The following is a 69,937-nucleotide window of genomic DNA, read 5'->3' as shown; positions in this document are numbered from 1 at the left end:
GTTTAGGGGCAGCCCGGCCAGCAACACAAGCGTGTACACCGGGATTTTAAAATACTTGATGGTGTTCAGAGGCACCACACAACACGATGTGCTGTTGTTCGTCATGCTGAGCCGGAGCTGATGGATTTTCCCACAATGCTCTGTTCCTATCTTCCGGTCGCCATTCTGAGGGGCACAGACGCTGCTCGAACTGTGCTGAACTTTAAATGCTTCCACGGGACATGGCAAGGAAAAGAGGGCAGTCTCAGGAGGAAGGGGAGCCCACGTCTTCGCTCCTTCTTTAGGAGGGACAGGTCGCCCGTCCTTCTAATGCAGTTCAGCGTTTAATTACAAAAAACCAGGGCTTTTCTCAGCCTGAGGGGAAAAGACAGCAAAAGAGATCAGATGGGGACTGTGTGATAGCTGTGAATCTCTCTCTTTCTCTCACCCTCTCTTCTGTACATCCATGAAAGGAGAAAGAGGGACGTTTCAAGCTTAAGCCCTGACTTAATTTATGCACACATATGCAATGCTTGGTACACAAGTCTTCTGCAACCCCTTTCCCTTCCGGCATGTTTGACTACAACAACCATCATCCACAGCTAGCAGAACACATCAGTCATGCTAGTTGCGGGGGGGGGGGCTTGTCATCTCAGCGTTCATCAGCTGGAAAACCCCAGGTTGGGGAACGTAGTTGAACCTGCCTCCATGGGAAATAGCCCTGCTAAATTCCCCATGTGGGTCGTACAGTGTCAGCCTTTTAGCTGCTCTTTGAGGTTTCTCATAAGCTACTCGAGAACAAATACTGCCAAAGGGGGCTTTGGTTACCAAAAGCACATGCCAAGAGGAGAGAGGCAGAACTCAACCCCAAGAGTTTGGGATCTCCTTTTCCTTCTCCACATTGCGGAGGCTGGGTTTTTCTATTTATTTCTGGTGGCCACAAAGGGACTCTTGGGTTCCTCACTGCCTTACTCATGGGCAGCATAATAAAGGCTTAGGGCAAAGGGCCAAATTCCAGTCTGGGGGAGCTCTTGGGACTGCATTCCTTCTCTGGTCGCAGCGGGATTCTTACCGATCTCAAGCCGACTCAGAAGTAAACGGGTCTAGCCTTTGTCTGGTTTGCCCAGGCAAAGGCTGGATCGAGTCACTCCATGGCACTTTCAGATATTACTCCAAATACCCAGCCCTCAGAAGTAGAAATTATTGTAATCCTTTAAGTAGAAATACGGCACATCCTGACATAGTGTGTTGCTGTCGATGGACAGCGTGGTGTAGTGGTTAAGAGCATGGAACTGGGATTCAGGCAACCCGGGTTCTAGTCCCCGCTTGGCTATGGAGCCAACTGGGTGGCTTTGGGCCAGTCGCAGACTCTCAGCCCATCTCGACACAGAGGGGTGGGGATAAGTTTGATTGCAGGAGGGGGACAAAGATGTCAGCCACTTTGGCTTTGTAAGAAGAAAGCAGGGTATAAACCTAATAAAAAGATAAATTAATGAATGACAAGGCCAACTCGTCCTTCTGATTGCTCTTTATCTTTAAACTGGACTTCAAATAGGAGGGCCTTCTCTGTGGTGGCACCCCGAGTGTGGAATGTGCTCCCCAGAGAGGTTTGCCTGGCGCCGACTCTATATACTTTTCGGTGCCAGGTAAAAACCTTTTTATTTACCTATTATTTTAAGGATTGAGGAATTTTAACCTGGTTTTATTAATATTAATACCCTCAGTCGCATCTTATCTTGTTATTATAGCTGTAGATTGTTTAGATTTATTGTTTATTTATATTATATTGTAAGCCGTCCTGAGACAATTGGTTTGTATAGGACAGGATAAAAATGTTCTAGATAAATAAATAAATAAAGGACTGCCCAATAAAAACAAAAACAAAAAAATCTTGGTCCAGATGTTTTAGACTGCAGCTCCCTGCCAGCCCAGCCAATGGCTGGGGATCATGGATACTGTATTCCAGACAAATCCAGGAAACACTGCCTGGCTTGCCCTGCTCTGCTCTTTCCTCTAACCCAAGCAAAGGAACAACCTGCCCACTAGCACTCCTTCTCCGTTAGAAACCCTCATCCAAATTGTGAGGATTCACCTGAGAGCACACCTTTCCTCTGCTGGATGCTGACCAAGAAACGCCCAGCCATCAAAGCTCACGACCCATTTGCCACAGCCCAACCACAGAGCACAGGTCTCACATGCAGAAAGTTCCAGGCCTGAGCCCGGCTCTGCCAGGCTGGGCTTGGACAAAAACCCTGCCCGAACAGCAAGGGAAAGCCGCTGCCATTCAGAGCGGCAACACCGGGCGAGCTTGTCTGACTCACTGTCTGGCTGGTGAAGCGTGAGAGTCGCTCTGTGGCTGGAACTTTCCTGTGACGACGGTGCTCCACACGCCGCGTCTTCTCCACATGTGCGCAGGCGATTGACGGAGGGTCTGCGCTTAGGGGAAAGCCATGTCACTTCTGCACCGCCGTCCTTGCCTTCCGGGGTGCAGAGAAAGCAGCTGCAGGCTCTGAGGATGCTTCTGCTTTTGGGGTTCCAGAGCAGCATCTCATGCCGGCAGCCTTTGTTACAAGGGGCCCCCAGTCAACAACGAGGTCTTGTAGAAGGCTCCCAGAGCATGTGCAGAGTGCAATGCCTCACTGCTGTCATCCGATCATTCCCATCTTGCATCTTCCTTGGATTTTGCTAGCCTCTTTACTCAGACCACAGGCAGGACTGGCCCTAGTTTGAAACGGGCCAGGTGAACCTGAACCCCACGTTGGCTGCCTAGCCATGTACATGCGTGTGTGTGTGTTGTTTAAACCCATGTTGTTTAAAAGCTCGAGGTAAAAATAAAAACATGTGCTCTGTTAATTTTAACCTCCCAAATGTATTATGCTCACAAAACCCATGCCAGGATTTTGCACTTGCTTTGTAATGCTTACAAAACAGAAGCATGCCTGAGTTTTATACCACCTATAAGCGTCTCCTTCCATATGTGCCTGCCTGCCCCTTAGGATCTGGGGCAGACGCCCTTCTCAAGGTGCCCTTCCTGAAGGAGATTAGGAGGGTGACTACCCAGAGAAGGGCCTTCTCTGCAGTGGCACCCCAATCATGGAATTCACTCCCAGAGAAGTTCGCCTGGTGCCGTCACTTTATTCTTTTTGGTGCCTGGCCAAAACCTTTTTATTTTCGCCATGTTCTGAGATCCGACCGTTTTAAGTGGGGTTTTTATTATTGCAAAATTTTAGGACACTGTGTTTTAATTAATTTTTCTTTCTTACATTTTATTGTTAAACCGCCCCGAGACTTCGATAATGGGACGGTCTGCAAAAGTTTTAAATAAATAAATAAATGGCACATCCAGTCGGGGTTCCAAGTTCCCACACACGCCCCTCCCCACAAATCGCAACCTTTTCTTTTGCTCTCAAAACTATGCCACTGGTTTGCACTTCTCTGTTAGTGTTTTGCACCAGCAGGCACGAGTGTGTGACTGATCTACTCAGTGTGAGCATCCTAAACACGACACTCTGATTTCCATCCAAATCCCGTGCCTTGACCTACTTGCTTTTGCAACGAGCGTTTGGGGTTTTTTGAACTGCTTCTCCAAATCATGAAAGGTTCTGTGGCCAGGCCGGTCATGTTTAATACGCATTAAACGGGAGTGGAGGTGTTGTCTTTATCATCTTTGCCGTGGGATGCAAAATGTAATGTCTCGGGCCAGCCCTGACCTCAGAAAGTCTGACTTTTTAATAAAAACTTGATCTCCTGTGTAGGATGGCTTTAGTTCTACTCTTTTGTGAAAGGGCAGCAGTTGAACAAGGGCTGTGATGCATCACAAAAGGCAAACTACTGCAAATCAACACACCTTCATTGTAACTTGTGAGGTGGGTGCCTGCTTAACATCCTATTTTCTCTTTTCGGGGTTGTTTAAAAAGTGATCTTTTAAAGGCTGCTGAAACGTTTTCTGGTAAGATTTCTTTTTTCTTTTCCTTTGTAATGAAGGAAAGCTTTAGCCCTATTAGAATCAGGATGTTCTGATACTGATTTAAAATGCCTCCCATCCCATAATATTGATCTAAAATGGGTACTATGCCAGGGGAGATGAATCTTAAAACTAACTCGTGGGTGGGAAACATGGGCTCTGCAGATGTTTTGGCCTACAAGTCCCATCAATCCTTCCCAGGACAGTCAGTGCTGATGGCTGATGGGGGTTGCAGGCCAAAAGGTTTAGATGTCCACATTTATGGGGATACGGATGGGATCCCCGATTGTGGTTTTCCCATGTTCCTGTATGAATGAATGCTGGACTGGATGGATTTTGGCCTCATCCAGCAGGGCTCTTCCACTCTTAAGCTTTGCAAATCTGGTCGCATTCAACCAATGGCAAGACACTGCTGGTTGGGGAGCGGAGCAGACTTTTCATTCATGAAAAAGTAAGAAGTACTTTAAGAAGTACAGAGTTATCAATGGATTTACAGCTGTGTGTAACCATTACCCGATTCGCTTTTGGCCACCGTTAGTTCTGATCTGTTTCGTACAGGCCAAAAACAAAACAAATCAAACAAACAAACAAACAAAGCAGCAATTTCAACCCTGCTGAAGTGACTGGGGCGATTTTATCAAACCAAATTGCCTTACAGGCACAGTGACTCTGGTTGTGATCTGTACCACTTTGGATAAAGGAGGTACAAATACTGACTCTGGACTCGGAAAGAATTAACAGAGGGAGTCCGTCAGCAGCTATTAACTTCAACAGCTAAATGGGACTTTCAAGTTCAGAGATAGTTTCCCAGTTTTGATGGCATGATGGAGAGAAATGTTGCTTCCGTGACTTGTGGGTGGGCCACACATGCAGACATTGGGCTTTATTGTTTAAATATTTGCTTGCTTGCTTGTTTGCTTACATAATTAATTTCTGTACCACCCAATAGCCGAGTTGTTGTAAACTACAACAGCCTGTTAAAAATGCAATACAAAATGCACCATATTGAAACATTGTAAAAAAAAAAAAAAGGCTAACCGCTTTTTAAAATTTCAAACCAAATTTAAAACAGATCCAAAAAAAAAAAAAAATTACAGTCACTGGAAGAAAGTCTTAGGACCTTTTTTAGCAATTAGCAAGTAAAGCAATTGAATATCCTGCACTGGAGGACATGTCTTTACCAGGTTTTCCTCCAGCCAAATGGTTGATTGGATGGTTCATTTGATCTGGTTGGACTTGTAATAGAGTCTTATAAATATATCCGGTACATTGTATTCCCAAACTCACCAGAGTGGGACTGTGAGTATCAGGATGCCTCCAGACAACTCTCTCAGCCCACCCACCCCCTTTAAATTAATTAAACAATATACTCCAGGGCAGCTTACAAAGCCACCATTAAAAGCCATACGGACTACAGGTGTGAGAATATGTGGCTCTCCACATGTTGGATTCATACTCTTCCCTTCCATCAGCCCTAGCAAATACTGGGGATACAAAGAGATGCTAGGCACTAGATTCCAACTTCGTCCGGTCACGCAACCAATACAACATATAGTCCGATCCTATATATGACTGCAGCCTCCCCATCCTCTTTGCACAGAAGAAAGTCACCAGGATGTTAAATGGGACTTACACTCGAGTAAGTGTCCACAGAATTGCACCCTGGAAGATGGGAGGTCTGTGAACCGAGAAACAATTCATTGCAAATCATTCTTAGAACTTCACAAGCTGAGCACCTGTGTGCTCAGAAATAGATTTATGGTATATTTTCTCAGAAGGAAGGTGCTGATCACAGAAGAAGGCTTTTTAGGATTAAGAGAGAAATTGACTAAAGTTGATTCCAAGGCAGTTTTTGACTTAATTGTCTCAGAATAAATGGCGCACTCACCGCTTCCCCAGACACCTGCTTTCCACCTGCTGTCTTGTGTTTGCTGCAGTTGTTCCAAGCTGCATCTTCTCGCTGTGGTTGCTCAGCACCTGTGGTTTTGCAACACAGACTGAGACACGCAAAGAGTTGTAGCCTGAGTTAAGATACAACTAGCAAATTAAGCAAGGGTGGAGGCAGCAGGCTGAGAATCAAATAACACTGCCCTGGGTTTTACATATTGCTAGGAAACACAACATTCTCAACCTCGTACAAGAGGTTTGCCCCATCGTACAAGAGGTAGCATCTAAAACTGTCCCAAAGAAAAAGAAATGCGAGAAAGCAAAATGGCTGGCTGAGGAAGCTTTACAAATAGCTGAGGAAAGAAGGGAAGTGAAAGGCAAGGGAGAAAAAGAAAGAGACACCGAATTGAATGCAGAATTCCAGAGAAGAGCTAGAAGAATAAGAAGGCCTTCTTAAATTAACAGTGTAAAGAAATATGAGAAAACAATAGAATAGGGAAGACTAGAGATCTCTTCAAGAAAATTGGAGATACGAAGGGAACGTTTCATGCAAAGATGGGCATGATAAAGGACCAAAATGGCAGGGACCTAACAGGGGCAGAAGAGATTAAGAAGAGGTGGCAAGATTACACAGAAGAACTGTACAAGAAAGAGCTTAACGTCCCTGATAACCACGATGGGGTGGTCACTGACCTCGAGCCAGACATCCTGGAGTGTGAAGTCAAATGGGTCTTAGGAAGTCTGAGCGACAAGAAAGCTAGTGGAGGAGACAGTATTCCAGCTGAGCTATTCAAAATCCTAAAAGATGATGCAGGTAAAGTGCTACACTCAATATGCCAACAAATTTGGAAAACTCAACAGTGGCCACAGGATTGGAAAAGGTCAGTTTACATTCCGATCCCAAAGAAGGGCAATGCCAAAGAATGTTCAAACTACTGCACCATTGCACTCATTTCACATGCTAGCAAAATTATGCTCAAAACCCTACAAGCTAGGCTCCAGCAGTATGTGGACCGAGCACTACCAGAAGTACAGCAGGATTTCGAAGAGGGAGAGGAACTAGAGACCAAATTGCCAACATACACTGGATCATGGGGAAAGCTAGGGGGTTCCAAAAAAACATCTACTTCTGCTTCATTGACTATGCTAAAGCCTTTGATTGTGTGGATCACAACAAATTGTGGCAAGTTCTTAAAGAGATGGGAGTACCAGACCATTTTATTGGTCTCTTGAGAAACCTGTATGTGGGTCAAGAAGCAACAGTGAGAACCACTGATTGGTTCAAAATTGAGAAAGGAGTTTGGCAAGGCTGTATACCGTCACCCTGCCTATTTAACTTATATGCAGAGCACATCACAGGAAAGGCAGGACTGGATGAATCCCAAGTTGGAATTAAGATTGCTGGGAGAAATATCAACAACCTCAGATATGCAGATGATACCACTCTCATGGCAGAAAGTGAAGAGGAACTAAAAAGCATCTTGATGCGGGTGAAGGAGGAGAGTGCAAAAGTTGGCTTGAAACTCAACATTAAGAAAACTAAGATCATGGCATCCGGTCCTCTCACTTCCTGGCAAATAGATGGGGGGAAAATGGAGGTTGTGACAGATTTTATTTTCCTGGGCTCCAAGGACGGGGACTGCAGCCAAGAAATTAAAAGATGCTTGCTCCTTGGGAGGAAAGCTATGGCAAATCTAGACAGCATACTAAAAAGCAGAGACATCACCCTGCCGACAAAAGTGCATATAGTCAAGGCTATGGTTTTCCCAGTTGCAATGTATGGCTGTGAAAGTTGGACCGTAAGAAAGGCTGAGCGCAAAAGGATTGAGGCCTTTGAATTGTGGTGCTGGAGGAGACTCCTGTGAGACCCTTGGACTGCAAGGCGATCAAACCGGTCAGTCCTAGAGGAGATCGACCCCGACTGCTCTTTAGAAGGCCAGATCCTGAAGATGAAACTCAAATACTTTGGCCACCGAATGAGAAGGAAGGACTCCCTGGAGAAGAGCCTGATGCTGGGAACAATTGAGAGCAAAAGAAGAAGGGGACGGCAGAGGATGAGGTGGCTGGATGGAGTCACTGGGGCGGTGGGAGTGGTCTTGGGTGGACTCCCAGGGATGGTGGAGGACAGGAAGGCCTGGAGGAATGCTGTCCATGGGGTCGCGATGGGTCGGACGTGGCTTTGCAAATAATGTAACATAGGAAACACCTGCCTAACTTGGGTCTAGTAAAATGGTTTTGCCCAAAGCAGCATTGGATGAGATTTGACTGGGGAAGAATGACTTGGTCAATTTTGGTTTCTCTCCATTTCTCCTTCTCCGATCTTAAGTTAAGACCCTTTATTTGAAAAGTTTGCATGGACAGCTGTGTATATTTTGATAAATATTTCTCCTCATACATGTATTTCTGCATATAATTTTGCCCAACAGATATTTTTACAAGAAATGTTCCTACAACTATACATTTCATGTTATTTTCAGTAATATGGGCATTTTATGAGAACGTTCCCCAATATAAACCTTTTGCACACATTTTTTCTTTCAAGAACTCCATGGCAAAATTTCAAGATGTACAAATTTTGAAGGATTGCTGAATTTCAGTTCAGGAATTGGTTTGAAACAGCAAAATTAGCAATGTTTGCATTAAAACATGAACGGTGTCAATTCTTCCTATACACGTAGATTTAAAAAAAAAACACAATAACAAACAAACACAATGAACTTTACTCTAATTGTGGGCTGTTAACAGTGTTTCCCTTTAATTTTACAGACAAAATCATCGGTAGAATTCTTTGGTTCTATGGAGTTTTTCCTCTATAATTGTTCATACAAAGCATCATTTCAAAATTGTATTAAAGGCACAATCTGATGCATGTTTAGACAGGCAAATGGCCTGTAATACTTTGTATTCTGCATTCAACAGTGCTGAATCTTGGGAACTCAGAGTTGGGATTCCAAAGAGGCCTTTCATGTGATCGGATGATCTTATGGTTGTTTTATCAGTCCTTATTGTAATAATATTGCGTGCCTGTCTGTGCTCCTTTTGGAGAACCGGCAAAGTATAAAAATTATAAACAAACTGAATGAATGAATGAAGCTAGTATCTAATAAAAGGCATATCCCCTGCCATATTGCAACTTCCATCAAATCCTAAAGCCCCCAAACCAGTGGATTTGCATGACCTTACTTTGCATTTAGATGCTTTCTTTTTAGCATTAGTTACCTGTAGCCATATTCTGTTGGATCGAAGATAGCGCACTACATCTAAATGCAAACTTTCTGTATAAAAGTACCATGCTTTGGAGAAGGTTAATCTGAAACCCCTTTCTCCTGAGATGCCACTTTTCTACATGCAGAGAGATTTTTATTTCCATATCGAGGAAGTTTCCAACAGAGTCCTGCATGATATTTTAAAACCCTAATCAACACATCGGCAGGAGCAGCTTTCATGTCCATGCCTTCAAACACACTATCATGAGTTTCCGGAGAAAACTGTCACTGGATGCTGCCTTTCCAAGCTCAGTGCATTTCAAGTTAAGTCCAGCTCACATCTCTAATGAGGGTAATTACATTGTCCTATTTAAGAAAGGACGCTGAAGCAGAGGGCTGGCTTTTTCGCACCAGATCTGCTTTCTCAGACCACTTCTCTGTTGAGGCTGGGACACTTGTTTTCACAAGTGTGCATGAATTTTGGAGGAGGAAGTGTGTGGAGAAAAGTTCTTCCTCCTCTGAACTAATATTAATGCTATAATACCAATACTAATACTAATACTAATATTTGGAGGTTTTCTCAGCATCCAATCCTTTGTTGCAAGTTTGAGCAAAGGCAGGAAGGGAACACAGGGAAAATCTCATCTCCAGTTGATTGGGTTGAACTCCTGGGAATCCTTTCAACTCAGCACATAACTTTAAGCCATGGTGTAGTTTGTTGAAATCTGGCTTGTTGGCGTTGTGTCCGAACCCATTTCTGCACACAAAGATTGTCTGGTCCCACCCCTTTGCCTCCACCCACCACTGGCATGCTACCCCCAAGAGTCTCCCCAAAGGGGACTTTGGGTTGAAAGAGTCTCGGCAACCCTGATCTACTCAAACACAACCACTACCCAAGTAGAGCTGATACTGTCTGAACTCCGACTACTATTAGGATCCCGGCTACTGCTGCCATTGCAATGGCAACTGCTGTAACTCTTGCTGTTCCTATAACTGCCATGGTGCAACCAGTAGGACAACTGATTCAGGTTGGCAGATGGCCGATGTGATAGTCGTCCAGTCCAAAGAGAATACCATGTGTATCACATGGACAAGGCTGGGAAGGGGGGCCAAGAATGTTGTTTTCTTCATTTCCTGGGCCGACGTTTTAACCCCAAGGACCTGGTCTACCTAAGGTCCCTCACTCTGCATTTGAAGATTTTTGTTGTTGTTGTTGTTGTTGTTGTTGCTAGTCGCGAAGTCGTCAGCACGAAACAAGACCAATTGTGTGGAGGATGATCAATGATTCATTGAATGCAGTGATGGATATGGATGCAGACTATAAACGGGCCAAAGTCTGTTTGGCCTTGTTAGTCCCCTGAATAGGGCAGTCGATGCTCTGGAGGCCTGCAGAGTTGTCCAAACAAAACCATCAAGTCCTCTCTGTGGGCCAAGAACAGAAAGCAACACAGGGCTTGTATAAAGCAGCTGTTTTTGACCACCGGTCCGTGGACCGGCCCTGGTCTGTAGATTTCCTGCTGGTCCATGGGAAAGTCGTATCCCACTCACCATGGATCAGTGTGGGGCCTGGCTGTGCTCCACCACCTCTTCCTTGGTTGGCATCATATTCACTAGGGCACCAGTGCCACTGGGGGTGGGGGGCAGGGAGGGGAGAGGTGTCTTGGTGGGAGCCAGCTGGAGCCAGCTTTCTACATGCAGAGAGATTTTTATTTCCATATCGAGGAAGTTTCCAACAGAGTCCTGCATGATATTTTAAAACCCTAATCAACACATCGGCAGGAGCAGCTTTCATGTCCATGCCTTCAAACACACTATCATGAGTTTCCGGAGAAAACTGTCACTGGATGCTGCCTTTCCAAGCTCAGTGCATTTCAAGTTAAGTCCAGCTCACATCTCTAATGAGGGTAATTACATTGTCCTATTTAAGAAAGGACGCTGAAGCAGAGGGCTGGCTTTTTCGCACCAGATCTGCTTTCTCAGACCACTTCTCTGTTGAGGCTGGGACACTTGTTTTCACAAGTGTGCATGAATTTTGGAGGAGGAAGTGTGTGGAGAAAAGTTCTTCCTCCTCTGAACTAATATTAATGCTATAATACCAATACTAATACTAATACTAATATTTGGAGGTTTTCTCAGCATCCAATCCTTTGTTGCAAGTTTGAGCAAAGGCAGGAAGGGAACACAGGGAAAATCTCATCTCCAGTTGATTGGGTTGAACTCCTGGGAATCCTTTCAACTCAGCACATAACTTTAAGCCATGGTGTAGTTTGTTGAAATCTGGCTTGTTGGCGTTGTGTCCGAACCCATTTCTGCACACAAAGATTGTCTGGTCCCACCCCTTTGCCTCCACCCACCACTGGCATGCTACCCCCAAGAGTCTCCCCAAAGGGGACTTTGGGTTGAAAGAGTCTCGGCAACCCTGATCTACTCAAACACAACCACTACCCAAGTAGAGCTGATACTGTCTGAACTCCGACTACTATTAGGATCCCGGCTACTGCTGCCATTGCAATGGCAACTGCTGTAACTCTTGCTGTTCCTATAACTGCCATGGTGCAACCAGTAGGACAACTGATTCAGGTTGGCAGATGGCCGATGTGATAGTCGTCCAGTCCAAAGAGAATACCATGTGTATCACATGGACAAGGCTGGGAAGGGGGGCCAAGAATGTTGTTTTCTTCATTTCCTGGGCCGACGTTTTAACCCCAAGGACCTGGTCTACCTAAGGTCCCTCACTCTGCATTTGAAGATTTTTGTTGTTGTTGTTGTTGTTGTTGCTAGTCGCGAAGTCGTCAGCACGAAACAAGACCAATTGTGTGGAGGATGATCAATGATTCATTGAATGCAGTGATGGATATGGATGCAGACTATAAACGGGCCAAAGTCTGTTTGGCCTTGTTAGTCCCCTGAATAGGGCAGCCGATGCTCTGGAGGCCTGCAGAGTTGTCCAAACAAAACCATCAAGTCCTCTCTGTGGGCCAAGAACAGAAAGCAACACAGGGCTTGTATAAAGCAGCTGTTTTTGACCACCGGTCCGTGGACCGGCCCTGGTCTGTAGATTTCCTGCTGGTCCATGGGAAAGTCGTATCCCACTCACCATGGATCAGTGTGGGGCCTAGCTGTGCTCCACCACCTCTTCCTTGGTTGGCATCATATTCACTAGGGCACCAGTGCCACTGGGGGTGGGGGGCAGGGAGGGGAGAGGTGTCTTGGTGGGAGCCAGCTGGGAGCCACACTGTGCCGATCTTCATATTTTGTTCTTTTGTTGGCATTTTTTTTTTGCTCAGTTTCTGGTTGTTTTGGAGAACTCTCTCTCTCTCTCTCTCTCTCTCTCTCTCTCTCTCTCTCTTTCTGGTATCATGTTTTTTGGTCCCCGAGGTGGTTTTCCTGTTTTCGTTGGTCCCAGTGGTTCGTTGAAAACCACTGGTATAAAGTGCTTCTCTCCTACTGATTCAGAGGCCAACAGAACACCTACACTCTGACTTCACTTCCAGCAAGATGGGATGCAGTGCTGAGCAAAGCAAACAGTTTCGTTCTCACAGCCAAAGCAGCTCTTGTCTACTGGGGAAGGTGGCTTCAAGGCGATTATCTCTGGGGCTCTTCCTAGCAAACTGAAGGCCATACCGTCTTGGCATAGCTCCAGTGAGCTGTCCTGGTCTTTGGACACTGAGAAAGTTCACTCCTTTTATCTGTTGAACCTGAATAACCTCCTTGCCGTTCACTCCTTTTATCTGTTGAACCTGAATAACCTCCTTGCCATTCTTAAGATAGAGGCCATACAATACGGCTGGTTGTCACTGCTATTTGTGTTAACATCATCCTGGGAACAATTGAAGGCAAAAGAAGGGGGCAGCAGAGGTTGAGGTGGATGGATGGGGTCACTGGGGAGGTGGGTGTGAGGTTGGGTGGACTCCAGGGGATGGTGGAGGACAGGAGAACCTGGAGGAATATTGTCCATGGGGTCACGAAGAGTCAGACACAACTTTGCAAGTGAACAACATCCTATGTACAGACCTGCCCAGATACTAAGGAGGACGGTGCCTTAACTTTATCCCAGCTCACTATATCACATGCTGCTGAAGGGTAGATGGTACCAAACCTTTGTTTCCTTAGGTGGCTGGTTGTCCTACTTTACAGAAGACAGTCCTCTGTTTGAAGAGCTGCCAGAGGACAGTCCTCTGTTTAAAGGTGGCCAAATCCAGTTCAAAGAGCCCTAAAAGGGAGTGCAGGGACCTCAAACCCTTTGCCTATCCACAACGCCCAATCAGCAGTCCCATCAGGTAGCCACACATCATTAAATAGAAATACGGTATTCCTATTTAAGTCATACCATTGTGTTCTGTGGGAGGCCATTTGAAATATTCAAGCCACAAACTGTGGGTTGTTATTCCATGCTTACCAAGTGAGGATGGCTTGTTGGTACGGTTGAACAAACTACCCAGAGCCCACGGGCTGTATGCATGCAAATCATTCACCCTTGCTGGATGCACGTGAGGTAACAAGCTGAGGTCATGCTTCAGTGTGCAAAAGCCAGCCAGCGCACGTGCGGGGGGGGAAAATAAGTCCCCACGGCGAGTTCCCTTGCCGCAACCGTGCAAACCAAGCCCCTGACTCACAGCGTGCATCAGACGAGGAAGTAATTATCCACCCTTCCATATGTCCAAGGCAGCCTTTCCCCTTCACACGCTAATGAGCTTATGCAGGCCAGAATTAGAAGAGGATCTGCCTTCTCTTCCAGGCAGTGTCTAACCCGATTCACCGAGAGTTCAAAATGCAGAACTGTCGGGCTGGTACGTCAAAGCAAAGGAGGAAGAGGAAGATAAGGTAGGTGGCTTGTCGGAGGGATTCAGTATTGGCCTACAAGCATGAGGTGAGGGATTTTTCCTTCCTTTGAGTAGTTCGGATAATTCTGAAAGTGGGGTGCTGATGGTGTAACCCTCATGGTGTTGCTGGACTACAGTTCCCATCAGCCACAGCCAGCATGGCCAGCAGTGAAGACTAGTGGGAGTTTTAGTCCTATAACAACTGGAAGGGCACGTGTTTCCTACCCCAATTCTAAAAGATGCATTGTTTCATTTAGGAACTTGGCTCAAAAGCAACGTTGTTCTCCGGCTTACAGAAAATCCAGCTGGTAAAGACAGATATTGTTTGTCTCAATAGCCTCCACTCAATAGCCCTCACTTGCAAGAAAACACAACCACAATTTAACAAACTGGCCCAGGAGCACAGGTCTCCCCTCCTGAGTAAAATACTTCCAGAAAGACTTGATGAGACATTGCAAGTCAGGGGTGGGCAGGAAGACCGTCTCTAGATATTTCGGACATCAGCTTCCAGCATTCCTGGCCACTGGCTACGTTGGCAGGGGATTCTGGGAGCAGAAGTTCAAAATATCTGAAAATACATATTCTATCTTCGCTGGCATAAATTACTTTGAAAGCTGGTGTTAGTGTGAATGTACATTCATTCATTCCTTGCCATATCGAAAGATATTTCTAACATTTTGCATGCGCGTCTTCAGGGTTCAGCTTTGAACTTCTGCAGAAGTTAAATCTCTTGAATGCCACGGCTGATTCATCATGACTTGGTCACACATACCTGTGAAGTGAAGCTGGCATTCTGCTTCCTTTCCATTCCCTTCATAGCCTTCCCTCAATCCTGCACTTATTTACCAAGTCCCACTGAACTCCATTAATGACCTGACCCTTAAGGTCAGCTGCAACAGTGGTATAGCCACCATACAAATGATTTTTTGAAGGAAGAAATGGGCCCCCTAAAGCATGGGGGAACTAAACACTGGACCCCAGATCCGAAAACCATTGGTTTATATTGGATGGGAATGCTTCTCCAGGACTTCAGAATCAAGTCTTGGTTTTTTTCCCCTGACACCTTCTGCAAATCAATATCTGCATACACACATATCTAACACCTTGGCTGAAGCAAGCTTAAGCCATGGTGTTAGATATGTGTGTATGCAGATATTGATTTGCAGAAGGAGAATCAAAAAGACCATACCCTGCATCTGATGTGTTGCTTAACCAAAGGTGCAAATTGGAAATCTCTGGTTGAAAGTTTGGAAGTTTCTGGGCCACCATAGTTGCCTCAGTGAGATGCAATGGGGGGGGGGGGGGAGAGAGAGAGAGAGAGAGAGAGAGAGAGAGAGAGCGCGAGCGCGAGCGCACATCCATCACAAAGACCAACTTTTCTTTAGCAACCGCAGCTCATCATTCCTGATCCAGGTATGCAAAGAACCCATCAACAGGACCTTGAGCTGGCCTGGCACCTTCACTGACAATGCAAATTTATTTATTTATTTATTTAGCAAACTTATATGCCACCCCATTCGCCTAAGCCTCGGGACGGCTTACAAATAAATAAATATAATTAATACAATAAAGTACAAATGCTAATTCTATACACTCGGAACTCAGGGAGAGACTCCAAGATGGCAGCTTTGCTTCCCTTCCTTTCTTCCCAATGACACCTCTGGCCAAACTCAGCAGCTTGTCAAGGGAAACTTGTGGAAAGGGAGCCATGTGAGTCTGTTGCTGCAAAACAACACCTTCAAGCAGAGGTGGGGCACCTTTTTTCTGGGGGGGGGGGTGTTCCCTTGGGTTGGGAGGGTTACTCTGTCAGGGGGTGCCTGCTAGCATTGCAAAGGGGCCGTACCAGCCGCAAGTACCAGCAGGAAGGGCCCGTACCACCATTTCCCTCTATTGTCCGTCTCCCTCTCTGCCAACACCTTCTCTTTCTCTCCCTTTACGCGGCCCTTTCTCTTCCGCTCTGCCCACCCCTTCTGTCTCTTTTGTCCCCTATGCCACCTCTGCCACCTTTTTGTTCTCTGCCCCCCTTTCTCTCCCCAGTCCCCCTTTCTGGCACCCTGTCTCACCTTCTGGCAACCCTTTCTCCCCCCCACCCACCCATAGCAGGATGCCAGTGGTCTGAGCAGATCCCTCGTAGAGTTTTTGAAAGTAGCCCAAGGACCACTTGCGTCCCTGTGGCCAGAGGCCGTCCACTCCTCCTCAAAAAGCCACAGAGTAATTGCACATCTTATACCAACCGCATCATGGGAGATGCATTGCAGAACAGGGAGGGAAAGCGCCAAAAATCTGGAAAGAAGTTCCTGCCATTGGGAAATCTTTATAGAGAAAGGTTGCTTATACGTGCCTTTGTGATATAAAATCAAACCTGCAGCGTCCCTGCTCCTTCGCCCAGAAAGAACCAGAATTCCAAGCCGGCTCCCTTTTTGTGCCCTGAAGCATTATTAGTGGTCTGTTCCTTTAAGAGCCTAGGACTCTGCCTGCCTGAGGCAGCGGCTACATTTAGTTGCAAAAGTTAATCCTCTGCAGAATGTGGCTCCCAAGGAAAGTTAATTGGAACCATTCTTCTAGCAGCACAAGCTGCCAGACTGGTTTTTCTAGCAGTGTCACAATCTCCCTCATTTACATGTGCAAACTCAAACTCAGGACCTGTAACGATCCACGATCCACGTACCTTACTGATTGTCATGTCAATATCCTGTAATCACTGATATTTCCACAGGGAGGTGGTTGAGGCCCCATCGGTGCGGGTGTTCTAGGATAGGCTAGACATGCACATGGTGGGCATGTCGTGAGCGGAGCTGGCTGGAGCCGGTCAGACTAGATGGCCCGGGAGGCCCCTTCTGACTCGCTCTGTTTCTGTGTTTCTATGTTTCTATTTGCTGTACAATTGTCTCATGCCCCTCTGCAGATCCCCCACATTGTTTTGTGCATGAATATATTTTGTGCCCATTATTTTCTCGTCATCTGCCCTGTTCCTGTGTAAGTGACCAGAAGCCTATGAAGCACTCTGTATATGTGCTAGAAACCTGTAGCTGCCTCTACCCAACAGTGCTGTTCATGAAGGTTTGCCTCTGCAGAGGGCTTTCCTGGGAGTTCTCACCAATAAAACTGCTGAGGTTTGCAGCCTAGATGTCTTCCTGTGGACCTGAGCATTCATTCTTGCAGGTTGCTATTCTGGGATGCCCAAGAGTCAGGTCATTCAGCCTCAGAGTAGCCCCGAAAGGGAAGGAAGCAGAGAATGTAGCTTGCCAGGCCGGAGGACTGCAGAAAGCACACGCCACTCCAGCAGGAAAATCTTTTACCAAGCAAGGAACAAAACAAAACACCTTTCTCCTTTCGGCAGCTGAATTTAGGAAAGACTCAAGAAAGCTGGGCAGGGGAGCAAAAGAAGAGATGTGTGAGTAAAAGGAAGTTTCTGTGAACACCAGTTCCAGTACTGAAACCAAATTCAGTAGTCTCCTCCGCGATTCCGCATTCTACCATGTTATGAGCCATTTCCACCTGATGCTGGTCGGGTACCTCGGAGCTCTAGCAAAAGAAAGCAGAGGCAGTAAGCCTGGTTTTGGCCTGCCACAGCCTTGAGGCAGCAAGGAAGAGGTCTTGTGGTGTGTCGTTTCATTTCTGCCTCTTGCGGGAGGTTTGGAAAGAGTTCACTCTGTTGCAAAACCTGCCCAAACTGTCTAACATCATGAGATAAAAGAAAAGTGTTTGTACTCGTTGGGACCGATGCCTTTCGCAAACCACATTCTCTTCTCTCAAAAAGTCTGGTCTGTCTTTGGCATCACACATTCGAATAAGTATTAGAAAGTGGGGAGGAATCAAAGCTCCAAAGTGTCAAGATAACAGGTACTTTGTGGTTAGAGCTCAGCACGAACCTTTGCTTGTTCTTTTGTTAAATATCCTGAGAAAATTCACGACTATTAAAAGGTATGGAGGACCGGATCACACAATTTCATACAACTCTGGATGAAACAGCTTTCCAAAAACGGAGTCCAGGTGCCTTCAGTTTCTGGTTGAACCCTGTCAGGTTAGGTTTCCCATAATGCAGTGCTCCAGAAATCCCCTGGCATTGTGGGTAAAAGGTTCCGTGGCCTATGATAAAAGCGAGAGCATCTACCATGTGTGTTTTCCCACATACCTCTCCATGCTGCATCACGGGAAAACAAAATTTTGGGAGGAACTAGGGTGCTGAGCAAACCGTCCTCCCTGGCGTTGCTCCAGCCCTGGACCGGCAATGGGCGTGTGTGAGCAAGGTCAGCCAGATGTAGTCTGGCCAGAAGCCACAGCTGGTGTCCCTTTGCCTATTCCTTGATCCCGCGCCGGCTTTTCGTGCTTGTGCCGTGCCAAAACGCAAAGGCCTCCAAGGGGAAATGAGGAAGGATGACTTACCAGAAACAGAAGTCCGAGTATGGATGCCCTTAAGGAAATATGTGAACACCCTCCTCTCTGGATGATCATATCTGACAGATGGGCTGCAGATTAGCAGAGAAGAAAATCCGCAGCAGCTCAGGCAGGTTTGTGGGGGCGAGAAGATCAAGCGCTCCTCCTGGCCATCCCTGAGTGGGGGAGAGAGACAGAGAGACGAAGCCAGAAATATATATCTGACCGAGTCAGCGTGGGAGAGACAAGGCTACACGGAGTACCGTTAATTCTATGGTCAGCTAAAGCCACAGAGAGAGCTTCAAAGCATCTCAGGGGAGTGGAAAAAGAAGGAGGAAATGACCTCTCTCTTAAATAAAACCACTCAGATCCTGCCCGATCATCACCACGAACAAGGGTTCCCCTGTTCTTTTCCATCTCTTTGCACTTATGGAGCCATTTTTCTCTCCTGCCATTAACGTTTGTTCATTTCTCAATTACCTAAACTGTATAGTCTGTCTTGAATGAAACCAGTTTAAAATACACCAGTTAAAATAAAATACAATTTCAGAAACCAGCCACCAGCAAATGCCAAAAAAACCATTTCCGTTGCTCTATTAAATGTTTGTATTTTTAAAATATTTGTATTGTACACCATTCTTAACTATGGCTATGGTTGTCTGTGTTTGTTTTTGCTGTTTGTAGTCTGTCCAGAGAACCCTTGTTATTGGGCAGATTAAAAATATAAGAAAGAGAAGAAAGGACAAGAGAAAGAAAGAACAGGCTTTAAAAGACGGAGACAACGGGTATGTGTTTAAAGTTTAAAGCAACCACATATGGAGGAGAATTCCATAAAGCAGGATCCAGTAATGGGAAGCGCTTTTCTCTCGTGCCTTCCAACCTTACTTATCGCAGAGGCAGAGCATGAAAAGTGTCTTTGGAGATGCTCTTAAAAGCATGGACAAGCTTGGAAGGATGCATACGGGCGGCTTATTTTATATTGTATATTTGTAATTTATTTTAATGTATATATTTTAAAATGTTATGATGATTTAACTTATTTGTTGTAAGCCGCCCCGAGGCTTCGGCGAATGGGGCGGCATAAAAATGTTTTAATAAATAGATAAATAAATAAATAAGTGGTCTTATACACCACTTTGGTCCAAACAATTTATACTGGATTTATAGGACTTTGAATTGGTTCTGGAAGCTCCAGGAAAGTAGGGGCAGAACTGGAAAATTCTGATCCAGTCCTGATAAGCGCCTGAGCAGAGACATCCAAAGTAGCCATCTTCAAAGGCAGCCCCATGTAAAGCCCATTATAGTAGCCCAGCCTGAACCAGGGGCATGCAATCACACTTTTCCTAGATGAGTTTCCAGCTAATATACTAATTGTTGCTGGCTAACTCTATTACTGTTCTTCAAGATAGCTTACATTAAAAAAAAAGTAAAGTCCCATCAATAAACACAGTGGTAGAAATCATACTAAAATTACGCTTGCAGGTGATCCTATGAAATCGATGGATGGGAAATTTGGACCAAACGAAAGGGAAGTCCATTTACATACAACACAGAAAGGATGCGAGAATTTGCTGCCACATGCTGGGATGAAGGCTACTAGGTCCACATGCGGTTTAAACAAGCTTATGGAGGATATGTGTATCCATGGCCAGTTTTGCACAGAGCCACGTTGGTCGAATCCTTGCTTGCTGTGACATCTGAACCCATCCCTCCTAACTAACCCTAGTTTCTTAACCACCTATTCAAATCCAGCCCGTGGTTTCTTGCCAGCTCGCAAAGGCTGGCTTACTCAAAAAGGGTCTCCGGGTGATCCCTGAATCAAGAACCGTGGCTTCGTTCGTGTTGTTGGCCATCCTGAAACCCACAAAGGCAGTCTGAAAATGAAACTTGCCTGAGGGTTGATGAAATGAGTACAAGACCCGCAACCCAGAACCAGGAAATGTACAAGCATAAAGAGAGAGACAGGTGCAGTAACAAGACAATGCCAGTGTGGAAGCAAATATTACTTGCTCCCCCAAACCCACCAGTGCTTGGCACAGCAACACCCACAAAAAGTTCTCCCCAGAGTTTTGCAGAGTATTGCAAGCAACCTGCCGTGTTTACCATTTTGTTCTCATTGCAGGCTGCATCATCTCCTACAATGTCGCTGCTTTTGTCGGATGAAACGGCAGCAGATTTGCCGGTCCAGGACACCGAGCGGAAGCCGTCGGCGACAGCAGGAACGCAAGGTCAAGATTCTGTCGGGAAAAAGCAGTTTTTCACTGCTGTAGTGTTGCTTTTTGCTCTTAAATCTTCACAAAGCACAAGAAACTCCAGGACTATGTACGCGGAAAAAAAACACAAGTTTTTAAAACCCTGTTCTTTGCCTTAAAAAGTCCATTTCAACAGTTGGGATAAATTTACATTTGTTGGATTTGGATGACAGGACAATCCATGGTGGATTTTTTTTTATCATTGTTGGTCTGATGTGCTGGCTGAACCCAGTCATGCTATTTCACTATGTTTTGGTCTTTAGAAACCGTGATCAGAAACAATGGTTTGTTCTGTGGTTTCTCTGTATCATCATGGCTTGCCATGTTGTCTGAATCCAGGATCACAGTGTCTTCTGTGCTAGTATTCAGACACCATGGAGTCCCCTAAGAAAACACAGCAACTGAAGCAGCTGCTCCAGTGAGGAACAGGAAGCTGATGCGGTTGCTGGAGGCTGGATTTCTTCTTATCCATTTCAAACCACAGAAAGGCTCTCTGCAAAAATGTTCTTTATTTCCAACTCACAGCTAGCAAATTCTGGCTGCTGGAAGAAGAGCCTCTGTGCATGAATGGGGTGATTTGCCAAGCCCAAACTAGAAGCCTCTGTTTCAGTAGCCCTGGGCTGCATTCCGCTGGGTACACCCCTCTGGAGGAGCTAGTTCTGGGCACCAAGATTTAAGAAAGATGCAGGTAAATTAGAAAGGGTCTTTCCATGGCTTCAGACACGCCTTCCTACCACTCCAGACAATACAACAGCCCTACCATGGTAAGATTTCACCATGGTCCCTCATGTCGTGTGAACGAACCTCCAAATTGTTCTAGATCAGTTCCTTGCTCTAGAGGTGCGCTATGCAGAAGTCTTCAGCCCTCCCCGGACCCTGGGAAGTTTCCTCTTTGTGTAGCTTCCCTCTCGGGTATCTCTGATTCAGAGTTTGTCCATATGATTTTGGCAACAGGTTTTCACGTTTATCCTTCCATCTGTAGGACCAGGGAGCTTGCTTGGTTTGACAAGTTAAAATAGCAAGCGCTTAAGTCCCTTCCTGGATACCTCAGTGGAGTCTCAGAAATTTGTAGCACTAAAATAGACACTGATTATGACACACAGACACACGCACGCACATTTGCAAGCTGAAAATCCTGTTTGGTCCTGGCTTTCCAAAACTTGAAGCAAGCATTCAAGGATTTGCATTTGCATGCCAAGCAGTGCATAATTTACAAATACATAGTGGTATTATTTGCACCCTGTTGTTCCCTTCCACTCTCTGTGTGCTTCTTACAGTGTTGGCTTTACACAATGACACCCTCCTCCTTACCCTGTCATTTTCTTACCTGCAGATGTGTCATCTTCCGCTGTTCTCCCTGTGAAATCCCCTGGACTGAAAACCTGGATGAAAGGTAGGCAATTCACGAGTCTGGATTGTCAGCCAGTGTTTCCTTCCTTCCTTGTGCCAAGCCTTCCACATCTTCGTAACTGATCCCTCCAATACGAGGTTCCCAACTTGGGGTGTCTGCACCCCCAGAAGGAGCAAAATGGCATTTCTGGAAGTGGAACAAAGAGGAAGGCTGCATTACAATTCGCCAAAATTGGCAAATCGCAGTGTGTTTTGCCAAAAATTATCCCAAGAATGGAAGTATTTATTATTATTTTCTTTGCATTTGGATTCAGTTCTCTTTTGTCAATCAAGACAAAATCTAGGAAGTGCCTGAATCCACAGGCAGACTTGTGGATCACAATACACAAGGAAGTTCCTCGTTTTGACAAAATTGTGAATGAGAATCAGGAACAAAGAAGCCATTGAGTTTTATGTTCAGCATTGGGATTGTTTTACTGTTTACACTTTTTTTCTAATTGCTCAATTCATATTTGAATTTTATCCACTGGGTTAATAAGCTTTTTTTTAAAGTTCAGTTCATTCACACACACTCCTGTATGAGGTTCCATCTGCAGTTCCAAGATTAGAAATTTGACTTCTTCGTCTTCAAATGCGGCATTCATTTTGTAGGAGAAGCAAACATCAAACATTTTCTAGGGGTGCTGGGCACAGAAAAGGTTGGAAGCCACTACTCTGATAGCAGACTTGGGTGGTCAGTGCTGGTAGAAACTGAGGCAAATGGAGAGACCAGGAAGCAAAATAAAGGAATCAGCATCGTCAGAGGGACCATAAGTTTTGTGGGCATATGTAGAAAATAGATTTAAAATAGATTTAAAATATTAGGGGACAAACCAATGCCAAAACAGTCCTAGAGAAATGCAAATTTTCAGCATCCATGGAAAGCTGAGTGCCTTCTGGCAGTGATGGAAACAGTATTCTGGGAGCAGGTGTGACTGGCTGGCATGGTACCTGAACTGGATCTTTCCTGCTATGAAGTGAGAATAAACAGCCTCAGTGAGGTTGTACACGGACTCTTCCCCGTCTCTTCTGGTCCCTGAAGCTGATGATGGTCCTCTGTGCTCTCTTCCTCGATTCCAGGATCAGGGTCATTAGCAAGGACGAGGCGCCAGATAAGCCGAGTGAGCCGCACGGAGCTGGAGGACGGGTTTCTACGACTCCACGATGAAAATTTGCTGCTCAGAGAGTTTGCCCAGAAGCAGGAGGACAGGATCAAAAGGTACAAGGGGGTGGCAGGTATAAGCCGGATTGTTGCTTGTTGCTGGAAGATGCCTTCTTGGGTTGTCCGTTCCTTATAATCAGCTAGGTGGAATAGCCAGCCATCTTTTCCTTTAACTTTGCTGTTAAATGTAGGTGTTGCTGTTTTACAAAAATGACTATTTTAGGGTGTAAAAGGTAAAGGGTAAAGGTTTCCCCTTGACATTAAGTCCAGTCATGCCTGACTCTTGGGGGTGGTGCTCATCTCCGTTTCCTAGCCGAGGGAGCCAGCGTTTGTCCGCAGACAGTCTCCATGGTCATGCGGCCACCATGACTAAACACCAAGGTGCACGGAACGCTGTTACCTTCCCACCCAAGTGGTACCTTTTCATCTACTTGCATTTGCATGCTTTCGAACTGCAGGGTTGGCAGGAGCTGGGACAGAGTACGGGAGCTCACCCCGTTGTGCAGATTCGAACCGGTGACCTTTCGATCAACCAGCCCAGCAGCACAGCGGTTTAAACCACTGCGCCACCTGCAGTCTCATTTTAGGGTGAGGAACATGCAATTCCTAAGCATGTTCAGAGGGAAGAAGTCCTACATGTTAGCACTGGGGTGCAAGCAGCTGGCTTCACGGTTTGGTCACAAGACCAGGGGTGCTGAAGATGAATAGATCGCTTGTTGTTGTTGTTAGTCGCAAAGTCACGTCCGACCCATTGCGACCCCATGGACAACATTCCTCCAGGCCTTCCTGTCCTCCACCATCCCCTGGAGGCCACCTAAGCTCACACCAACTGCCCCAGTGACCCCATCCAGCCACCTCATCCTCTGCCATCCCCTTCTTCTTTTGCCATCTATCGTTCCCAGCATCAGGCTCTTCTCCAGGGAGTCCTCCCTTCTCATTAGGTGACCAAAATATTTGAGTTTCTTCTTCAGTATCTGAAGATACTGAATACAGTATACAGTATCTGACACAGTATCTGAAGATATAAAGCTCTTAGTGGAAGGCAAATAAGACTGAAGGCAGCCCTCAAATACATCTTTTGGGTGATGGTACAGAATCACAAAAGCACATGGCTTAGATCTCTCCATTAAAATCATTCATCTTTTCTCTAGATGGATTCCTCTAGCTCCCCTTTCGATCCTTCCCCCTCGGATTCCTCTTTGCATCCCATCACCAACCCTACAGTGATCCTCCGCATCCTTCTCGCCTCAATCGGCATCCTTCCTCAACCTTGTGGCTGGTCCCCAGAACTTGAAACGGTGCCGACCCAAGCTCGAGACTGCCGAGACTGAATCTCTTTTCCTCGCTCCCCCAGGATGGGCACCAAGTTATCAAGGCTCAGCCACGAGCGAGCACAAGGCAGCGGGAGACCGGCGAGCTGGTGGCAACGCTCTGGCCGGAACCTAGTCCTGGAGGGGGACCTGGAAGAGACGCAGGAGCGGGTCTGGGAGCTGGAGAAGCGTAACGAGGGTCTGAGGAAGCACGTGCTCTTCTACAAGCAGCAGCTGGAGCTACAGGGCTGCGGCCGGCACTGTCCGTACAGTTATGTCTCCCCCAGGGTCGACACCGGACTCCGCCGTGCGCACACCGCTACCGGACGCGTGCCCGAGAGGGTACGCAAAGGTAAGGGGGGCCCGCGGGTTGCTGTTTCCATGACGGAGAGCAGGTGCTGCATCTTACGTAGCTGATGGAGGCCCACCTCTGAGACCCCACCTGGGCTTTTCCTGGAGCCCTGGTCCTGCCGCCCCGCAAAAGGCGCGATCCGACCTGATGGAGGGCACGAAATACAGCTCGTCATTCCCTTTCTTGCTCAACAGGGATGCGGGTTCAAGGACCAGCGGCCAGGCCAACCCACACAGCCCCTCCCGGATACGGGGATCACTTCCTGGAGGGATCCCGAGCAGAAACGGAGAGTCTGTGAGTCTTACTCCCCTGCCCCGCTTCGATCTGCTTGCGCAGTGGTTTCTGGCTGGTGGTCCTCAAAGGTTTCTCTTGACCGGTCCGTGCTTGGGGAGTCCAGTGACTGACTTGCTTGGGGGTCATCCCGGGACTGGGGTGTGGAACCACTGGTCGCCCACAGGCTGAATTCCAGTTTGGAGAAGCTCTTGGGGCGGGAGTCACATTCCACCGATGGGCAGAACCAGAAGAGACAGGGCCAAAAACGACAGGGTATATTAGCGTAAAGCTCTTCCTGCCAGCAGTTAAGTCTTGTAAGAGGCTGACGTGGAAAACACGTACAAAAGCCTTAAAATGCATGTAGGCTGGGCCAGAGGAAAAGGTGGCTGCCTGCAGAAGCCTGGAGGGTTATATTCTCTCTGCACCTAAGTTCTACACCTCTGGCAACATGGAAAGGTACCCTGAGAGCCAGTGTGGTGTGGCTGTTAGAATATTGCACCGGCTGACCCAGATCCTATCAAGATAGAAAGCTTTTTGATCCAGGTAGGACCACAGGCTCATCTACTTTATCATGCCAACTCTAACTCACAGCAGGTTGTCGAGATCTCTTCCCATCTCTGCTCCTTGTGATCTTTTAAGGGGGAGTACAGGGATTGGGCAACAAAGCAGGGGGCCTTCCCCGTGGTGGCCCCCAATTAAGGAATGGTCTCCTCTGGAAGACCCTCCTGGGGCCAACCTTGATCTTTTCAGTTCCAGGTGGGACCTCCTTGTTCCCTCTGGCATGAGGCAGCCTATGACGAGTTCTTTTTCAATCAGCCGTGGAATTGTTTCCTTCTTGTTCGTTTGCAATCATCTTTAGATGTTTCTCACTGTATACTCTCTGCTTATACATCTGCATGTATATCATTTTTATAATGCCTATCTATGCTTTAAATCTTTGCAAACTGCCCAGAGAGCTTCAGCTATTAGGTGACTCAGAAGCGTAATAAATGAAATGAAACAAAACCTTACGAGAAAGGAGCAGCTGAAGAGAGGGAGAGAAGAGGAAGGAAGGCAATCTTATAGCTGCGCTGAGCTCTCTGGAAAGGGGAGAAGAATATTATCACCTCTGTGAACCCACTAATCAGTTACGTGCTGAGCTTCTCTTGTGTACTGAGGTCCATGGAATAACACAAACCTTGCATGCAAAAAGTTCCCAGTTCAAGACCCTGTGCTTCCAGAGAGAGTTAGGGGGAAAATGCTGCCGAAAACCCTCAGACCTCTTCAGGGGGGTGCCCTAAAAGAACCGTCCTTCCCCGCCATTGCATGTCATTACAGAACCCCATGCGCCCACTCAGAGGCTGAAGTACTCAAACCGGTGGCCACAGAGGCAGTTAAAAGCGACACAGGAAACTCCCACCTTCCTGTTCGGTGCAGACAGGCGCATTGTCTTCTTTCCTTCCAATTTCCGCAAAAGAATGAGCTGGAAGTGGACTGCTTTCCCTGTGTTCTTCCTTGCAGGACCCACAGCTTGGTACTGGAAGCGCTGAAACTGCATCCTGAGTCACAGAGTTCTTCCAGCCGCTTGCAGCAGCGCCAGCTGGAAGCCCAAGAACGCCGGTACAGCTTTGTTTCACCTTTTATTCCACGCTCACGCAAACTTTTTTCCAGTCCACGACTGTTGAGGGCATTATTCACTCCTCTTTTCTCACAGAGAGCCATCTAATTGGAAAGAGGATCCTTGGATGCTACATACTGATCTTCTCCCCTCGATTTTAAAAAGGCACAATTCAAAGATGAGCTTTTGGAAGCTAACACAATTTGTGACATTGCACAAAACCATCTGAGCTCATGGGGCACTTCTCCAAAAGTCAGAACTTTAAGTGGCGAGGCCAAAACTCTGGTCTTGGACAGGCAGGACTCTGATGACTGAATTTCCCCGATTTTGAAAAAGGGAATGTATTGTTACAGTGTTCTGAAAAAGCCAATACAAAAGCACAAAACAAAACAGAATATGCACATGTCAGAATCCCGGAATCTCAATTTGAGAAGAGGGAATAAATCTCGGATTCGTGGGAAAGATCAAGCGTCCAGACCATCTGTGGCTTGATTGTCTTACCCAGGTTCCCCATGGGTCCGTACTCACGATAATGCATTACCGGGCAGGCAGAGGTAAACTCTGCTGCCAAGCTTCAATACCATTACAGGGCATTTATAGGTACACAGGTACAGGGCAACTGATGACAGAATGCAGAGATTACAATAAGATTCTGAGGTCACCACACACAGACCAGATAAAGGAATGTCAGTCAATCACACAGTAACAATGAGATTACAACATTTCTAATTGCCTGTATTGACACTTTAGTTCAGTAGCTTGAACCCATCTCCAGGTCTGCTCAGACATGTAAATTCAAGCTACTGAAACTATGCATGAACTCAAGACTCTTATCTACTCTAGACATGCTGAATTGGCCAGGGCACATGGAGCCCCTGGGCTATCAAAAGATACTTCCTTGTAAACTGAATTCCAACAATGACTATTTACAATGTATATTCGGACTGAATGGCCTGTCTGCTGTAGCCCACAGCTAAAGGTGAGAGAAAGGAGCGGGGGAATGCCATTTTAAACAGTGACTGCTTGGTTTTGAGAAGGAGCACAGGATTTGATCCCACAATGCAAAAAGCACACAGAAGTAATGCTTTTCAGACAGGATTTATCCAAATTTTCCCAACACACACAAACCTTTAACTGAGCTGATGAGTACAAATGAATAGATACTCATATGTCTTTGTATGTTTACTACAGAGTAAACTTGCATGGGACTTGAGCATAGCTTTTCATTTTCCAGTCTTTTTCATGAAGGAGAGTGTAATTCCCTCACTCTCCAACCTCTGTATACCAGTCATTTTTCCTAGAATTTGGAAAAAAAATGCCATTCTGCAGCTTGAGTAAAAAGTACAAATGTGCCCATTTTCAGCACATTTTAACTTGTATCTGTGGCGATTTAAATCAGATCATTTAGAAATTATGCGTAATTTTAGACTATGGGTGGTAGATTAAGGGTGTGAACTGTCATAATGGTTTACAGTTATGAGCTCTGTAGGATTTAGAATTTTGGGGCTTATAATGGAAGACCTTTGTGGGTGCGTGATTTACCCCAACTACATACTGGGAATGCAATAAATGTAAAATAAAATGTAAATTGGAATGTCAACCTGTCCCCTCCAGAAGTGCTGGACTGGAGGGGACCAGCTTGGACAAGGCTGCTGTAAACAATTATTTTAACCAGAGTAATATAAATTCAGTGCTGTGCATTGGCACACAGAAATTGCTTCTCAAGTTTTTGTGCTAGATTTAACAGATTTCATTCTTACCCGGGCTCACCATCATTTTTGTGGAATGCGCTCCCCAGAGAGGTCCGCCTGACGCCGTCGTTATTTGTTTTTCGGCGCCAGGCCAAGAACTTTTTATTCAAACAGTATTTTAATAATGTTTAATATTTATAGATTTTAATTGTGCAGCCAGTCTGTTTCCGGGTTTTAATTGTAATTGTTATTATTTTGTATTTATTTATTTCTGTAAGCCGTCCCGAGGCTATGTAGCAAGGGGACGGCATATAAAAACTTTTAATTAATTAATTAATTAATTAATTTCTGGTCCATCAGAATGGGGAGGTGAAGGTTAGCATCAGGGCTGACATTACCTGCTCTCTCGATCTCGCATCCAATGAATCTGTCCGTTTTTTGCTTGGTCCAAGCAGAGCCATTATCCAGGACAATGTGGAACTGATCCAGGTGCAGAAGCTTTTAAAGGCCAAGAATTCAGAACTGCTGCTAATCAAGGCCCAATTTACTGGCCTACAGGAAGTGAGTTCTGCCATTCTCCTTCTAAGCCCACATGCCGTCACCCCTTTCTGCTGATATGTGCAGAACTTCCAAGTTTCTTGTCCTCATGCTCTTCAACCCTCTGTGTTCTCTGGCTCCTTCATCCCTCCCTGGCTCCATTCAATTGAATTTCCTACCAGCTTTCTCTTCTTTTCCATCCTTTGAAAGAGTGCTACATGCTCTGTTCTTCCAATGCTAGCAGCCACTTTGTGAATGGGCAACTCCCTCACCCCATAGCAGCCATTTTGTGAAAGTGCCCATCACCCTCTTTCAAAATTCCAAAGTCTACCAAAAAGTTTGGGAGCCCTACAACCCATATTTCTTGGCTTAGAATGGGGGAAGTGGGGTTAGAAAGCTCACCTGTGCTTTTGTAGCAGTAAGATCCTCTTTTGCACAATAAACCCTCCATCTTTGCCTTAGCAAGTCAATGGGCCCTCCAGTGAGGAAGAGCATGTCCTTCTGCCGCATTACATCCTGATTAATGTAGCATTTTGCTTTCCTTTTCCTAGGCTTATGAGACTCAGCTCCAGCAGGTAACTTTCCCTAGTTCTGTTTGTTGGTAGCCCTGGGAATTGAACGGGCTCTCTTAGACCGCTCAAGGCTCTAGTCCTCATGATTTCTCTTTTCTTTCCTGCTTGCTCTGCAGAACCAAGAGGCTTTGAGGACAGCCACTGAGGCCTTGCTAGCTCAGGTGGGAGAACTGAGCTCCCTCCTGAAGGAAGAGAACCAGAAGGTGGCATCCCTTGAAAGCCAATTGGCGGCCCTTCCTCCAATGCAGGGGACCTTGCAGGACGTAAGGGAACCCTGAATTCCCCCCCATGGACTCTCAGAGCTGTCCCATTTCTAAATACACTCTGCCTTCTGCAGTCTCCCTACAGCACACTGGGGAACATGGGCACTTGTGTCCCACTAGAGGGGTTCTTGTGAACAAAATGCTGAACTCGCGGGCCTGATCTGGCATGGATCTTCTTCCAGTCCCATATAAGGGAACTCTAGAAACATAGAACATAGAAACAGAGCAAGTCAGAAGGGATCTCCCGGGTCATCTAGTCTGACCCCCGGTTCCAGCCAGCTCTGCTCACGGCATGCCCACCATGTGCATGTCTAGCCCAGCCTTGAACACCCACACCGATGGGGCCTCAACCACCTCCCGGGGAAGCCCATTCCACACCCTCGGGGTCCGGACTGTCAGGAAGTGCTTCCTGGCACCCAAATTGAACCTTGGTTCTCTGAGCTTTGCTCTCCTGGAGTGCGTCCTGCCTTCCTCTGCAGGGGAGAACAGGTCTCTACTCATCTCCGTGTGACATCCCCTCACATACCTGTATGTCGCCAACAGATCCCCTCTGAGTCTCCTCTTCTCCAGGCTGAAAAGGCCCAGTTTCCTCAGTCTCGCCTCATACGGCTTCCCCTGCAAATCGGCCACCAGCCTTGTGGCCCCGCACTGCACTGACTCTAACCTGGCTATATCCTGTCTGTAATGAGGGGCCCAAAACTGAGCACAATACTCCAGTTGCAGGCACACCAGGATCGTACAGAGTGGTACTAATACCTCTCTCGATCTAGAAGCCACGCTTCCGGCTATGCAACCAAGGGTTGTCTCTGTCTGGGCAGGTTTCATCCACTGCTTATCACCTGAATCAGGCACTGGTCCAGGTTCTTCCTAGACTCAAGAGAAGAGCAAACGGCTCTTCTCTTCATCCTTTCTGCAATTCAGCCTTCCTTATGGAGCATCCAGCAAAAAGGTATCTTTGATCTCAGTTTCAGGAGAGAGTCCGGGACCTGGAAACGGAGCGAGATTTGCTGAAGGTGGATTATGACAAATTACTGGAGAGGTGAGGATGGGCTGACGGATAAATAAATGACTTTTCCTGACCCTTTAGTGTTGATCTTCTCCTAAAGACCCCGGGAAGGTTCTTAGGTTTTCCATAAAACAGAAAAGAATATTGTGGCACCTTAGTGATCTGGATAATCCTCAATTTTCCTTGTCTCCGTGTCTTTTAGCTGCATCAACACGGCTCAGCAAAAGCTGGACGAGGTATCCCAGAAGGATAGCATCCTTTGCTTGGAAGAGCAGCTCAGCTCAGTGATAGCAGAGAAGCAGCAGCTGGAGGAACAGCTAGAAAAGGAAATAGGTGAGGGGGCTGCCCTAAGTAGAACATACCCAGTAAATCACCATTTTTCCTCTTCCCTCCCCATCCCTCTTTCCTTTTGTGCTGTGCCTTTTTAGATCTGCGCCTTTCTAGATCTGTCTGTGAGCTTGGGCTGCCTTGTTTTCATTCATCATATTTCAGTCACAATAGGAGGCTTTTTTAAATAAAAACTTTTTTAAAAAATTAGGAAGCTTACTTTGGCCCTAATGATAGTTATGATCATTTTCGCATGCTTGTGAACATCCAGCTGGTTCCAGTTGATCAGTGTTACTGTTCTTATTTGGAATGATATGATGATGATGATGATGATGATGATGATGATGATGATGAAGATGGTGATGATATGCACATATTTAAAGTTGCCAGCTATCAGCAACTCTGCTGTGGTTCCACACAAGCCTTGAGTTATGGGAAGGGAATTGCCGGGCCCGTCAAAAAAGTGTCCAAAAGGCAACCCTCTGGTCTCTTCCATGATTTGGTCTCTTCCCACAAGGTCGGCATGGGGGACCGAAGCCGGAACTGCGCCAACAGCTGCATGCACAGGACAAGGACTCGTTGCAACAGAAGACGGACGCCTTGGAAAACCAGCCTAGAGGAGATGAATCACAGTCCAGTCCAATCGAGGTAGTTTCTGGATTAGAAATTTACCGGCTGTTTTGAGGAATGTTGTACTGGCAGTCATCATGTCCAAAACGGAAGGGCTGGATTTTTTTATATATTCATTAGATTTACACCCCTCATGTTCCCCCTCAGTTCCTTTCCTCTTTGCCTTTGTGCCTAGTTTATCCTCACAGCAGCCCTGTGAGAGAGATTATACTGGTCAAGAGCTGGAAATTGCCCAAACCTAGCCAGAAATAAGCTGTTCAGGTGGAAACTGGAAGTGGAGTTTCCCCAGTCCAAGACTCTCACCGCTAGACAACACTGCCTTTCAGAAGATTAGTGTCAGTGGCAACACCATAGACAGGGGCTCACAGAAAAGGGATCTGAGCATGAAGGAGACTGCAGGCCAGGATGGAAAGGGAGATATAGATGGGAATGAAGCAAATTAGCCCAGGGTTAATTAGCACGTCCTGTGCTCTGTTAGCAGGAAGTGTGGAAAGATGAAAGGAGCTAAATCTCAAATGACCAGCCAAATCTTTGACTTCTTTTCTTTGGTCTTTCTTAAATCACCAAGGGCTTCTTCCAACCCACTCCAATTTGAACAAGCAAGAACTAACCAAATGCTTGAAAGCCAATTTTGGCAGTGATACAACAACAACCACAAGCAATAGTTGCTGTTGTTGTTGTTGTTGTTGAGTTCTGTACTATCCAGTAGCTGAAGCTCTCTGGGCAGTTTACAAATATGTATAAAATAAATAAATAAGGCGGACAACCATTAAAACCATCATAAGCAGTCACCATGTCCAATGAAAAACTAAATTTAAAACCAATGGAAAAGACTTCAATACCTTACACAAATTAAATTGTAACATCTGTTTATGCAGCTAATATAAGCCCCAATATAATGGTAAAACTAATGAAATGAATTGTGGTAAAGGACAGTTTAACAGGATTATTTTAAGATAGACCATTCTGGAACTGTATTTCAGGTGAGACGCCCCTGAAGGAAGATTCAGCAGGAAAAAGCAGAATAAACCCAACGACAATCAAATCATAAAGCCGTCTCTAACATTGCTCAGCTCAGCACCCAGAGGTGCCAATTTGCCAGGCCTCTGCTTGCTGATTTGGTAGGACCACACACGTCAAGCCCTTCTCCCTTCTCCTCCATCCCTTCCTCCTTGCAGGCCTCGTCCGCAGAGGGCCCTCAGAGAGAGGCGGAGAGAGAAGAGGCATTTGCCCAAAGGATCCTGAAGCGGAAGCTGCACGCGGCAGAGGCGGCCCACGCCGAAACGGTGCTGGAACTGGAGAAGACGCGAGACATGCTCATTCTGCAGCACCGCATCAACCGGGACTACCAGGTAAGACGAGGGGAGGCCCACGTGGCATCGGGACAGGGCCTCGTGCAGAGCGCGGGGTGGGTACCCACAAGACCTTGGGCTCTGGAAGAATATTTCCTGCGCTCTGCTCTCCGGGGTTAAGCTCAGTGGAAAGAGGTTGCCCTGTTTCCCTGAAAGTAAGACCTAAGCGGAAAATAAGCCCTAGCGTAATTTTTCGGGATGCTCGTAATATAAGCCCTACCTCAAAAATAAGCCCCAGTTAAGATCGTCAGCCAGATGGGGGGAAACATGGTAGTATGTCCGTTGCAATGCACAATAGATGCATTGAATTATAAAATAACAATGTTACTATATACTTAAATATAAATCAATAATATTATTGACATTAATACTTAACATAGATGATAATATACATTATGATTAAGTATTTGTAAATACCGAAGCGGGTGCCTGTGGACGAGAGGTAAACGCCTTTTAAACAGATGAACGTGAGACTTATTGCCAAATGACCAGAGTACAGACACAACGCACAAATAACATCAATACATCGTGTGTTGTAACGGACGTGCTTAATGCATGCCTGCCGAATACAAGATGGGTGCAAAAGAGAGAGCTACTCCATCCAGTACAAGAAAGGAATCGTGGAGGACTCTTGGGGCAAGAATCATACTGCTTTTGAAAGAGAAAAATCAGACATCACCTGAACATAAGCCCTAATGCGTCTTTTGGAGCAAAGATTAATATAAAACCTGGTCTTATTTTCAGAGAAACACGGGAAGTGAGTTTGCACTGCAGCTGAATATTTCCACACTTCGGTTTATGGGAGGAAAGCACATGGGTTTTTCAATGCTATGTATTTCCCTGCAACTAAGCATGCACAGAGTTATGTAAAATGGAAAAAAAAAGTCTGCAATTGTGTGGAATTTGCGTAATTTGGGGGAATCTGGTCTAATGCGGAATCCCTAGGTTAGATTCTTAGAAATCCAAACGGAGTCTGTGGCAGGAATATCCGATATTTGCTTGAACTGCAACTGACTGCACTGCATCCTTGTTGGGGCTTTTCTTGGTCCGAGGCGGAACTGGAAGAGGTGATGCTGCAGGCCGGGCGAGAGAAGCGGGAGCACAAGGAGAAGCAGGAGCAGATGGCCCGGCTTCTGGACCTGCGTGGCGCCCGCATCCACCAGCTCGAAGGTACACGCAGTGCCAGTGACCCTCTTGAAGGCCTCCTTATTGCCCGGGCTGCGGAAGTGCCCAGCTTCCTTGAGTCCAAGAGGCCCCATCCCGCCCGGAAGAGGTTCTTGGGGTCTGCATGGAAAGGGACGGAAAGCAAAAGGGTTAGAAGTACCTTTTCTCTGTAGCCTCTTTTGTTGTTGTTTAGTTGCGAAGTCGTGTCCGACCCATTGCGACCCCATGGACAACATTCCTCCAGGCCTTCCTGTCCTCCACCATCCCCGGAGTCCACCCAAGCTCACACCCACCTCCCCAGTGACCCCATCCAGCCACCTCATCCTCTGCCATCCCCTCCTTCTTTTGCCATCTGTTGCTCCCAGCATCAGGCTCTTCTCCAGGGAGTCCTTCCTTCCCATCAGGTGGCCAAAGTATTTGCGTTCCATCTTCAGGATCTGGCCTTCTAAAGAGCAGTCCCCTTATTTTCCCGTCAGTTGTTCCCAGCATTAGGCTCTTCTCCAGGGAGTCCTTCCTTCTCATTAGGTGGCCAATGTATTTGAGTTTCATCTTCAGGATCTGGCCTTCTAAAGAGCAGTCAGGGTTGATCTCTTTTAAGACTGACTGGTTTGATCGCCTTGCGGTCCAAGGGACTCGCAGGCGTCTCAGCCTCTTTTTACCCATCACTGAGCCTTAGAAGGCAACACTCCCAGGAGAAGATAATCATGCTGGGGAAGGTCAAAGGCTGAAGAACCAAAGAAAGCCCAAGTAAGAGGTGGATGGACTCCGTGAAGGAAGCCAACGGCTGGAATTTGCAAGACTGTCGTGGAGAGAGAATTTTGGGGAGTTGGTTTTCACACACAAGGTTTCCAGAAGTTCGAAATTACTTGACAGCAAGTACTTGACTAGCACCTCAAAAGAGGCATGTTAGCCTTCTGGAAAACCTGAAGGAAAGCTGGAAAACTGGCAAACCATTGATTGGTGGCTGAGGGAAAGGAAGTAGGCTGGGAGGAGGAGAGCAGCTGTCTGGAGACACCCAGCAGGCCGAATTTCCTAAGGCACTGCCCTCTTGAAGGTATTTCCCAGCTCAACATGGATCGCTACGTAAGGATATGAACAAAACCGAAGCATCTAGTCCTCATGGAGTTCCAAGCCATTTCAAAAGGCATTTCCTTCATGCCACGCCTAAATTTGCACCCCCACCCCATAATGCACTCTGAATTAATTCTGAAAGGGAGAGATGCCACCCATAACGCCTGGCTCTTGGGTGGATCTCACTTCTGCCAGCACTATCTGCTTTTAAGATCCTAGGTCAGGTCCAGGCTAAGTTAGGTGTGCTGAAGTCCCATCGACATCAATAGCATTTAGGCTGAATTAAGACTAACTTGTCCCCTTGATTTCAATAAGGCTGACCTTGGGCTCAGTCCTGTTTTGACTGTCCTTGATGTGTGATCTTGCATGTTTAGACAACATGTTTAGACGGCTGCTTTTGGCTGTCTGGATAAAGCACCGAGTTGGAGGAGATTGGGGCACAGTTTGGATATGCTGTAAAATAAACTAGACCCACAGGACCCCTTCAGCCTGCATGCCAAGTGTCAGGTGTTTAGGCTTCCGAGTATTACTGCCACGGCATCATATTTTATTTTAATAGGGCTTTGTGTGGCTAGACCTCAGTGAGGAACTCTGAGGAGTGGGCCACTTACCTATTGATTTATTGGCTACGCCTGGGTCTCCCTCCGCAGAGCAGCTGAGGGATGTGGCCTATGGAACCAGGACAGTCCCATTTCTCCCCGATGAGGCCGACGCATCCCTAAGCACCGCCCCCGACAAGGCCCTGCAGCTGCGGCGTGGGGAGAACCTCTTCGAGCTGCACATCGCTGGGGCGGCGCTCTCGGCCGACGCGCTGTCTCTCCTGGGGGACCCCGATCCCGCCACCTTCTGCACCTATTCCTTCTACGACTTCGAGACCCACTGCACCCCCGTGGTGAGCGGTGCCCGGCCCCACTACGACTTCACCTCCCAGTACGTGGTGCGGGCCGAGCCTGTATTTCTGCAGTACCTGCAGGGGGCGACATCGCGCCTCGACCTGCACCTGGCCTCTGCGGCTGACTATACCACCCTGGCCTCCTGCTGGCTGCGTTTTGGAGAGGCGCTGGGCAGTGGGGAGCAGGTCCATGCCACGGCCGTCCTGCACGGTAAGCGCAAGAGGGGCGGATGAGGGCGAAGAGGGCCCGCAGGCTCACGAAGCTGCTCTTCGGAGGCTATGATCCATCTTCCCCTGTCCAGGGAGGTCAGGCAGGGATGATGGGTCTTCTCTCCAGTGAGCTGTAGAATGTGGCATTCACACCTCAGGCAAAATGTGGTGATTCCCCACATGCGTTTCGTATTGAGGAAAAGAGGAGGCTAAGTTGAGTCTCTAGGAATTGGACCAACCATTTCAGGATCCAGTTAAATGTTCGACTTGAGGGCCGAGCCGGGTCCAGAAGGTTTGGCTTCTCATGGTTTACCAATTACAGCTATCCCTCGATGAACGCTGTTAATTGATCGCACAATATTACTGAGTATATCGAAACCGTGTTAAGTGATTCTAATAATCAATGGTAAAAATTAAAATTCATCCATAGTCAATTACTGTATTAGCAAGACAAAATATGACTGCAAAGTAAATGTTTTATGAAATGTACTTACATTAATTACCGTTTTTGCTGAAAAAGTTATCAAGAGTCTGCCTCATCTCCCCGGAAATCCAAATCCAATTTCTGCCTCTGTGAACATCTTCACCCAGAAGCAAAGGGGGCCAGAGTTTAATCCCCTTGTTTGTTATTCTTCTTGCAACCTGCCGCCGCTGCCTGTTTCCCACCTGGCCGCTTACCTCTAGGTGCGAACGGCGAGCACTTCGGCCTTCTAGAATATTGGGTGAGGCTTCGCTTCCCAATACAGGAAGTTCTCAGGCTGCACCGCCAGCGGGCCAAAGCCCTGGGCTACCTGTCCGCCCGAGTGCCACGTCCCACGGTGGCCCAACGGGACCGGCGATGGCAAGAAGAAGGGGTGAGGAAAGCAGAGCCCGTGTTCAGTGCCCCATTATGTCTGTTTGCGCTACTCTAGGCCTCACAGGTTGGGGGGTGGGGTGGGGGAGAGAAGAAAACCCAAAAACGCAGCAGAACAGCAGCCAAACTCAACTGGCCCGATGGAAAGAAGAGTTGGCAGGTTTTGCTAAAAGGCTTTGGAATCTGATGAGACTTGAGTTCTCGTTTTCTTCTGCACAGCCTCACCTATTCCCTTCTCAGCGCACCTGCTTTCCTTGGGGTTCTCTCCGCAAACTAAGTTTACTGTTACAGACTTATCAAAGCTTTTATTTGTGGTGCCCACCTATCAGAGCCAAAGCACACATAAATCTCTCTCGTCTCAAAATGCAGAATTTTGCCTCTGCCAACCTAATATTTGTGCAAATACTATTTGGGCTAACCAGGCAAAGGCAACATTCCTTCTGCCCACGGCCATTTATCTATTTACTTATTAAACTTCTATTCCCCTTTTTCCCAATGAACCCAAAGCGACTTACATCATTCTCCTCCTGCTGCTCTCAGACTTATCCCCTCAACAACAACTCTGTGAGGTAGGCTGGTAATGCTGAGTCCCAGGGCTAAGTCCCACTCTGGATCTAAAGGCCGCAACATCTTTATATCAATAGACCAGGATCCTACAGCACAGCACAGATCCATACTTGAGGTGGGCCATCCCCAGACATTCTGCCGCCCAAGCTGAAACAGTGAGAGAGCCAGTGTGGCATAGTGGTTAGAGCACGGGACTGGGACTCAGGCGATCTGGGTTCGAGTCCCCGCTCGGCCATGGAGCCAACTGGGTGACTTTGGGCCAGTCGCAGACTCTCAGCCCAACCTACCTCACAGGGTTGTTGTTGTTGTGGGGATAATATGGAGGAGGAGAAGGATGTAAGCTGCCTTGAGCCCTTTGTAGGAAAAAGGCAGGATATAAATCGGAAAAAAAAAACCCCAGGAAATGTCTCTTTCCCCCAAGCGAAGGGATATGGAACCCAAGCCTGGCTAACTGAGGCAGGAAATTCCACAAATTTCTTGCTGGGAATAAAAGTACCATTGTAAGAGAAACAGTTAACTGTTTGTTGCCCCTTTTGTAGGACCAAAATCCACAGCCCACGGTGGCGGCTTCATTCTGCCTCATGGTAGGGCCGGTCCTGAACAGGCAGGATGGCACCAGAGCAGAGAGAGGGGGAAAGACTACCCTAAGGTGGACTGGAAGACAAAATGATGCGGTCACTTGAACTAAACAGTAGATTAATTTTTGCAGCTCAGACATATTTGGGGTTTGGAGATACACCCGTCATGCCGAAAGTCCCGGGCTTACTTTCTGGCATCTCTGCCCACGGAGATCTTACATAGGAGGTGTGGGGGGATGTGATCTTGGAGGGGTGCAAGAATTCAGTGTTGGCTGGAGAGACCCATGGTCTGATTTGGCATGACACAACTTGGGGTGTCCAGAATTTTAGGGTCTGCTACAGGATAAATAGAATCCCATCTAGCAGAAGGTGCTAGACAAGCACTGGGAGAAACTTCTTGATGCTGAGAGCTATTCAGGACTGGGAGAGATCAGTTCTGGAGGTAGTTGGATTCTCCTTTGCTGGAGGGACTGGGAGGCCTTCAACCAAGAGCTCAAGCTGTACTCCGCAGTAGCTGGCCTGGATGATCTCTGTTTCCTTCGGATTCTGTGATTGTAGGAGCTGGCCTCTGAACCCGCTCCTTTGGATCCATAATTTCTCCATGGGTTCTACCAGATGGTCTTCCTATTACTTATCTCAAAAAGACCCTGCAACTCACTCAGTCATGAGGTCTTTGCCGCCATATGCAAACACATCGCCATCAGTCCGAGCGTGTCACCATAAGCAGGCCCCCTGTATCCAAGGAGTGCAGAATACATCGGGCGAGAGCCTTCCCTCCCGCTTCATCCCATCCTCTCTCTGCTCACCAGGACCTGGGCGCAGGCTGGAATGAGTTCCGTGTGCGCATCGAAGGCTGTGCCGGCCTGCGCAGTCGCTGGCTCGGCGCCCAGCCCAGCCCTTACGCCGTGTACAAGTTCTTCACCTTCCCCGATCACGACACCCTCGTTGTTCCTGCAAGCACCAACCCCCACTTCGGGGACCTGCAGGCCTTTGCCTTGCGGGTCACGCCCGAGCTGCATCGCTACCTGCTCCTGGACAGCCTGGGGGTCTACGTCTTTGACGACGAGAACGAAGAACCTGGCAGCTACCTGGGGAAGGCCCAGGTTCCGCTCCTGCCCCTAGCGCACGGGCGCAGCGTCACAGGTGAGAGGCCCCGCAGGCCTCACGCTTCTTCCTTCCCTTGCTTCCCCAAGCCGCCTTCCGCTAGACCAAGAAATCCGAGACAATTCAACAGGCTCCTTAAGGTTAAGGGAAAAGCTTTGGAGAAGCTGAAGATTCCTCTTCCGAGAAGTCGTCTCGTAAAAGTTTGAGTACGCTGTAAGATGGCTGCGTGATGGCATGGGCTACAGTGAGGGTGCAGAACCCCCAGCCCAGGGGCTGCGCCCCAATCCAGCCCTGCAGCGCCGGCCCCCAGAAGACTCCATCCCCTTTCCCAGTCACCAGTTGCTTGGTGGTTTCCCAGCTTTGGTGCAGGTCTAAGGCTTAGTTACTGGAGCTTTATGCTGAAGCTCCAGGCACTGGGTGGGCCTTTTGCCCCGCCCATTTGCCTTTGGCCCCCCCCACCACTGCAGTCCGAGCCTCAGTGAGGAGTCACCCCAAGATGCAGTTCGGCCCTCGGGTGGAAAAGGCCCAGCAGCCCCCACTTTGAAGGTGCCACGAGCAGCAAAGTCTTCGGCTCTAGAGTAGGTGTCAAGTCAGATTGAAATCCTGGCATGGGGGAAAGCAGTGCATTTTGCTTCTCCCTGCTCCACACTGGGGTCCCGATTCAGATCAGCTGCCCCTTCTGCTTGTTCTAGAGTAACAATCAATCCCCCACCCAAGATGGGAGAGCAGAGGCCTCGAAATTAGAACAGGAAAGCAGCTAGCTGGAGCACGTGGGTTGACAGCCACACCTGTCACCTGGAGGGTCTTTCTTCCCCCTTATGGCGAGATGTATTTTTCCTGAATTTGGATCCATCCATATCGATACGGATAAAGGGCATGCAAATCCGCTCGCCCATTTGGGTGGGGAAGGGGGTGTGTTTCCATCTTTTGGGCACTGCAGAGGGCAGGCACCTGACCGCCTCGTTTCCTCTCCTTCCCCAGGAGACTTCGTCCTCATCGATCCAGCTGGGAAACCGAATGGCTCCATCCGCCTGAGCCTCGAGTGGAAACTCCTATATTCGCCTCCAGAAGGCGGCCTCCGCCAGGCACCTGCAGGCTGGGAGAGCCAACGGCGTGCCTTGGAGCAGCGGGCTGAGGAGGAGCGAGCCTCCCTGCAGCCGCGGCAGGTACGGCAGGGCCTGCCAGAGTGGTGGCCCCAGACACGGAACTGCACAGTGCAAAAGCAAGGAGACTTCTTTCCGGTGGACGATGGGAGTGGACTACCTTATGGAAAGGGTGGGAAGCCTCTTTCAGCCCTAGGGGCAGATTCCACTCTAAAGAGGTTCTTGGGGCCTGTGGTCCAGCGGGGGGCAGGATAAAAGAAAAACTGGCTGGGGCAACAAAGATAGAAATACAGGAAATATCAGCTTCTTTGAGCTTGAAGGTGCAGAACCAGGCATGCTTAAGGAGTAAACTAAGTCCGACAATTAGTCCTGTGTTGGATTGTTCCTTGAAACCCCTACTGAGCTTCTGTTTAGGTACCTCTAAGTAAGGAGAGCACACAGAAATTGTTACGATAAATCTACATACCCAGAGACACTGAAAAGAGGAGCGAAACTCTGGCGATTGGTAGTGCTGGATACTCCTTTCTCATCTCTGGGACAGTAATAATGCAAAAAAAGAGATTTTCATTAATTCATTGCATTTCTCCCTGGTCCAAAAGCTAAAGCAGTTTGCAGCTTGGCAAGACATCAGTACGAGAAAACGTTTTCAGGAAGTTAAAACAATTTAGAAACAAAGTAAAAACGACTGACAATAACTCACTTTCCCAGGACCTGATAAAAGACTAAAGTGCCTCATAAGGCAGCTGTCAGATCCCTGGGAGTTGAGGAGACGGTCTGGGTGCCAGGCAAGCCTCACTGGGGAGAGCATTCCACAGACTGGCGGCCACTACTGGGAAGACCTCTTCCTTCATTGCTGGCCTGCCCTTCGGAGGAGGCAGCCTAGAAGGGAGCCAGTTGTGGATCGTGTGTCAGTAGGTTCAGATGTTCTGTACCGATTATAGCAGTCCTGACCAGCTAAGTCCCTACAGGGCAATTCTTCTCCTTCTGTTTCATGGAATGCCAAACTCGACTGCCTGAGATGTGCTGCCTGCCTCACACTCTCCCTAAAGTAGGCCAGCCCTGGTGGTAGAGGTTACCCCCGCCTTCTTCTCCACTGCCCATTCAGGTCCCAAGAGGAAGCCACGCCGTCCCTTCGCCTTCCGCTCACCAGAGGAAGAAGCTGAGGCTCTGCCTGCCCAAGACGGACAAGCGGATTCAGAAGCATGCTAAGATATTGAAGGAGCCCGGCCTCCCTCCAGCTCCAGCGAGCCCAGAACCAGAGCGTCTGAGAGACGTGACAAAGGAGGGCGCCGGCAGAGCCGTCCAGGAGGTACGAGATGAGCATTTGGGAGAATTGGTGGGCCGGATTACAGAGCTCTTAATACAATACAGTTATTACACTGTCAGGAACCAAAAATGTGCTCCAAGCAGACCTGCCATCTGTAATTCATCATGGGGGGAATGACAGGAACAGGGGAGGGGCACAAAGATGGGCAAACAGGAAAGAAATCCGCCGATCCCAGGCACAAGTCCTCTTGGACTGGGGTCCTCGCCAAAGACATCCTGCATGAAACGGCCTCCGAGCTGGGATTTGAAGAAGAGACTTCAGCAAGCATTCAGGATGTCTTGCCTTCAGAAGATACAGGGAAGATTTTTCGCTTTTTCTCCATAACACTGACAGCTAGAAGCTTGTCCCTGGTTTGGCCTTTTGGAGCTCAATGATGATGATGATTAACAATTTATGATTCCAAACATGACAGCCAAACTCTACCTGTATTGTTCTGTGATTTGGATTGATTGCATGTCCTGTGCTTTAAGCTATTCTGCACTGAGGTTCCTTTGAACTGTAAAAAGAAAAGCTAGAATTCTAGTAGTACACAGAGCACAGAAGAACCCCAGCCTGGTCTATTTGCCGGTTTGACATCAGTGGTTGTGCCTGAACAGTTTTGGAAAGGTCCTGGGTGCCACATTCTAGCAGTGATCTCGGTCTGATGGGAAAAGAGGCTGAGCCAAAAAAAGTATCAGCTATTTTGAGTTTACAGTAAATTTACAGTCAGTAAATTAGGGACCTTAGGAGAGAGATTCTGACCTTCTGGCATGGAGAGTGGGGAATACAAAAGCTTGGAAAGAACCCAAGAATTGGTGTGTGGGGGAAAAGGGGTATGTTCATTTGGGGAGCCCCTGTTGGTCTGGACTGGGTCACCAGCCCACCATCCTGGGGGTCAAGTCATGGAAGGGCCGTATTTTGTGGGTGTCTTAGATCTTGACCATGTTGGGTTGTGTCTGTCCGGGCAGGTGGCACTGGAAGCAGTAAGAGAAGAGGAAGCAGAGAGAACTGAGGAAGAAGAGACAAGATCAGCAGGAACCCAGAGATCAGAAGCTGAATCCCGCACACTGGCAGAAGCAGCCATGCTAAAAGATGCTGGTACCACCACCAAACTACAACCAGTATTGATAGGAGGATAGATTAGGGATTTAAATTGTAAAGAAAATGGGTAAGAACAAGCAACAGGAAATGGGCCTTAAAAATTGCAGCCTTCCATACATCCAGTTTGTCCAGGAAGAGCAGCTCCAGGCATGTGAACAAAGATCTAAGTCCACTTCTGCATAAACCACCACCTGCCTCTCATGTAATTCTGTTCTTCCTGGCAAGGAAACACTCTTATCTCCAATCAGCTGCTCATTGGAGATAAGAGCTCCCACCCCACCCTGGCTGTGTGTGGGAAACAGGCTTTGCAAAAAGCTTAATTGCCACATTGGCAGGTGGGGGAGGATTTGGGAGGGGCTGCTGGGCAGGGCAGGATTGACCCCCCTTGTCTGAACACTGTGACCCCCCCCCACCAAGCCCCTCCCCACAACATGCTGAAATCAGACTCTAAAAGAAGTCTGCAGTTTTACACGGATATTTCCATGCAAGTATTAACCAATATGAACAAGCACGTGTGAGCTCATGCAGTGTCATCAGGCAAAAATCTTACTGCGTTTCCAAAAAGTATTGAGGCTGGGACTTTGTGGAAGGGGGGAATTTTTCAAGCAGAAGTGAATTCCTGACTAGGTACATTTAAATCTTTTTTAAAAAATCTAACAGCTTAGTGAACAAACGGAAGATTAAGACACACTTTGTTGACCTAAATATCAGATTACTTTTCGGTGCCTTAGTGTAAAGCTTTGATACGCAGCAGAATGAGGTGGACAATCCCAGCATATCAGGTTGTGGTTGGGTGGAGTTTTTTTTTAAACCCTCCCTGTGGTTAATGAAACCAACTAGAAAGCAATGCACTCTTGTGGAATAAATTCCTTACTTGCAGGGAGTTTATTCTACAAGAGTGAGCTTCAAAAGAGGTGTTTTCCCACCATGGTGGCATAAACTTCTTGTATTAGCACTTAGTTTGTTACAATCTGATGTGCCAGGTTAGACCATGTGGTTGGCTGGAGTCACTGGGAGTTGTAGTCCAACGTAAATGGAAAGCACCAAGTTGGGGAAGGCAGTGCTGGGGAATTAGAAACAGAAACAGAGCGAGTCAGAAGGGACCTCCCGGGCCATCTAGTCTGACCCCCGGCTCCAGCCGGCTCCGCTCATGACATGCCCACCATGTGCATGTCTAGCCCATCCTTGAACACCCACACCGATGGGGCCTCAACCACCTCCCGGGGAAGCCCATTCCACACCCTCGGGGTCCGGACTGTCAGGAAGTGCTTCCTGGCATCCAAATGGAACCTTGGCTCCCTGAGCTTTGCTCCGTTGGAGCGCGTCCTGCCTTCCTCTGCAGGGGAGAACAGGTCTCTACCCACCTCCATGTGACACCCCCTCACATACCTGTATGTCACCAACAGATCCCCTCGGAGTCTCCTCTTCTGCACCCTGAAAAGGCCCAGTTTCCTCAGTCTCACCTCATACGGCTTCCCCTGCAAACCGGCCACCAGCCTTGTGGCCTTTCACTGCACTGACTCCAACCTGGCTATATCCTTCCTGTAATGAGGGGCCCAGAACTGAGCGCATTACTCCAGTTGCAGGCACACCAGGGTCATACAGAGTGGTACTAATACCTTTCTCGATCTAGAAGCCACGCTTCTGGCTATGCAACCACAAATTGATTATTAAGACCCAAAACAAATGGGGAGAGGAGGGAGTGCTTTATGCCAACTCTCTCTCTGATCTTCACTGTAGCCTCGGAGGAACCAGACACCAGTAGTGATGCTCAGACCACTGACAGCGATGAAATAGTGGTTTCATCTGGACTACAGGTTCCCTTGAAGCTTGTAAGTACCAGATTTTATTCTGGGCACAGCCAAAACCTTCTGTTATCGTTGGGTGCTGTCAAAGTTGCTTCCAGCTTATGGAGATCTTATGAAGGAGCGTCCTCCAACAGATCCTGTTCTTGACGATTCTGCTCAGCTCTTTGTAAATCCAGACAGAGGAAGGGAAAACACAGTGATGCCCTGAAGACTTGGTTACAGAAGTTAAGAGGAACCTAAAGGCTGTCCCCAAATATTCAGGGAGGTGGCAACTTGCTTAGTTCTGCTTCAGTGCCCACTTTTTCGACCCCCATCTTTTAAAGGACAATTGTTGGCCAAAGGCTTGGACACATTCCTGGAGGATAAAGCCTGTTAGGAATCCTGATGGCTCTACATTACCTCCGGCACTGGAGGCTACGGATTGCTTGGGGAACACAAGCAGTGGGAGACCATTGCCCTCACATCTGGCTTGGGCTTCCCTTGGGTTGGCTGTTTGCCCACTGTGGAAGCAGAATGCTGGTTTAGACAGGCTTAGGCTGAAGAAAATGTGGCTTTTCCCCCACCCAGCAAGGTCTCGTACCACGTTCCAGGAATTTTCTTAAGCACACAGCATCGTGACCAACTTGCTTAGCCTCTTCATGCTAATCTGGCAAAAAGTTCCATTCAAGCCAACTCTCGCAGGAGGAGAAACCTGTCGATATTCCCTTTTCTCTCCTAGTCATCGGACAGAATCCGGGTGGAGATCGTCTCCCTGAGTCTAGACCAGGAGAGTCCGCCTGCTTCTGATGAGCACATCCAACAGCTATACGTGGAGTTCCATTTCCCCGGGGTGCCCCTGGAGGAAACGGAGACGCCTTTCTCTTTGCGGAAGCCCTGCGGAAGCCAGGAAATCTACTACCACTTCAGCAAGGGTGAGGACACTGAGGCTGCCTTCGCCCGGTTGCTCCATAAACGGAAGCATAAAAGGTGCATTCGAGTGAAGAGCAAGTCTAAAGCAGCCCTTCCTCGACCTGGGGAGGGTGGGGGTTGTAGCCCAATATAGCAGGAGGGCCAGGGGCGCCCCCGATTCCTGCCCTACATCCAAGCAATTAGCGCATTTACAACCTCCCTTTGCTTCCAAAGAGTTCAGGATGTTAGAAACCCTATGCTCTGCCTGATTTTATTGCAGCTACAACAAAACACGAAACTGTTCTGAGTGACTGGCCAAGATATTCTTTATAATCTGGTCTCCTGAAAACCTGACCTAGGCTACTTCACAGCTTTTAAAAAAATCTACATTAAAGATGTGGCAAGTCCTCCTCACTCTAAACTGCCCCTTGACCCAAGAACAACTCACTTGATTTAAAGCTTAACAATGGAGACAACAGGTGTACATAAATCTTTCAGCACCTGCCAGGTTCTGTCCTTCTTGATCCTTATCTAGGGTTTCTTTTTTATTGGAAGGTCCTGCAAAGGAACGGGCTGCCCTTCAGGGCTGTCTGTATTTAGCTCAAACTGGTTTTGTGTTCGGAAGTTTCTGCCTTGTACTCCAGTTCTCAGGCAGAATGCTTTTCTCACCAGTTTCTGGAGTACTGGAAAGCAGAATACTTTGTGGCTGGCCATGAGCACCATGACAAGCATTTCAGGAATGGGAACCTATGATCCCCACCTTGCCATGACAGAGTACCCATGAGCCACATTAATGTCCTGTGTTTGGGGCAAGGTCCCCCTCATAGAGACCTTGCTTAAGAGGACTTAGACCTTTTTTTCTGGGGTCAAGATTCAGGAATGAGAGAAAGGCAGAATCCTGGCTCTAATGCCAGGTCCAGCTGGTGGCATTTCCTGAACCCAGAGAAGCCTCTTCTTTCTAGAGACGGCTGATTTTATGCGGCCCACCAGATTTTTCTCCCACACACATTCCATATGTACCATGTGCCTCTCCCCGTCTCTGTGCACCCAACACGCGAGTGCCACATACACCCGCGGGGACTGGCAGCCGCCCTAATGCATTGCTGTTGGGATCCTAATGCAGTGATCAAGCTGGACCAGGACCCTGGAAGCCTGCAGCGACAGCTCCTCTTTTCCATGCTGACGGCGGAGGAACCCCACCGTAATGGGTGAGTATCAACCTCCCCCCACCCCGAGAAGCGGAGAGAAAGGAGGACCCCGCCAAACCCAGCCCTGGTATTCATGGAGGCTTCCCCTCCATGCAGGCTGCCATTCGTCGTGGTGAGCGAGCCTCTGCCTGGGGCTGGAGGCGAGTGTGAAGAGGTGGGCGTTGCGTACCTGGACTTGCGGGAGATCCTCCGGACGGGAAGCGACATGCTAGAGCGAGAACTCCGGGGTAAGCTGCACTTCCGGCCAGTCTCCACACAGCAACTCGCTGCCTGCTGCCCTCCATTCAGAAAGTTCCAGGCAGCTTCTCCTGCTTGCAATCCCCAATTCCCCATGGTTGTAGCTCCCTTTCAGTAACGAGTCAGTCAAGAAAGCATGCGGGCCCTTTCCCACTCCCTACCGTTACAGATGGGAACACCAGAAAAGAGATAACACATGCTTTCTGACTGGATGCTGTACCACGACTCTTTAAGAAACATCCTGCCATTAACTAGATGTCTTGCATCCGTCTCTAAGGAATAAAAGCCACTTCCTTGACCTTGTCATTGCAGTTATCAGTTCTTTGGATCCTACCATCAAGATTGGACAACTGAAAGTCTCCATAGAAGCTGCCGCTGCCCTGCAGGCCATCTACTGGGCGGGCAGAAGGAAAAGCAGCGAGGAATGAACAGAATCGGATGAAGCACAGAATCTAGGGGGGCGGGGGCTACAATTAAAGCAAAAACGAAGCCCACAAATAAACTTTCCAAATACTTAAAAAAACATTTTTATTGATCAGTTTTTTTTCCAAAGTCAAAAATACCAAGAGTGCTAACTGCTACGAGGGGGAAAAGGAGTTTGAGAAAGCCTCTCCCTCCGCCCCGTGCCTGGATCATTGACCCCTACCTACAGGAAACAAGGAAGGTAGAGGGCAAGCAATGCATGTAACCCCCCCTCCCAGGCCCAAAACACTTGCTCACTGGAGCCTTCGGCAACCGAGAAAACAAAGATAAATACAGACAGAGCTCTACTATTTTAAAAAAGGAAAGAAAAAGCAAGAACATTTTAATCAGTCGCATCCTCAGCTTCCAGCCCTGACCTCACCTGTATGGAAACTTTTGCCCCATCCGCGCCCACCCGTGGAGCATCTTACACCAACCAGGTCTTTGCTTCGGAGGGAGAGCTCCTCCCCCACAGCACCAAAATGCTAACATAGCAGCCTGCTTCGCTCAAGGCCATGCTTTGACTTTGGAGGCACCCTCAGGCCAACTGGCCTGTTCCCCAAATCCATCAGAGGACAGAGACGCCGGGAGTGGGGGGGGGGGGAATTCACAGCGGGGAAGGAGTTCCGAGTCACTATGCCCCCAGGGGGAGGGAGGGAGGGTGGGTGGTTGGGGGGCAGGAGTGAGGCCATGGAGAAGGGGACGAGGGAGCGGCAGGTAAGCGTATCACTAACACCAGATTCCTGAGCCTCACCCCCACCTGCCCCCGCCCTGCAACACGCCGCCTCCTCCTCCTCCGCAGGGCTTGGAGTCCATGGTTAACACAAGAACGCGGCCTGGAATTCTCTCACAGCTGATTGGTCCGTACAAACGCTCTGAAAAGACTCGGGGGACAAGAGCAGGAGACTCCCCAGAGAAACAGAAAAGGGGCGTGTGTGTCTGGGTGAGAAAGATGAAAAAGTTTGTGGGGAGGGGGCCAGCCGCCCCCCATGCCCTAAACATTGGCTGAGGGAGGAGGCCTCAAAAGCCCCCACCCTCTAAGGATTGGCTGATGGGAAGGGCTGGCGTACGTCATCTACTTCCTCTTCTTCTTTGGGGGCCCCGAGCTTCGGCCGGGGCTCCGGCTGTGGTGCCCAGAGCTGCGGTGCCGCCCGGAGCTCTGGGAGGACCCCTTCCTTTTGCGGCTGATGCTGCGGCTCTGCTCCTCCTCTTCCTCGTACCGGCTCTCACGGTCAGCTGCAAGGAGAGGAAGGCGATGTACTCCTAGTGGAGGAGCGCGGCCTCTCGGCACGGGGGAGTGGGACTGCCCCAGGCTGCTTTCTCGCACCCTTCTCAAGGAGGGAGGGCAAAGGCATCATGGGAGGCGGCAGCTGCGCGCTGCACCGAGCCTCGCTGGACAAAGACCCGGAACAGGGAACGGCTCGTACCTTTCCGTGCTTCTTCCTCCAGCTCATCCCAGTCTTTCCCGCTCTCCTCCTCACTGCCCAGGGACTCCTTCGAGTAATCTGTTGGAGGAGGAGGGGGGTGAGAATCAGCTGCCTTGCACAGCAGGGTGGGGGCATTAGGTATCTCCACAGAGGGGCAATCCGCAGGCCTCCCAACTTTTCTCAGGCCGTTTCCCTCGAGGTCGAGCCTTCCTCTGGCAAGACCAAGCAGCCCCTCTTGGCTGCTGGAGCAACCTAAATTCAGCGAGCGGACAGCCCGATGCTGTGCAAGGTCACTCCAAAGCAGCTCCCACTGTGTCCAGTGGGATTCCTCTGAGGGTAAAGGTGCAACGGAGGGTCACTGCAGCCAGGATGCAATGCGTTTTCAAGGCCCCTGCAACACTCGGGGAGAGCCGTGTGTTGGGGGAGGGGAAGCATCAGAGATGAAAAGCAGGGCTGCTATTCTGAGATATTCCCTGGGGGAGAACCAAATTAATGGCAGGGGGGGAGGGAGAGAGGGAGGGAGCGGGGAGAGCTACATCTAGGCCACACTGTGCTGCATGCCAGAACGGTGCTCGAGCGGCACTTCTATTCAGGTCATGCTCAACGTGCGTCCTCTGTTAGCAACCCGGCCGCACTGGCTTCCAAGGGCAGTAGTCACAATCAGGATGGTGACACTGGCGGCAACAACAACAACCACAGTACTAGTAGTAACAGGACTAATAGCAGTGGTGAAGAAAATAATCAACCTATTGGCTTTAATTATGAAGAAAGCACCTAAGTGGCATCTTCCCCTCCTAAAGCTTTGGCCGTTTTGGGCCCCTCGTTACAGGAAGGATATAGCCAGGTTAGAGTCACTGCAGCGCAGGGCCACAAGGCTGGTGGCCGGTTTGCAGGGGAAGCCGTATGAGGCGAGACTGAGGGAACTGGGTCTCTTCAGCCTGGAGAAGAGGAGAATCTGAGGGGATCTGTGGCGACATACAGGTGTGTGAGGGGGTGTCACACGGAGGTGGGCAGAGACCTCTTCTCCCCTGCAGAGGAGGGCAGGACGTGCTCCAATGGAGCCAAGCTCAGGGAACCAAGGTTTAATTTGGATGCCAGGATGCACTTCCTGACAGGTAGGACCCCGAGGGCATGGAATGGGCTTCCATGGGAGGTGGTTGAGGCCCCTTGGTGCGGGTGTCCAAGGATAGGCTGGACATGCCCACGGTAGGCATGTCGTGAGCGGAGCCGGCTGAAGCTGGGGGTCAGACTAGATGGCCTGGCAGTCCCCTTCTGACTCGCTCTGTTTCTATGAAAGATCAACAAGGCCTGCTGGATGTAAGTTAGGAGGGTGGCTGTGCTGGGGATTTTGGTGGGGGGCCGGTGCTTGAGCCATGTGGGCGCAATCACTGGAGCACCAAGGTGATGCACCACGCTAGAGGGAGCATCGTGGGGGGGAGGGGGCGGGGTCAGGTGCTGAAGGAGCTGCTCTCAACAGCGAAACCAAAGAGAGGGAGTCTGACAGTCCGCTATGCAGTGCTGCATTCCAGGTGCTGGGAAGGCCCAGGGCCGCTTCCTCCCCTGGAGGGCCCTCGAGAGGCTCTCCCCTTTCCCAGAGCAGCCCCTCACCAGACTCCTCTGCCTCGGAAGAATAGTCCTCGTCACTGTCTTCTTCCTCGTCTTCGTACTCGTCCTCGGAAGGGTTGAACGTCTCGTCCTCTATCTCAGACTCCGATTCCCCAGCTTCGACGTCACTTCCCTGGGAGGGGAGGGAGTGGTGGGTGAAAACAGCCTTAAATCGAAGGGCTTGGGACGGTCAGGTTCAACTCGTTACAGACTGTGTGAGACTGAGCGGAGGGGACGTCTTCCACAGGCCTCCAAGTTAGAAGTACATCCCAGCAACTGGAACGGTTTCCCTCTGCTGACCCCGCATGGATTTGGGGGGAATGCATCATTATGGAAAAGGGAACTCGTGAGAAGCTCCAGATCTCCACCCTCAATTTCTGGAGGGCTCTACATCCCATAATCTGCAGAACTACTCGAAGTCACAAGGCTGCCACCTGTCCCTCCCCTTCCAGTCTCTAGAATTGAATCCAACGCTCCTGGGTGTTGACGGTGCTCATCACGCCTCGTCTCACCCTGGCTCTCTGGCTATCGCTGCTGGGGCGGCCCAACTCACCTCTCCCTCAGGCTCCAGGAATGACCAGCCTCCTTGCTCAAAGAAGCCTTCGGGGTCATCCACGATTGTCTTCATGATTTTGGTCCAGTTGAGGGATTGCACCCCTTCTGTGTACTTAATGTCACAAGAGCTGACGTGGGGGGAGAGGAAGGAAGAGGTGAATGCACAGCCCTGGCAGCGGAGAGGCGCTCACCCAGTGGTCGCATCGCTCCTGCGCGGACGTTTCCGGCTGATGCGAGGCTAGTTTAGGGAGGGCGGCAGCGGTGCGGCAACTCCTTGCTTCCGCTGGCCCTGGGGGTCCCAAGGCCTGCAGGTGATGCTGGCTTTGGGGGATCATGACACACGCATCTTCCCAGTGACCCGGATCCACCCCCACTTCCCCTCCGTTAGCAATGCTGGGGGAAAGAGCGATCTGTAGGAAGACCTCTGGGGGAGAGTGGAGAGTAAAGGGGGCAGAGAAATGGGGGTGGGGGTGAATTTAGCAGCAGTGCGAGGGGTGGGTCGGGCATTTCGGGGGGAGTGTAATAAGGGCCGAGGGGAACTGCTGCCTGCAAACTGTGTGTCTGGCTTATACCAAGGAAACACAAACAGTCACTGCTCCACGCTGCGTTGTGCTAAGAGAGGAGAATGCCACCAAGGGGCTGTTGGTCTAACTGTGGCCTGGCAAAATCTCCCATCATGCTCTGCTCCTCCGCTGCCAGCACTGCCTCATGGAAGCACACTGCGAGGGCTGGGAAAGGGCAGGCGCCGCTCCTGCAGGGCCTTCCAGCAGTCAGGTCACACCCAAGCCAGAACCAGTTACGGGAACGGTCCAATATCTGCCTGCGGGGAGTCAGAGACCCCCTCGTCCCCACTCACTTGAGCCACTCCTTGATGGGGTCGAGCGAGGCCACCGGAATGGCGTTGATCATCGTGACCTTCTTGCTGTAGTCCTTGTAGACAATGACCATGTCGAAGTTCTTCAGGTGGAACTGGACACGCTCAAAATGAATCAGCTCCACCTCGTCCAGCGTCACCACAAAGGGGGGCTGGGGGAGGGACGGAAAGGGAAAAGTTAAGTTGTCCAATCCCCGAAACATCTTAGAGTGTGAAAGCGGGATGGAGGAGGCGCCCCAGCCATAATCGCTTCTGATTTTCCAAGCATCCGAACCTTTAGAGCAGCCTGTGAGGGATTACAATTTCTAGGAAGACAGAAGGGAAGAGTACTCCAACACAGTCTGGGGAAAGGTGTGCTTGTGTGTGGGGGGGGGGATGCCGCACCCACCCACCACCAGGTTGCCCCAGCACAATTCTGACCTCAGTGCATAGGGAAGAATGATCAAGGAAGAATGGACGGACGGATGGCATGACTTGTCTGAACAGGACAAGGACCCCCGTTTTAGGCTTCAGAAAGCCCGCGCGTGCTCAGATGGGGACCAAAGGTTCAGAATCACGGCCGAAAGAGGACGCCTCGTGTTGGTTTCTCTGATTTAAAGCCTTTGTTTGAGCAAGCTCCTGAGGTTAGACTCAGGCAAAGGGGTAGCCATCTGCTCCCTTGCCGGCACAGACCCCAGGCAGAGACGTGCCTGCACTTACCCACTCAGTGCAGTTCACCAGGGCACTGCTGGTTGGTTGGAGCAGGCAGGTGCTTCTGTAGGGGGCGCCATTGAACCTGATGCAAGGATGCGGGGGGGGCGGGGGGAGAGAAGAAAAAGGACAAAGCTGAAAAACGGCCTCTGGGGACCTGGTGGGAAGAGCATCTTAATGAGCGAGGGTGCCATTTGCATGAAACCACTCTGCCAGTGTTGGGAAACCCCAGTATGTGCAAGTCTCAGGGTAATTATGATGATCCCCCACTATGTGACTGGCAGAGATGCAGCGTGCTGAGCGAGCCAGAAGGCAAACGGGCTCAATCCAGCAACCGGACTCAGAGTGGGGACCAGAGGCTCTCTGGAAAGCCAGAGAATCACGAACACCAAAGGGAAGGAGGCAGGAACTGCCTGATCTAGTACTGTGTCCCAAAACAGAAAAAGCCCTTCACTGTCACTGCTGAAGTACAACACTGACCCTTTTGAATTTGCCCTTTTTTCCTTTTTTAACTTTTTAAAGCCAGTCTCTAGCTCTCAGGGAAATGAAGAAAAGGCAGGCTCTTCTATTAAACATCTCTGTGGGGATGACTCTGTGAGCAGAACCACCAGCCCCCATTTCTAACCTACCAGTCTCTCACGGATTCCTTCATGCATGGAGCAGCAGAACCAGCACTGGGTGGACATGCATGGATATAAGCCTGTGTACACACTTTGGGCCCGGGCCTCCAGAGATGTCGTGAAAGTTTGGCTCAAGCCGCACGGGCCTTTCACGGCCCCCCAGAACTGAAGTTGCCCCGCCATGGCCACTCTTACCCCAGCTCCCGGAAGGGCACCTCAAACTCCAGCTCCTCTTTCGTCAGGGACTCAACCTTCTCAATGAAGTTCTTGAAGGCCGTTTTCAGCTTGTGCCTCATCTCGCGTTCCATCTGCGCCCCAGACAGAACCAGTGAGTGTCAGACACACAGCCTGGCCGGGGCCCTGCTCCGACTGAGAGGCATCCTGCCTGACAGGACAGGCCCACCGCCACAGCCCACCTGCGCCTCTCTCACCTGTTCAGCATAGAGGTCGTCGCGGTCGTGCATGTGCTGGTGCTTGCCCAGGTCGGTGGTGATCTCCCCCACCTCTGTGTAAAACTGCACGTCTGTGTGGCGCTTCTTGCCGAACATAATGGCATTCTGCAGGGCGGGGGTAAGGGGAGGGGAGGCAAGTGAGAGCAGGTGTGCTGCATGGAGGCTACAGGCAGAAGCTCAAGCTGCTATGCTATGCCAGGAAAATAACGCTCTTCCCCAAGTAAAAGTGAGGACCTGCATACAGTCAAAACAAGGGGGGAAATGCCCCTTGGTGGATACTAGGTTGCGCACTGCAGGCTGTCTGTGTTTGCAGGGACGTGAGGAAGAGGAGAGTAAGCACACCATTCAGCTACTTTCCCTACACCCCCTCACCAGCGAGGCAGTGCCCATGTCTTTATGAGGATGTAGGAGCTGCAGGGAAACACCTTCCCACAGCTGACGTCAAGGACACTCCCCTACACACAGTGTCTCACAAGCAGGCTTCGTTTGGCCTGGGGTCCTCCAGATGTTTTGGACTATACCTCCCATCAGCCCCCGCCAACACAACGGATTGGCAGGGACGGTAACAGGGTTACAGCAGCAGGGTGGAGAAGCCCGAGCACAACTGAGGAAAGCTGTACTGCGGATTCAGGCAAGACACGGACGACAGGACTCCTCTGTTGACAGGGTAACAACCATTGGTGACTGGCTTTGGGCAAGAAACAGGAAGACGCCCCACCCCATCCTCTGGGTGGTAAGCACCCAGTGCCCCGCCTCAGCAGCCCCCGAATCAAACCGCAGAGGTACCTTGAGGTGAAAGTGCAGCACAATGATCATTTCTCCGTCGCAGGGCTGAAAGACGGCGTGCTTGATGTTGTTGTACAGGATGTCCACCTTGTCCCCCCGCACAGAAGTGAAGCGGAAACCTGCCCAGGCGAGAGCCACTGTGAGAGGAGGACCGTGCCCACTCCTGGCTCGTCAGGAGAGGCCCCAAGTACTGGCAGATGCTCCCATGCATAAGGGGATGAGAAGGAAGGCGGGAATAATGCTGGTCACGCTACTTTCTGGCCACTTTCGCAGGGCCTGCCCTGAGAAAGGGCTCTTGCATGTTTCCCCTTTCCTGCTCCGCAGTGCAGTGGGAACCCTGCCTGCTCCAGGGGGGCAGCCCCCTGCATCTCTCAGCCCCTCTGTACCATTCACGTGAGCCTCCAGAGAGCCCTGCATCCTCTTCTGGGCTATGTTGGGGCGGATGTAGAGGTCCTTCAGCTTGGGGTTGCTGCGGTTCAGGTTGATCACCAGAGAGTCTTGTTTGACAATCCCCTGGGAAAAGGAAAGGAGCCATCCTGTCAGCCCGTGAAAGCAGCCGAGATGTCAATAACCTTCTCCAGGGACGATCTCAGACTGTAGCAAAGCAAGTTTTCTATGCCCCCCAGAGGTCACCAGGCGTTGGCACCTCCCATCACTGCAACCACCCCCCAGCTGCCCTTTGAACTCGCATGGGAGGAAGCCCGCTCTGCCTCTTACCTCCTTCTCCTTCTCCTCGGCCTCCCGGGTTTTGTAGCGCTTCTGCACCTCCTTGATGATGCGGAAGGCGTTCTGCAGGTTGAGTGCAGGCACCATCTGCTCCCCGGGAGTTTTTATATTGGATGCCCGATATGTTCTGGGGTGAGGGGGAGAGAAAGGAGAGCAGAGTCATGCTGGCAGGTGCGTGGCTATAGCATTTGAGGCCAGTTCCCTTGGTTTCCGAACTACCTGTGGCTGCGCTAAACCTCACATAGAAAGAGGGGGGAGAGAGACAGCCGGAAAGCTACAAGGCTAGAACTGGAAGGCCACCCAGCAGCCCCCAGCTGAGTGGAAGAGGAAGGCCAGTGACTTCTGACCTTTGGATGGAGTAAGGCATCCCTGGAGAACCAAAGGGAACGAGAAATATAGAGGAGTGGGCAGAGATGTAACTCCCAGTCTTCTAGAGCACTCAACAGGTGTCCTGCTGTGGGGCGATAAGCGTGCTACATGGCATGGCACGGAAAGGCAGGAGGTGGCTCACATTTCTTTCACGAACGTGGCTTCCGGGTTGGGGAAGATGTTTCCCTCGTTGCGACCCAGGGCACTGCCTGGGCAGTAGAAGTTGATCCTCAGGTAGGTGTAGTCGCCCTCTACTGACATACTGATGTTCTGCAAAGGAGAGGACACGGCTTTCAGCCGAAGCTCACCCTCCCGGCACCCCACTTGGCCCGGGTTCCTGTGCAAAGGCCGTGGCAAGTGCGCAGGAGAGCCCCGGAAGGTTTTCTCCCGGAAGACTCTGAACAGCTGCAGTCACCCCGAGAGGCTAACGTGCTGCTGCTGCTGCTCCCAGGCGGGATTTGTCCCCCAGCTCAACCCCAGAGGGGCCCCCGCTGCAGCAGCTGCTGTACCTTGATGGTGGCGATGTGGAAGGGCGTGGCGATGCCAAAGACCGGCATGATGACCGTCTCGTATTTCTTGTCAATGTAGATCTTCATCTCTCGGATGTGAGGCTCCTTCGGCATCAGGGAGGGGTTCTTGTAGGAGATGTTCGACTTGCGGGCCCTGCGAGGGAGCCGAGCGGTGAGGAAATCGGACCGCGGCAGGGACGAAGGCCAGCCCCACGCCCGCCCCGAAGACGGCCTTGTGCTCACTTCTGGATTTGCTGCTCCCCCTTCTGCTCCGTCAGTCGCCTCCGCGCCTCTTCGTTCAGCTGCGTGGCCAGCTCCTTCTGGTGTGCCCTGCGCTTCTCCTCGGCTGTCAGTTCATTCTGGACAGGGTGGAGGGTGGGAGACGTGATCCTCGCTCACAGGCAAGGGCCAGAGGGCCTCCCCACACATTACCATGTTGCATGCCCAATCCAATGAGCTGGGAGCAGCCCATGTGGAGACACACCGAAGGCTCTTTCGGGGGGCCCAGATATTGCCCCCCACCCCACACACACTAATCCACCTAAGGCTTTTATACCCGAGTTCTTTCTGGCAGCAGGGCTGCTCGGGAGCCTCGCCCCAGCAGGATCCCTTCTGTATCATCTTCTTCCTCCTCTTCCTCCTCATCCTCTTTCTGTAAGAGAAATGTAGAAGTTAGGATGCACACATTCATGCACAGTGGATAATTTGCCTGAGAAGGACTTCCATCCACCATGACATTCTGCCATATTCTTATTCAGAGGTTTCTATAAAGCATTAAAAATAAGTTCTAGATTGTAGGCTTAAACATTATAAAAGGGTAGGAAAAGCATCCCCCAAACATGGTCCTAACTGCATCCCTGTTGCTTTAACTTTTGAAAATTCAGCGTAACACAAATGCCTCCAAAGCAAGCTGGCTAGTTATTTAAGTGCCGTGGCTTTGCTAATTCTGTCTGCAGAGTTATCTACAGGTCGCATCTATTCTAGGCCCCTTAAGAAAAAGGAAGCTGCTTTATTCCAAGCCACACCTTTGGACTGTGAGACACAGACTGGCCAGGTCTTCCCTATCCCAGGAGGAGATACTAGACTATCTTCAGGCAAAGGAGGTGCTCCATCCCACCAAGGAACACGCTTTTCCAGACCCTGTCACTTTGCAAAACCTCAAGCTTTACACTTCAGAGCTTCAACATACGTGTCCGAGGACTTAAGGTACCTTGAGTAAGATGCTGACGTTCTTCACTTTCTTCTTGACAGAGGTCAAGAGTGTAGCTGGCCCATCCTAGAAGGAGTGGAGGAGAAATATCACCGGGTGGGACAAGTATGGCCCAAGCAGCAGTCCAATGCCCAGGATGGGCTCTGAGCCTTCTGACGGGGCACTGAAGAGCCATCCCTGGGGCACGGAAGACACGCTGCGACCCGTCTGCTGATTGTCAGCATGGAGCCTCTGACCTCGTAAGTATGAGGCGAGTCAGAACGAGTACGCTGGAGCTCAGAGGAAGGAGGCCTCGCGTGTGCCATCACTCTGTGCCCCAGGCAGCGGGAAGGGAAAGAAGAAAAAGCCAGCCCGCACGGATCAGTTTCCCAGCTAGCTCCGAGCAAGCTGGGGAAAATCGGGGGAAGAACTAAGGGGACGGGGGGGGGGGGGGATACTGGTAACGTTCCTTAGTAGAGGCTTGAAAGTGATGGAAAGACACTGGTGACTATGCAAAGGCAGGACCAGGGCTGACTGTGTCAGGGCAACTCTTCCTTAGCCAGGACACCAATTCCTCCTGAAGATCAGCAATGCAGACCCCCCAGGCCTGGGACCGATCCAGTCCCATGGGGCTGCCGGAAGGAGCCGCCCCCTTTCCCAGGCTTCAGTTACCCACTGCTGGTGGTCTCCCAGCTGTTCTGGTCGGAGCCACCACCGGCATGTGGCCCTCGGGCTGAAACGGGCTCTGCGCCTGTGCTGGCCACGCTCTTGCCCCTTCGGCAGTTCTATCCTCCCCTTGCACTCACCTCTTCCACCAGCACGGTGTCCCCAATGAACAAGGCGTATGTCTTCTCCTCTGGCTTCTTCCCCTCCTTGTTGGTCAGGTCTGACAGCCCCACGTTGAGACTGAAAACCATCCCTGTGGCAGACAGAGCGCAGCGTGACAGGGAAATGAGCCTTCCCCACAAGGAAGCTCAGTGCAACCCACTCCGAGGAGTTTTGCACAACAATATAGAAAGGTGAACTGAAGGAAAAAAGGGAACTGAGGTGTGTGTTTGTGGTGGGGAGGGAAGGGAAGGGAAGGGAGGGAGAGAGTGGGGGAGGAAGAGATTCCCACCTTTTTTCAGGCGATACTGGTTTTTGCTGTTGATCACAAGCGAGCCCTCTCTGAACTCGATGCCCATGGCAAACCTGGGGGAAAAGAGCGGGGGGGGGGACACACACACACACACACACACTGAGTCCTCCAACTACGTAACTCACACGCCAGGAGTCCTGCAGAGAGGATGCCTCTGTCCCAAGAGGAAGGGCTTTTTACTTATTGAAGAGCTGATCTTAAACAAGATTTTTGACTGCACGGAAATGGGCAGATTGACCTTGTCTCTGAAGGAGAAGGAGGATACATATTTCTACCAAACGTGGAACTCTTTCTATTACTGCTCAGAGAAACGTGACTATGCGTAGATTTGAATATGGTTACTAACTGTTAAAAAGAGTGAGATGTCAACCCAGTATGTCCGATGTCTTAAATAATTGATGTTTTTAGTGTGAGACTGTAGAGAAAAATAATAAAAATTTTATATTAAAAAAAGGAAGGGCTTTTTACCCCAAGTTCTTGGTGATTTTGCTCAAGAGCTCTGGCTTCTGCTTCTTCACCATATCCATGACGCTGGTGTAGACCTCACACAGCTTCACACCTGATACGAGGGAAGAGCCGTCAGCGGGGAAAGCAAAGCGCCTCTCAACCGGCGCCCTTCCAGGCCCTGCAGGGAAGCGACGGCAGGCAAGTGCCCCCGCGACTCACCGTGCCGCAGCTCTTTTAGCATCTCCTCCTGCAACTGCAGCAGGAAGGCGTAGTTGTCCTGCGTTTCCTGGGGCGGGTCCACCATGAGCGTGCGCACCAGGTTGGAGCAGTAGGATTTGTAGCGGATGCCCATGGCACAGGTGACAGTCCCAAAGTGCAGGTAGCTCTTCTCACTAGGGACAGAGAGGCAATGGCTAGCAGTAGGGACAGGCATAATGGGAAGGTGAATGCACACACAGTCCAGGCAAACACCGAGAAGCAAAGGACTGGGACTCTGGAACAGTTTTGTCTCTGTTGTTCTTCTAACTGAGGAAAAGACCTACATATGCTGCCCTGAGCTTCCTGGAAGAAGGGGGAGGACTACCATATAGCCTGGAGTACTGATTCTGCCTAATCTTGGAGGCTAAGCAAGGACAGGCCTGGCTGAAATCTGGTCACCCAAATGCTGTGAACAGCCCAAAGAGCTTCAGCTATGGGTAGGATAGCGGCATAATGTAATAGCAATAAGGATATAATGTAATAGTAATGACGACGTATAACAAAGAGAACCAAAGAGAAATTTCAGTTTTCTGCCATTCTGTCTCTTAGCAGATATAAGTGCTCTGTGCAAGATTTTCATTGGAAACCAACCCATTTTAATTGGAATAGCAACCCACTAGTACCCATGCTTCTTCTGAAGGTGGATTAATGAGAAATGCCTGTTTCCTTGGTGATTTAATTCACCTTTAGATAAACTAATCCATCTTGTTTCCATGGAAATTTGCCTACCTGACAACACTAAACTTCAGGTTGTAATTTCCTCCACTCTGAATTATAGGAGGGTAGCACATCTCCACTGTGGAGGGGTCAGCTCCAGAGAGATATTTCTTTTCCTCAATGGCCTTCTCTACGGATTCCGCCAGCTTGCTGTGCCGCACTTTCTGCCAGAAAATGGAGAAGATTCAGTGGATGGTGGACTCCAGAGGGAGTGACAGAGCCCTCAAATGCTACTCTGACCAAAGTACTGCTGGGGAGGTGGATAACAATATCCTCAGAGGCACAGACAAGGGCCTCTGCTAGACCAACACTCACAAACTCCGGTCTGCCCAAGTCTCTTGCATGAACTGGGCAGCACAGAGGCTTGGCATGTGCAGTGGGGGGTGGCGTGGGCATTCCCTCCACTGACCCTCCAGCAGCAGCCTTTCCTTAGCCCTTCAGGCACAAAGAGAGGGGGTGTGCCCAGCTGTCGCAGGACTGCTCTGTTGCTTCCTGCACAGACGCTGGCAGGCTGGCTGGCTCTCCCGCTCCAGCTTGAAATGTGCTGGAGCCAAATCCAGTATGGCAAAGGAGGAAGAAGGGAGAAGACCAGGCAGCCGCTGGCCAAACTGGACGGAAAAGTGCCAAGCTAAAGATGAACCCAAAGCGAGAAGATGGGACTAGTTAGGGGTGCACAACCTCACACCTGGGGGCCAGATGCTTTCCTCCAGTTTTTGTACATTTCTCTGTCCTGCATTCCAAATGGCTGCAACGCCTCTCCTAGGACTCCCAATTACCGGCAGTAGGAGCTTTAAGCCACAACCTGCTGCTATTTGGGCTGGGCCCTTTTGCAGCTGGCACAGACCCCTTTTGCCTGCGGTCCCATCCACAGCTCCCAGGACCTCTGAAATGGAATTCGGCACTAAAGCTGAAACACTCACTCACTCGATGCTCAGCTTGCCTAGCCTAGAAGCCAGTCTCTCCCCGTTTTCCGAAGATGTATGCACATCCCTTGCAAGCGAGCTTCCTTCGTAGAGTCTAGCTGCAGTTTCTCAGCTCACCTCATCAGCGTCGACGATCTCCATCACCCGCTCTTTCAAGAACTTAGTGAAGACCTCTGATGTGATGGCTGCCGCTTTACGCATCAGGGCGAGCTCCCCGTCCTCCTTCACAGCAATGGTGTAGGCCACCACAGCACTGATGTCCACCTGCAGCACAGAGGTAGAGGAACGTGATCCACATGGTCTTAACCCCTCGCACCCCCTCCCACATGCTGGGGCCTGGTCTCCTCACCTTCTCAAAGCCTTCTTTGCTGAGAGCATCATTCCAGCTGTTCATGAAGTCTCCAGGAAACTTGTCCTTGCTGAACACGCCAATCCGCTTCCCATTTTTGCTGGCCTTCAGAGCTTCAATCATCTTGTCAAAGTTTGCCTTGTTGCTTTCATTCTGGGATGGGATGGGATGAGGGAGGGAGGGAGGGAGGGAGGGAGAAAAGAGTTCATGTGTGTTCACACAGCTGAGCCCACAATCTTCTCTGAGCAACACATTACACTGGTCCACACTCACCTTCTCTCGCACAAGCAGCGTGATAGCAGGCACCCCGTTGGCACTCTCGTTGCTTTTACTGTTTGCGATTTGCTTCAAGAACTCCACTTTCTTTTTGCTGGCCATGAAGAGGATCTTGTCCTCACAGAAAACCATGATGGTGTCTGTGAGCTCATAGCCGAAGAGCCAGGTCTGCAAGTGGGGGGAAAGGACCTCTGTGAGGAATAAGGGGTGCGTGTCCTTTCTACCCCCAAATCCCCCCGCTTTCCAAAAAGAGCCCTCCAATGCTGCCAGACGCAAAGGCACAGAGTCCCAGTCTCGCTCACCTGCAGGGCAGTGGACTTTGCATAGACAGTCTCCTCATCAACTCCAACGGAGACCACAATGGCATCGATGGTAGCGTATTCATCTTCCCCTTTCTGCAAGTGAGCAAAACCCCCGGAGATGATCAACTAAGGAGCTTATTGCACGACACACAGAGGCAAGTGAACTTTGTCGACTGCAAGTTCTCACACATGTGCAGGGTCCGATGCTGGGTACAGAGTCCATCTCCTCTCCATAAATAAGGGTCTCTAGCCATTGAGGACACCCCAGGAATAACAAAACAAGAAAAAGGTAACCAATGCTTCTGACAATGACGCAGTTATTAATGGCAAGCTGCAGCACCCTGCTATTTCTCCAGAGCCTTTCCTTAACAGCCTCTGCCATTCACAGAGCTACTACAAGAAAAAATATTATTAGGGCTTTGCCTTTTATTTTTTCTTTGTGTATATATGCATGCCCAAAAGCAAGAAACCACAGCTTCTTGAACAAGGCATGACATTAGAAAAGTACAAATGGGAACGGTGACAAAATATTTCAGTGCGAGGCATCTCTCTTCCAGCTCCCTCACCGTTTTCCTGCAAGACTCAATTAGCACCCAGTGCCCGCTGAGCATGCGCCATCTTCAGCTAGACTTTTTGGGTCCCATCACCCATCCCTTAGTTCTTATTCTTAAAAGGGATTCTCATTTTTAAACACAGCTGCAAGCCTTAGGGCTCCCCCAAGCTGGCGGATATTGGTTTCCTGAGTGTTGGCAGCACCATTTTGGCTCACATAAGCAGCAGTGCTCACATAGGAACATCAGAAATAGCACAAATAATGGCGTACACAGCGCATTCTTGGTACAAGGCACAGCTGAGCTGCCGCTGACAAAGCCTGGGCGGGGGGGGAACAAAAGCTAGCCTAACAGACAGGAGCCCCTCCTCTTGAATGGATCCGACTTCAGGTGCCTTTTTCTTTTAAGATGTTGAACACTGAGCAAGTGCGACCCTCTTTGCAAGAGAGCTGGTGGAACATGAAAAGGCTGCATCCGAATGGTGTGCTATACAGCAGGACTGCTGTGAAGCCATCCTTTCCCAGCCTGTAATAGAGACCAACAGGATGCGGGGCTGTTGGTGTAATCTAGCTCAGCCCAGCCTGTAATGTGAGGATCAGAGCAACAGATACCACAGAAGGGCCACTGTAAGCTACACTTACATCTTCAGGTCAACAGCCCGATATGCAATCGGGGTCGAAGATCTCTGGACAATGCCGCAGCCTTGCCAGACCTGCCCTGCGGCATTCAGGATGAACTACACCATAAGGCTACCAGGAGGCATTTTCTTCCAGCTACTGCCTCGTGTTCTATAATTTGGAAGCAATGAAATTCCTTTGCTTTGGAATCTGCATTAACAGGGATGGGATTTGCCACTGAGTTGTTATGGAACAGTGCAGTTTTTTACCCATCCGATTAGGGATTTTATTCCCCAGCACAGAGTGCAATTTTGCAAAGTTTGCAATTGCACCACCTCTGTCGAGGCCTCTCTCTCAGGAGTTATGCTTTTGGCTACATAGGCATGAGCATGGCAAGACTTAAATGTGGTATAGCATAGATGATCGTGATAGATTGGGAACATGGCTAGGGCTCCCCTGGACTACAAGGATTCCCTCACTTCTCTCCAGGGCTGTGGAGCTGGTGCGTAAAGCCTTCGATGCCTCAATTTACGGTACCTTTGAATCCGACTTCAACTCCTTTACATATCAATATAGAAATATACGAATTATGTATTTTCTCTAGTGATTGACAGCATTCCACCAAGGCATTTCATCACTGCCAACAGGAATCATCAGGATACTTTTTAAAGAATCCTAACCTGTTGGAATATGTCCTGAAAATATAACCTGAAAAAATAGGTAGCTCAAATTGTTACTTGTGAAATATGGCATTTTAACACATTATTTATATTACAATTTAAACCTATTAGGAGTTGGTTCATTTGTACCAACTCCAACTCCTATAACCCAAGAATTGCTTTCAACTCCACAGCCCTGCTCCTATAGCAGCCCCAAGTAGTGCTTACAAAGGTCTTCATGCAGCTGGATAATACACCTGTGGCCCAGTATGTCTTTTATTTATTTTCGCTAGATCTGCTTGATGCCCAACTATCAAATTCCCTTAGGGCAGCTGATGTTCACAAATCCAAAAAGGAACTAGCTGTCAAAGAATTAAAATAATGATAAATGATCAACAGTAAATAGCAAAAGAATATAATATTAAATAAGAAGAGCCAGCAGTAAAATCAGCAAGGCAAATAGTATCTGCTTAAAGGGGAGGGTAGAAACTGGTACCTAAATACACAAAATGGGTGCCAGGCAGAGTTGCCTGGGAAGACTGTACAGAGAAGGGGCCTTCCCCGATATACACTCATTTTGGGCAGCATCACCTAGAGAAAAGCCTCCCAGGACTATCCTAGTGAGTAAATATGTTTACCTTATTTAGGGTTCTATCAGAGAGAACAAGAGAGTCCAAAGTAAAAAATAAACCTCTGTCAAGAAGTTCAGATGTTTTGACATTGGAAGTGTAGGTCAAGATAACCATGTACAGAAGTAACTAATCGTATTTGCTTTGGTAGATGACTATGCCAACTGGTTCTGACTGGGGACAGGATCACTCTCTGTTGTTCAAGCGCACCTACAACAAAGAGTCTTTTTTTCTGTAAAATTACCTGCTGGTGTTGCCTGTCTTTCTCATGGTCAGACAACAACAAAAAAAAAAAGGGATTTCCTTTTTGTCCTCAACATTAATCAGGCAAAGACATATGCTCCTTCAAGCAGACTGGCCTGCAGCGCTAGATGTTCAGGGCACACTCTTACGCAAGTTTAGACAGACAGGGCTACAACTCCCAGCACACCACAGCCAGCTGACCGGAGCTTGCTGGGAGCTGTGAGTCTTTTCTCTGCCTAAGAATGCATAGGACTGCATCTTCAGGGCTTTAAATGTCTGCATCAGCCCTTTGAATCAGGCCTGGAAACTGACTGGCAACCACTGCAGTTGCCAAAATTACAGGTAGTCTGTGGGTTATGAACAAGTTCCATTCCCGAGAAAACATATATTTGTCTCTAAGTTTAATTTGTATATAAATCAGATTATGTAAAGTCGGCCCACCACATTTAAGTGGGTCAGGGGAGCAAGATCCCTGTGAAAGTGGAAAAACTGTGGATATCTCTATCCCCCCCCCCCCCCGGCCAAAAAAATTCACCAGCACTTCCTCTTTGCATAAAGGAAATGCCAGAGGAATTTCCCTCCCCCCATGGGTAAGGTAGGAAGTCATGCTTTGGAGGCCTCCCTCTTTAACTCTTTTGCTTTCTACCTTTGTACGGCGATGACAATTTTCTGCAGTAATTTTTGAAAATTATTAGGCTTTCGGGCAGTCCGTAAGTCTGAGTTGTTCATAACTCGGACATTTGTAATGTGGGAACTGCCTGCACTGAAATGTTTGAAGTAGCCCATCCTAGTAAACAGACTTGCCACTTTATTCTGCACTAATGGAATTTCCAGACCTTCTTCAGAAGGAGCCTCAAATATAACACATTGCAGTAATCCAGGTGAAAGGTTACCTGTGTATGGACAGCACAGCCAGACTATTTCCACCCAGGCAGGGATGGAGCTGGTTTATCTGATGCAGCTGAAAGAAGCATTCGGTGCCAGCGAGGCCAGCTGGACCGCAAGAAAAGAACTGGGTTTGGATGCACTCCCAGGCTAGACTTGCTCCTTCTGGGGGGCACACAACCCCCTTATTGCCTTTCCTGACCAGAACCTGCATTTCACCCACACTCTATGAGCATTCAGAACTCTCTGTCTGGGGCCCTTGAGAGTGGTTGTTATTACCTACAGTGACCACTGTTTCAATAACATCTTGAAAGGACAACCCTGGAGTGTCTTAGGCTGTCACAGAGTTATATCCATCCCGTAATTACATGTTAGTAATGCACAGTATTTCTCCACATGAGGCCCTTTTGCCTCATCTCCCCCATTATGCTGCAAAATAATGAATCCTAGATTTAATTTCAAACCGAGTGTCAACTTCTGTTCCTCCTAGCTGCAGAAGGAAAAAAAAAAAAAAAAACCACACACACACACACACACCACCTGGAACAAGGCAGAAGAAGAAATCCAACTTATTACTTTTTTCAAATGTTAAGGTCCACAGGAAGGCTCTTCACATTCTTTTGTGAGCACTGAAAATAAGTGCAATAGCCTCCCCAGTAGTAATTTGGAATTTATTGCATTCGTTAGTATGATTCGCTATTTGTGCTTGTCACATGAAACAAGTTTTGGGCACATGGGCTGCAACTGTTTGGACTGTTTTTTTCAGTGAAGCCTGCAAGATACATTAAAAATCACTTAAGGCGCATTCCTAATCCCATTTAGGTAAAAGAGGCCTATGACTCTTAACATGGGTGGCTGGAACATGCTGGGAGCTGCAGGCCTTTTTCTGTCTCAACATGCATCAGATTGAGCCTTTACTGTGAATTAGGAACTCAGGAACACGCATTTAGCTACACATCCACTCACACAATTGAGATGGCAAAAAAACCACATACAAAGTTAATAGACAAGTATTTATTTACTTGTTTATGTGTATTAGCAATATTCATACACTGCTTCTCATTTGAAACAAACCTCCAAGTGGTTTAATCCCCAATCTGTCAAGGAAAATCCATTGTACTAGTAAAGCTATACATTCTTACATGGCTACTCCCCTTATTAAAAGCTGCTTTTACTATGTTGATTTAGAAAGTCCTGCATATGTACCATACAACATATACAGGTAATTACCAAGTACAGAAAACATAATTTAAGGTGGGGGGGGGGTGCAAAAGAAATAAAGTGAAAGTAGAGCAGAAAGGAGAAGGAAAAATATGGATCTTATGGTAGCAGTGAGAGGGTCACTAGGAAAAGAAGTTTTGGATGGCTTGACAAGTTCTCTCACTCATACTTATTGTCTCAATCTGGCCAAAGAAATACCACAATTATGACATGGGCTCTTACATTTGTTGTTGTTGTTAGTCGCGAAGTCGTGTCCAACCCATCGCGACTCCATGGACTCTTACATGGACTAAGACAACTAAATAATATTACAGCATTTATGCTATACTTCCAAGCACTTCTTTTAGATTCACTGCTGCTGTTATGACACAACTCCGGTTAAGCAAATCATCACTATTTCATTTCATTTCTAAACTGCCCAACAGCTAAACCTTTCTGGGAAGTTTGCAAAAATAACCCCTATATAGCTGATAAGTAACTGAAGCCAAGAGAGAAAGAGCTTTCTTAATGTAACCTGTGCACATGGTAAAGCTAAAATTTGAACCTTGTAGGCACTACACCGTGTCACCTAAACTGATGCTTTCCTGAACCGAGTTGCTTTAAAACCACCAGCTAATAAAAAAGGGAAGAAGGTTACTACAGAGGCATAATAATAAAGAGAACACGACATTGACAAAGTAGGCAAAAGAAGGAAGATAGGGATGAGTGCAGGGCAGCTTTCTCCAAACTGCTGCCATTCTAGATGAAGTAGCAGTTTGCAGCTCCCACCACTCCTCCCAAGCATCAGAGATGACACCAGGCTGGAAAAGGCTGCCAACAGCCACACTGACTGTGAGCGATGGAAGCTGGCATAGTGGGCTGCCAGCAGCCACGTTGACGACGAAGGATGGAAGCCCGAAGCGCAGGAAAACGTGCAGCAGGGCATGGCAAGGGGGCACATGGCGAGGGGCACGGGGAACGGTGCTCGCCGCAGGACGCCACCTCTGGGGGGCACCAGACCAGCGGAGGACCGAATGGGGCTGCCAGCACTCATCCTGGCTGCGAAGGATGGAGGAGGTACTCCAACACGTCTGCAGAGCGGCAGGTCAGGAAGGCGGGGGCACGGGAAGGCACGAAAGGGGCTGGGAGGGAACTCGCTCCTCCTGCGCCGGGAAAGCGGCGGCCGGAGCGGCGGCGAGCGAGCAGGACCCCTCGCGTCCCCGCGACAAGCTGGAGGAGGGGAGGGAGGCGTGGAGCCCCGTCCGCGGCCGCCCTCACCTGCCAGTTGCTGTAGAGGCGCTTGACGCGGCGGTAGTAGGCCTCGCGGTCCAGACTCAGCGCCATGGAAGCGGCTCCTCCGCAGGCTCCGCCCGCCTCGTCCCTCCGCTCCGCGCAGCCGCGACCTCGGAAGTGGAAGGCCTTCAGCGCCCGTCCCCGCCCTCCGTCACTCTCCCGTGACCTTTCCTCTCAGGACGCCATTTCCTCGGGCGCCATCCGTGGCACGGGGAGGCAAGGAGAAAGGCCTACAACTCCCAGCATGCCTCCGCCGCAGGCCGTTTTTCTCGTTCAACGTGCCCTGAATGGCGCCCTTACTTAATGACAGCGGCGGCGGCGGCGGTTAACTTATTTATCGTGGTCAACTTCGGAAGGTACACAGCCCCTGTCCGAAACAACAGTTTAAAATTATTTTGACCTCAACAATTTTTGTTTTCTTTCAGAATAATAAAAGGGCTCTGTAAACAAAAATTAAAATAGGCCCCGTGACGTTTAATTATAGTGGCGCGCGCGCTTTTTTTTATTCCCCTCCCGACCCCCCTTTCTTAAGGGATGTGCGCATGCGCAGGCCCGTTCGCAAGCCCAAAACCGCGCTCCGCTGTCAATATCGCGTGACGTGGAGTAAACTTGCGAGAGGCTTGATGGATCACGTGAGCCTAGCTGCTAGCGCCCCTCCCCCGGGCTCTTCGCTGCTGGCTTTACTATAGGTTGCGTGCCCTCCGGTCTAGGGGGCAGGCACGTGACCCGCCCTCCCCTTGGGCAGAGCGCGCGGGAAACCTACGCCAAAGCCACCCACGTGGCTCTGTTGCCCAACTTCCGTATCATCCATAGAGATAGAAATTAAACTGATAGAGAACCCGAAGTTGCAGTTCCATTACTCCGCCCTCTTTGTACCTCTCACCCCTTTCTCGTTCGGAGTTGGATCCAACTGTCCATAGACACAACAAGAAATCATTTGTACTATAGCTGTGATCGGATAATTGCTGTTCAATCCCACTCCGAAACAATAGCAGTGAAATCTCATGCAAGTTTAGAAGGAAAAGAAATGCCGCAACTCCCAGCATGCCACTTCGGTGGCATGTTGGGAAAGCAGACTTTTTCTGTCTTAACTTGGTTGCCTTGCAGCCCAGAAGGCGGCTGACAAAAGCAACTTGTTTTGCTTAATGTGATATATTTCTCCATTAATAATATGATAGTAATGATGCATTTAAAATTCCATTATAGAATAATCACTTTTAGGCACGTGCCAAGGCATTTAAAGGCATGTAACAGCTTGGTGTCTAGTATTTTTAAGAGGTCTACTTTGTATTAAATACGCTTTTGTCTGTAAAAGGTGTTTTTGATTTTTGCAGTTTAGACAATTTGATGGTTGCTTTAATGTGAATGGTCCAGTTTTAAGAACTATTGGGTGATACAGAAGTTAAATAAATGTCTAGCCATAACTCAAGGTTGCTCAAGGCTTCTGCATACAGGTGTAACTTGCCTTTGGATTGGACCTTGCAATCTATTTATGGGGAATTGGTCTGTATTCCGCGTCTAACCTGCAATATGAATACTAGACTACCTTGCAGGTAGCAGCTCTTTCTCCAAACCGCCTTACTGTGATAACGCCCTGTGTTTGCATTGAGCTAGATAAGGTTTCACTAGATAGGCAAGGATATAGTTTGTTTGCATGCCTAAAAAATCCGCAAATCACTCCGCTTTGCACGAGAAAAATAGCTGCTGAAATTAAAAAACAAAAACCGCGTTTTTATTACTCTTTTCGCGGGGAGAAGAGATTTAATCATGGATTCTCCAAGGTTAGCCCGGAAGTCGTCTATCCGGGCTCGTGGACGGCTCCCTCTAACGTTCTTAGCTCTGTGTTCAACCGAGGCATCGTCCGAGCACCTGCTGCTTCGACGGGCCGTTTGAACGCTGCAGCGCATGCGCAGAGCGTAATCGGTGCTCAACTCGTGCGATGCTGCAGTTGCCACTCGGCGGTTCCAGCGCGTTGGGGCGAGTGGTGTTTGCTTCCCAGATTCCGCATCATCTTTTCCCGGGGGCGGGGAAATAAAACGAAACCCTTCCCTTGATGCATTATTGCAGTGGAGAAACCAGCTAGATCCTTTGCAAGGTGGCGTGGAGCAGAAAAGCGGCTCTGCGGAGGCTTCATTCCAAGAGGACTA

At 49.0% G+C, this 69,937-nt stretch overlaps 3 protein-coding genes across 3 annotated transcripts in view; 1 reads left to right on the top strand and 2 right to left on the bottom strand.

The window, feature by feature from the left end:
- LOC123018913 (G-protein coupled receptor 4-like) overlaps positions 1-105 on the bottom strand; it is a 981-nt gene extending 876 nt beyond the window's left edge. The window contains exon 1 of the mRNA XM_044421372.1: positions 1-105. This exon is cut by the window's left edge and continues 876 nt beyond it. Coding sequence (XP_044277307.1) covers positions 1-105 — 105 coding nt within the window.
- A 20,271-nt stretch (positions 106-20,376) lies between these two features.
- RPGRIP1 (RPGR interacting protein 1) lies at positions 20,377-47,467 on the top strand. Its single transcript, XM_044421371.1, has 25 exons — positions 20,377-20,464; positions 21,822-21,881; positions 22,958-23,096; positions 24,394-24,701; positions 24,896-24,995; positions 26,475-26,573; positions 28,718-28,823; positions 29,351-29,374; positions 29,488-29,634; positions 30,600-30,673; positions 30,843-30,973; positions 31,485-31,615; positions 32,671-32,949; positions 34,002-34,119; positions 35,835-36,287; positions 36,971-37,140; positions 39,094-39,427; positions 40,370-40,554; positions 41,597-41,800; positions 42,766-42,895; positions 44,639-44,730; positions 45,425-45,617; positions 46,718-46,802; positions 46,899-47,029; positions 47,352-47,467. The coding sequence occupies exons 1-25, from the start codon at positions 20,377-20,379 to the stop codon at positions 47,465-47,467; spliced, it is 3,897 nt and encodes a 1,298-aa protein (XP_044277306.1).
- Positions 47,468-47,550: 83 nt separating this feature from the next.
- On the bottom strand, positions 47,551-67,926 carry SUPT16H (SPT16 homolog, facilitates chromatin remodeling subunit). Its single transcript, XM_044421398.1, has 26 exons — positions 67,776-67,926; positions 61,714-61,806; positions 61,409-61,579; positions 61,136-61,288; positions 60,904-61,050; positions 59,876-60,027; positions 59,108-59,280; positions 58,910-59,000; positions 58,421-58,494; positions 58,110-58,222; positions 57,325-57,390; positions 56,671-56,766; positions 56,358-56,473; positions 56,115-56,268; positions 55,748-55,875; positions 55,228-55,363; positions 54,897-55,023; positions 54,511-54,629; positions 53,704-53,829; positions 53,468-53,580; positions 52,662-52,737; positions 51,945-52,114; positions 51,087-51,216; positions 50,537-50,666; positions 48,929-49,006; positions 47,551-48,737 (listed from the first exon to the last, which is right to left on the bottom strand). Exons 1-26 carry the CDS (start codon positions 67,839-67,841, stop codon positions 48,577-48,579), a joined length of 3,159 nt encoding a protein of 1,052 aa, XP_044277333.1. The 5' UTR covers positions 67,842-67,926; the 3' UTR covers positions 47,551-48,576.
- Between the last annotated feature and the right edge of the window lie 2,011 nt (positions 67,927-69,937).

Source organism: Varanus komodoensis, unplaced genomic scaffold, assembly GCF_004798865.1.
Source record: "Varanus komodoensis strain SLA01 unplaced genomic scaffold, ASM479886v1 scaffold119, whole genome shotgun sequence".
Lineage (NCBI taxonomy): Eukaryota > Metazoa > Chordata > Lepidosauria > Squamata > Varanidae > Varanus > Varanus komodoensis.
This window is presented reverse-complemented; position numbering and strand designations above follow the sequence as displayed.

Bases quoted from the DNA above. Each gene is read 5' to 3' on its own strand.
- SUPT16H (XM_044421398.1), bottom strand. From the start codon at position 67,841: ATGGCGCTGAGTCTGGACCGCGAGGCCTACTACCGCCGCGTCAAGCGC. The intron at 56,474-56,670 runs GTATAAAAGCCT...CACCCTGTCCAG, and splicing joins TGCTGCCAGAAAGAACTCGG to AATGAACTGACAGCCGAGGA. The intron at 55,364-55,747 runs GTGAGCCACCTC...CCCTCACCCCAG, and splicing joins GCCACGTTCGTGAAAGAAAT to AACATATCGGGCATCCAATA.
- RPGRIP1 (XM_044421371.1), top strand. From the start codon at position 20,377: ATGTCGCTGCTTTTGTCGGATGAAACGGCAGCAGATTTGCCGGTCCAG. The intron at 20,465-21,821 runs GTCAAGATTCTG...TCTTACCTGCAG, and splicing joins GGCGACAGCAGGAACGCAAG to ATGTGTCATCTTCCGCTGTT. The intron at 44,731-45,424 runs GTAAGTACCAGA...TTTCTCTCCTAG, and splicing joins TACAGGTTCCCTTGAAGCTT to TCATCGGACAGAATCCGGGT.